The sequence below is a fragment of the Spea bombifrons genome, chromosome 3, assembly GCF_027358695.1.
Source record: "Spea bombifrons isolate aSpeBom1 chromosome 3, aSpeBom1.2.pri, whole genome shotgun sequence".
Classification (NCBI taxonomy): domain Eukaryota; kingdom Metazoa; phylum Chordata; class Amphibia; order Anura; family Pelobatidae; genus Spea; species Spea bombifrons.
In genome coordinates, this window is record NC_071089.1 from 94,311 (window position 1) to 166,213 (window position 71,903).

At 43.4% G+C, this 71,903-nt stretch overlaps 7 protein-coding genes across 8 annotated transcripts in view; 1 reads left to right on the forward strand and 6 right to left on the reverse strand.

Annotated features, from left to right (window-relative positions):
• GNMT (glycine N-methyltransferase) overlaps positions 1–2,941 on the reverse strand; it is a 9,893-nt gene extending 6,952 nt beyond the window's left edge. The window contains exons 1-2 of the mRNA XM_053460210.1: positions 2,622–2,941; positions 274–401 (exon numbers count right to left, since the gene is read on the reverse strand). Of these exons, the coding sequence (XP_053316185.1) occupies positions 274–401; positions 2,622–2,827 (334 nt within the window). The 5' untranslated portion in view covers positions 2,828–2,941. The remainder of the gene's footprint in view (positions 1–273; positions 402–2,621) is intronic.
• Positions 2,942–9,100: 6,159 nt separating this feature from the next.
• On the reverse strand, positions 9,101–15,798 carry CNPY3 (canopy FGF signaling regulator 3). The gene is made up of 7 exons (XM_053460077.1): positions 15,762–15,798; positions 14,499–14,605; positions 11,243–11,372; positions 10,739–10,835; positions 10,507–10,629; positions 10,131–10,248; positions 9,101–9,870 (listed from the first exon to the last, which is right to left on the reverse strand). The coding sequence occupies exons 1-7, from the start codon at positions 15,770–15,772 to the stop codon at positions 9,683–9,685; spliced, it is 774 nt and encodes a 257-aa protein (XP_053316052.1). The 5' UTR covers positions 15,773–15,798; the 3' UTR covers positions 9,101–9,682.
• Positions 15,799–19,226: 3,428 nt separating this feature from the next.
• On the reverse strand, positions 19,227–22,661 carry LOC128483813 (uncharacterized). Its single transcript, XM_053460109.1, has 4 exons — positions 22,547–22,661; positions 20,271–20,741; positions 19,946–19,996; positions 19,227–19,485 (listed from the first exon to the last, which is right to left on the reverse strand). Exons 1-4 carry the CDS (start codon positions 22,596–22,598, stop codon positions 19,340–19,342), a joined length of 720 nt encoding a protein of 239 aa, XP_053316084.1. The 5' UTR covers positions 22,599–22,661; the 3' UTR covers positions 19,227–19,339.
• Positions 22,662–26,684: 4,023 nt separating this feature from the next.
• On the reverse strand, positions 26,685–29,699 carry RPL7L1 (ribosomal protein L7 like 1). Of its 2 annotated transcripts, none has more exons than XM_053458686.1 (7): positions 29,638–29,699; positions 28,614–28,719; positions 28,251–28,414; positions 27,957–28,094; positions 27,649–27,758; positions 27,148–27,357; positions 26,685–27,006 (listed from the first exon to the last, which is right to left on the reverse strand). In XM_053458686.1, the coding sequence occupies exons 1-6, from the start codon at positions 29,649–29,651 to the stop codon at positions 27,149–27,151; spliced, it is 741 nt and encodes a 246-aa protein (XP_053314661.1). In that variant the 5' UTR covers positions 29,652–29,699; the 3' UTR covers positions 26,685–27,006; position 27,148. The 2 variants fall into 2 exon arrangements, with proteins under 2 accessions (XP_053314661.1, XP_053314660.1); XM_053458685.1 differs by having other exon boundaries at positions 26,685–27,011.
• A 4,777-nt stretch (positions 29,700–34,476) lies between these two features.
• LOC128482944 (olfactory receptor 1361-like) lies at positions 34,477–35,439 on the forward strand. The gene has a single exon (XM_053458939.1). It carries the CDS (start codon positions 34,477–34,479, stop codon positions 35,437–35,439), a length of 963 nt encoding a protein of 320 aa, XP_053314914.1.
• Positions 35,440–38,100: 2,661 nt separating this feature from the next.
• LOC128484346 (olfactory receptor 151-like) lies at positions 38,101–39,224 on the reverse strand. The gene has a single exon (XM_053460687.1). It carries the CDS (start codon positions 39,206–39,208, stop codon positions 38,246–38,248), a length of 963 nt encoding a protein of 320 aa, XP_053316662.1. The 5' UTR covers positions 39,209–39,224; the 3' UTR covers positions 38,101–38,245.
• A 10,930-nt stretch (positions 39,225–50,154) lies between these two features.
• LOC128482946 (olfactory receptor 1G1-like) lies at positions 50,155–51,099 on the reverse strand. The gene has a single exon (XM_053458940.1). It carries the CDS (start codon positions 51,097–51,099, stop codon positions 50,155–50,157), a length of 945 nt encoding a protein of 314 aa, XP_053314915.1.
• Between the last annotated feature and the right edge of the window lie 20,804 nt (positions 51,100–71,903).

Genomic DNA, 71,903 nt, shown 5'->3' on the forward strand with positions numbered 1-71,903 from the left:
GTGTACATTGTGGGCCACGTGATACAACGGCTTCTCTGACAAGTAACTTACGTGTCCGGCTGCGGAGGAGCAGGTTAAATTCATGCAATCGCAGGATAGTAAGAGGATATAGATATAGATATATATGTATAAGTAGAAAGAGGAGGAGGAAAGGGAGCTCGGGTATTATAAAACGCATCAGGAGGACGAGGATAGAGAGTGGGGCGAGATAAACGTTATCAGGAAGGGGTATGATAACACTGTGTTCTGGCCCCTCCATAGCTGGTCTCTTACCCCACTTGTCGAATGCTGGCTCCTTCCTGCGGTTCCAGCGAGTCTTTAGGGCATATTTTAGCATCTTGTCGCTGGCATCGACACTAACCACGGAATATCCTTCCTCCACCAGCATCTCCGAGTCTACCCTGTGAGACAGCAGGGGCGAGAGAGCGTTGGGTGCTTATAATAAGAAATGGGGCTGGCAAAGAGAGCTGTGTAGACATAGACTCTATGCTGGGGGTAATGTATGGATTCTAAGCTCTAGGAACAAGGGCACCCACTGATCTCTTTGGACCTTCTATTATAAAGTCTATACATGTAGCTACAGCTGTCAGCACTGCATACATAACAGATTCCGGAGATAACCTGAGAGTGTAAGCTTATGGGCCAGGATCGCACCTGCTGATGTGTCTGTATGTATGAATATATATTTGTTTTTTAAATTGTACAGCGCCCCGTAATTTCTTGGTGCCCTTCCTCCCCCTCTAGCTACTGTCAGAGTGGTTTAGTCTGCTCTCTTCCTCCCCCTCTAGCTGCTGTCAGAGTGGTTTGGTCTGCTCTCTTCCTCCCCCTCTAGCTGCTGTCAGAGTGGTTTGGTCTGCTCTCTTCCTCTCCCTCTAGCTGCTGTCAGAGTGGTTTGGTCTGCTCTCTTCCTCTCCCTCTAGCTGCTGCCAGAGTGGTTTGGTCTGCTCTCCTCCCCTCCCTCTAGCTGCTGCCAGAGTGGTTTGGTCTGCTCTCTTCCCCTCCCTCTAGCTGCTGTCAGAGTGGTTTGGTCTGCTCTCTTCCTCTAACTCCTGTCAGAGTGGTTTGGTCTGCTGTCTTCCCATCCCTCTAACTGGTGTCAGAGTGGTTTGGTCTGCTCTCTTCTCCTCCCTCTAGCTGCTGTCAGAGTGGTTTGGTCTGCTCTCTCCCCCTCCCTCTAGCTGCTGTCAGAGTGGTTTGGTCTGCTCTCCTTCCCTCCCTCTAGCTGCAGTCAGAGTGGTTTGTTCCACTCTCTTCCTCCCCCTCTTCTCTCTGGCAGCTGCTCCTTCACAGGCACTGCTTGGTCAGAGACACAGTTTGCGAGCTGCAGACATAAGGTCATTTTATTTTAAACATGTATTGCAGCTAAGGTTAGTTAATACGCCAGCTCCCATGACTCTCAGACGGTCTGGTATGTTCAGCATCATGGGAAAGTTAGTACAACCGGCGTGTCAAAGGTTAGTTTTTATATCATTATGGGTCTGCTCGCTGCAGCTGCTGTGGAATGCACATCTCACGATTCTTAGCCCTCCATTTATTTGGCGAAATAACCTTGAATGCCTAATGTTGCCAAAACTGCTGGAAAACTACCAAGTGTCCTATTTTGGTTCTGAGCCTTTATGTCACTTTTTACTCCCCTCTTTTTTGTAATACCTCAGAATGCTGCACGAAACAACATTAACTTTCCTTGACTGCAACTTCCATGATGCTGAGCCAGCAGTGGTAGGAATGGTAGCTGGTAGATTGGGCTTTGAGGGCACAATAAATCTCCAGGACAAACACTAACTTTTGTTGGCTGCATCTGCAATAACATTCAGCAGCCGTATTGCTGGCTGATTGTCATGGGAATTGTAGTTTTAAACTTCGGTGGCTGACGCTAGCCACTAACTGCAGCTCCCCTGACGTACAGGCAGCCGTTACTGGGACTGCAGAGCGGGGGAGTCGTGGCTGAGCTATTGTGAACTAAAGTTTTCATGTTTCTGGTACATACTGGAGAGGGGAAATGGGGAAGGATATTCTGCCCCCCAGAGAGAGAGATCCACCCCCCAGAGAGAGAGAGAGAGAGATCAGCCCCGGAGAGAAAGATCCACTCCCCCGAGAGAAAGATTCATCACCCCAGAAAGATCCACACCCCCCCTCCGAGAGAAAGATTAATTTCATCCCCCAAGAGATAACCCCCCCCCGAGATCCCCTTTCCTTGGGGCCCCTGTGCTGTCAGTGAACAAAAGGACTTGGGGCAATTATTTCTGAGGACTTGGTTTGATTTGATTGAGGAGCTTCTGCCCCTTTACAGATCTCTGGTCAGATCTCGTTACAGCAAGAGACCAGAATCTAACAGAGTCAGCGGCTGACATGAAAGGGAGTTTTATGTTACTGAGAGGGTGGTAGATAAGTGGAACAGCCTCTCAGCAGAGGTGGTACAGGGTAATACAGCGAGGGGATTAAACATGCATGGGATAGACATACGGCTCCTGAATCTAAGACGAGACCAACGACTGATTAAGGTTTGAGTCTTTACTGCAGGAGAAACGGGCGACTAGACGGGGGCAGGCGGGGGCCGACCGTGTTTGGTACTCTGATTACCCCGCACTATAACGGCTTGTGGGACCCCATGTGCAGCTCACCCGGTGCCGCAGGCCACGTCCAGCACATTGCGGCAGTTGTGACTTTGTAGCAGCGACAGGATCCAGCTGCGATACTCGTCCGTCCGGCTCCGTTTGTCTCCGATGTAGTAATGCCAGACCCGGGCCGCCTTCCCATCCGCATACTGATCCGGAAGACCCTCGGCGGCCACCCCCAGGGAGCGGGTCCGGTACACGCTGTCCACCATCCTACACCCACAATGCGCACCGTGACAACTGCAGCAATACAACCACTAAACACACACAACCGACAAACGATCCGACGCAAGACTAACACACAGCAGATGCTCAAACCGCAGATATACAAGCACAGCCACGCAGCTTCACACAGCGACACCGCAATCCGTGTGCCAGCAACTTGTATGCACAGTCAGCACGCCTGCAACTTATACACACAACACACACCGGTGCTGGCCAATCAGGGCCGGGGATTCCTGAACACCCATCAAACACAGCAGTACCAGTCCCACACACTGCCCAATCACAACACTGCCGGTCCCACACACTGCCCAATCACAGCACTGCCAGTCTCACACACTGCCCAATCACAGCACTGCCAGTCTCACACACTGCCCAATCACAGCACTACCAGTCCCACACACTGCCCAATCACAGCACTGCCACACTGACTGGTCACAGCAGGTACAGTGACACACCTCCCAGGCCACCAATCACCTGTGGGAATGCTGTTGGGGGTGTGGGGTCCCTAATATCCTGCTCTGGAGAGATATTTGTCATGGAGAGAGCCCATGGGGTGGCTGAGTATGCGAGGGAGCAGGAGACGGGGCACACACACACTCACGGGCACACGCACTCGGCCTCATGCTCTGTGTGATGAAATCTCAGGAATGTTTGCTTATTAACCCTCAGGGTGCCAGGGCTCTGGGCAGGGCTGCACCTTGTGGATTCGGTGACCGGCCATTCAGGAACACACTATGAAGCCCATGAGATCACACACACAGGTGTGTGTGTGTGTGTGTGTGTGTGTGTGTGTATATATATATATATATTTGCGTTAGACATGCATTTTTAACTACATAATATGTACTTATCTCTTTAAAGTAAAGACTGTGATTCAAATATGATTTTTTAAAAACAGCTAAACTGCTCAGTTTCTTTAATATTAACCCCTGCTGCCAATATATATTAATATTAGCCCCTGCTGCCGATATATATTAATATTAGACCCTGCTGCCAATATATATTAATATTAGCCCCTGCTGCCGATATATATTAATATTAGACCCTGCTGCCAATATATATTAATATTAGACCCTGCTGTCAATACATTTTATGTTGATATAATTGGACCCTATGCAAGCATTTCCTTGGAACCCGCTCCACACACCAAAAAAATACATATAGATCAAATAAACAACACATAAAACAGCACTTGCATGTATAGATCAACTGAATAAGACATACAAACCTACATAACTACATACATAAATAATGTATGAAAAAATAGCATAGCAGGGATAGATCAACACATTAACACACATGCTGCTTTGCATGTATAGATCAATTGAAATTCACATGTGAACTCAGCACTGAAGGCATAAAATCAGACATACAAATACTGTATTTGGAGGTATACAATAATAATGTATGGAAACAGCATTGCAGGTATAGATCAGCAGAACACAGGAGCCCATCTTTGCAGGTATAGATCAACTGGAAATCACATGTAAACTCAGCACTGAGGGTATAGATCAAATAAACACATGGAAACAGCACTGCAGATATTAACTGAATAAATGTATGTATACATTAGCATATACATAGCATATCAGATATGGATAAAGAGAATAACACAAAAACCCAGCTTTGCAGGTATAGATCAATTGGAATTCACATAAAAACTCAGCATTAAAGGTATATTTAAAACCGCCTAAATTACAGGCATAGATCACAGGTTGCACACCCCAAAGCCAGCCCTGACATCCACACTGCCCACATAGAACCTGACCAGCACCCAGATAACACACACAAGACTTGCCATCTTTGTCCCCAAACAGCACAGCATGAGTCAACTTTGTCTTCAAAGAGCCTGTACTATGCCATCTTTGTTCCATAAACACCTTGCCTTGTGCCATCTTTGCCTTTCCACAAATCAATTATACATCTATGATATACACAAACACTTTTACAGTCACTCACTAATTCACACTTTTATTCACATAATTCAGTCACATAATCGTTTATTTAATGATGCATTCTCACAAATGTATTCTCTCCCTCATTCAGACAATTCATCCACACATTAATTCATACTCTCCCTCATTCAGACAATTCATCCACACATTAATTCATACTCACCCATTCAGACAATTCATCCACACATTCATTCATTGTCTCCCTCATTCACACAATTCATCCACACACTAATTTATTTTTTCTCTCACTCAATTTCACTCTTTATTTCATTATTCTTACTACCCTCTTCCTCACTATCTACCCCCTCTCCCCTCCCTTTTTTTTCTCATAATCTACCCCCTCTCCCTCCCTCCCTTGTTTCTCATAATCTACCCCCTTCTCCCTCCCTCCCTCCCTTCTTTTTCATAATCTACCCCCTCCCTCCCTTCTCATAATATACCCCCTCTCCCCCCATCCCTTCTCATAATCTACCCCCCTCTCCATCCCTCCCTTCTCATAATCTACCTCCCTCTCTTCTTACTGTGCACATGCTAACGGATGTACTCGGCACTCTACAGGTTACGAATAAAAAGTGCCGGAGCCAGACAATACGATTGGAGAAGCAGTACAAAAAGTCAGACAATATGGCATAAACCGTATTTTCTCGATTATAAGACGAGGTTTTTCAGTGCAAATACCCATCGTCTTATATTCGAGGTCGTCTTGTAAGTCAGACGTCAAATAGAGGTCTGACTACAATACTAAGATCCAGATCCCTCTCAGCGCTGCAGGAGACCCGGATCCTCCTCTCCAGAAGCCGGTGGACATCTGAAGCACTTGGAGAAGTCTAGGGAAGCACTGGTATGTCGGGGGAGGGTAAGACTGGCATATGGGGGTGGTATAAGGGCTTTCTGGAGGCAGAGTGGCATATAGGGGGTTAAAAGGCATGTCAGGGAAGCAGAGTGGCATATGGGGGGTTCAAAGGCATATCTGGGGCAGATGTACATAACTGGGGGCAGGTTGGCAAATTAGTATTTACTGGTAAAACTTTTTTCCTATAGGGTCGTTTTATATTCAAGCTTAGACTTTTTTCCTAAATTAATATTCAAATTTTGGGGGTTGTCTTATAATTGAGCAAATACGGTAGTTTTAGTAACATAAATAGATGTACTCCTCTGGGGCAGATTGCCCCATGTCATGTCACCTGAGCGGGTGCTTGAGTTGAGCATTTGTTACCTTCGGGTTTAAAAAGGGTTTAGGGGACTGAAGTCTCAGTGGGGGCAACTGCCTCCTATAAATGGGGCATTCGGGCAACTAAACCACATCCCGAAATACGCTGAAAATAGCAAAAAAAAAAAAAAAAGGTAGACTTATTATTGATCGATTTATATAGCGCCGTCATATTCCACGGCGCTGTACAATGGAATTATTCCAGCCTCTGTACAGAGGGGCAGACCTAACACAATACAAATGTTACATGACAGAAAAGGCATGGATTGGTGGATTTAGTTATAAAAGGGTTAAATTCAGCAGTGCAGGTGGAACGGCAGCTTTAAAAGCGTCTCCTGACAGGGCGCACTAGTCAGGACAGGGAGGCGACCGCTGGAGTTTAAGGGGTTAACCCCTCTCCTCTCTAACCCTAACCTTTTCCTTCCCCTTTTTCCCCTTCACCCCACGTCTCCCTTCAGAATTGGTATTTTTTATTCCTGTTTACTCTCTTGGCCCTCTTATCAGAGGAAACGCTGTCTGCACGTTGCGTTTCTGCAGGTTATTGCTGTTCTGCCACAGCACATGATTCCGCCGCAGAGCGTTGCAGCCCCTGGCGTGTAGAAAGCGTGTATCTCACGTGTTATTGTTGATGTTTTGTCTGCAGACCTTTGCTCTTGCTTGTTTGGGGGGGCGTGAGTGAGACCAGCCAATCAGGGGCCTTAAACAAATAAACAACGCCCACGTTCTTTAACCCTTTCTTTCAAAAACCTGACACTTTTTCAGCATTTGTCCTTTTCATTTTTTGAAATCATTATTATGAATAATAGACTTGCGCATTCAAATTGGTCCGAATTGCAAATTTTGGTAGATTAGACAATTTGTTCGAAGCCCTGAAAACAAAACCAGACACCTCCCCACACGCAAGACAAAACGAAGCAAAAAGCTCAAAATTTTCAACTCACACTCGCTCACTCTCGCATTCTCATTCACTCTCACACTCTGTAAATGTTTCCCTACCTTCTCTGCAGATCATATCCACTTCCACATCTTCTTCAATCTTCAGTCCTTAATCTTCTTTCCTCATCTCAGCAAATGTAACCTGGTAACTTCTGTCAAAATGGAGGCCAATCTGCTGATTGGAGGACCAGGGAGATGGCATCACATCAGCGCAGCCATATATCACCCTCAGTTCACCTGGTAACAGCGCTAGAAGACTGAAGAAAAGATAGAAGATGAAGAAGTTGCAGATGTGGAAGCGGAAGTGGTCGGCAGAGTGCCAGAGAGCGAGTGAAGGAGAATGAGAGTGTGTGAGTGAATGAGAATAAGCGTGTGAGAGAGCGAGTGAAGGAGAATGCGAGAGAGCGAGTGACAGAGAACGGGAGTGAATGTGGGCTCCGGGCAATGAATTTGATTCCCGAATTAAAAATGCCCCCAAATGAGCAGGGAACGAAGATCATTGTCCGAAAACTAAAGGGGGCCAAAAACGGACCGAAAAATATGAATGGTTTTTGGCCCATTTGCAAATAATGCATTAACGTAAACACGTTGTTTTCTAATATTTCACTATGAAAACGGCCCCAAACCAGTTCTGTGATCAAAATACCACAAAATATATGAACATAAATGTAGATATAATAAGCGTCTTGAACCTAAAATTCCCGACACGGGGGACAGAACGGGAATCCGCAGCCCATTTTTCCAAACTTGACATTTTCTAATTTTATTTGTGACGCCAATGGCTCATTTGGGACCTTTTAGCACTAAAGTATATCTAATTGTACTATATGTAAACACTAGGCACATTTGGACACGTACCATCTGGTCACCGACCGCTGGCAAACAGAGTCTCAACAGACTAACGGCAGAAAAACCCACCGAATGCATTCAGCTGCGGCTCCACGTTACAGAAATCCCCCCACGCGTGGAGGTTTTTAGGTATTTTTTAAATCCGCAGGGAGCACTTCATGACACTCATCTCACTGCACAGCATCCCACAGAACAGTGCCGGGGCCACAGAAAAAAGAAACATTTTCACAAGCTGGCTGTTCGCTCCTCGTGCACCTGCTTTTGTGGGCCACAACCATACTATGTGTGTTTTATACAGCCGGCCCCTGTATAATGCATAGATAAATCAGCGAGCCGGCCCCCTGTATAATGTATAGATAAATCAGTGACCAGCCCCCTGTATAATGTATAGATAAATCAGCAAGCCGGGGCCCCTGTATAATGTATAGATAAATCAATTACTTTTTCCAAGGGAATTTTTCCTCCTCGTTGAGCTTTGAGTCGAGGTCACATTCACTGCCTGAGAGACTCTGTAACCAAATTTGTACAGTTTTTATAAGAAGATAAACCCAAGGCTACAGATTCATTGTTTTAAATAATTTTATTTATTCTTTAGAAAATAAACACTTTTTAGGCAGAGCTGGGGAGGAGAAAGTAAAATGGGTTAGAATAGGGTGAGAATATCATAAAGGAAACTCATGTACCATGTAAAGGGGCATCTATCACGGAAACCAAGCGAAGCAAGGGAGAACAGGTAGGAGACGGCGAGGACTGGGTGACACCGGCAGGGAGCGGAGGAAGGAGAGCAGAGGAAGGAGACCGGGAGGGACACTGTCAGGGAGCAGAGGAAGGAGACCGGCCGGGAGCAGAGTAAGGAGACCGGGAGGGACACCGGCAGGGAGCAGAGGAAGGAGACCGGGAGGGACACCGGCAGGGAGCAGAGGAAGGAGACCGGGAGGGACACCGGCAGGGAGCAGAGGAAGGAGACCGGGAGGGACACCGGCAGGGAGCAGAGGAAGGAGACAGGCAGGGAACGGAGGAAGGAGACCGGAAGGGACACCGGCAGGGAGCGGAGGAAGGAGACCGGAAGGGACACCGGCAGGGAGCGGAGGAAGGAGACCGGAAGGGACACCGGCAGGGAGCGGAGGAAGTAGACCGGAAGGGAGCGGAGGAAGTAGACCGGAAGGGACACCGGCAGGGAGTGGACGAAGGAGTCCGGCAGGGAGTGGACGAAGGAGTCCGGCAGGGAGTGGACGAAGGAGTCCGGCAGGGAGTGGACGAAGGAGAACGGAAGGGACACCGGCAGGGGGTGGAGGAAGGAGACCGGAAGGGACACCAGCACAGAGCAGAGGAGGGTGGGCATAATGGCAATGACAACATAGACGAAAGAAGGTGATTAAGACCAGGAGACAGCATGGACAACAGTCTGCAACATCCTCACTCATGGGGCACTCAGTCACAGTATAAAAATAAGTAACAGTTAAAACGCCTATAAAGCAACACTTCATCCAAGGTGAGCAGACCTCGAACAACATGCCGAGCCCAGACGTCAACTCCAAGATCAGCACAGAAATGTATCAGGATTCCAGAAACATTTAGAGAATAAGGAGATCGGCTCCCAGGCACATCGTGGATTTCCAAAAAAAAGCTGGAAGTTCAGTCTTCCAATGGGAAATTGCGGATCTACGTGGAAAGAACAGGGGGGGGGAGCGCGTACGGCGATCAAAAACGCGTCAGAGGCAAGGAACAGAAACCCTTCTCAATAATCCAACGGCCTGTCAGAGATCATTGCTGGAGGGCGAAGACAGAAATGAAGAGGTAAGAAGGCGAAGAGGTAGGAACATCCACTCAATGTTCTGAGTCTGCAGCTGCTGGGAGAGGAGAAACCGTAAAAGTCAGAGAAGCGGCTGCTGCTAGAGCTCCTCGTTGGATCTTTTCTGGAGCGTGTGTCTCGCAGAGTTCTCTTTCTCAATCGCTTCGTTTGCGCTCAATGCTTCCTTTTTACTTTTCTTCTTTTTTTCTCCTTGTTTCTTTCCTTTTTTCTTTCCTGCTGAAAGCCCCGTGTCCCCCTTCTTACTCGCCCAGTCGTCTGACAGGCAGCCTGTAGACAGAGGGGATAAAAGTCATCTTTGCAGCCTTGTAGGCCATGCGTCCCACCCAACCAGAAGCGGGGAATGAATATTTCAATGACTGCAGCCCCACAATTAAGATAAAGGAACCGGGGCTCCTATAAAGGAGTGGTTACTGACCGCTGGATGTGTTTGCTTTAATCTTGGGGATATTTATTAAGAATGTTAGAAGTTTAAGGAAACCGACCAGATTTAACCCTTTTCCTTCTTATGCCTTTCTCAAGTTACTCACTTTTATCTTGACCTTTAAGTACGTTCCTTGCGCACAGGAAATCAGTTATGTCTTCTTCCTGGTGGTTCCGGTACCAATCCTCAATGACGTCCTCATACTCCTCCATCATGACATCACACTGTCAGACAAGAGAGAAACATGAAAAGGGAGAAAGAGGAAAAAAGAAGAAATGGGGGGACAGCGCTGACGGAAGAAGCAACAGTGGTAGGTAAACATCGAGTCGGAACGCCCTCCGGAGACACATGAAGGATCGCGTGAGAGAGACCATAGGCTAGAGCTATGATGTCATCCACACCTCCACACCCATGATCCTATCCCCCACTATGCTTATATTATTTATTTATCTCCAGAACCCGTTAACTTATACCCCATGTACCTGCTTCTTCATATCAGCAACCTCAGCAGACGTCTCATTCCACAGTTCATACGGAATATCCATAACAACTTTCACGCCTTTATGGACCAGGTGATGCAGAGTCTGGAACGTCTCGGACATACCCTGCATCAGAAAGCAAGATAATAATAAAAGTCACGACAGAACGGTGGCAGACAGAGAGTAAAGGCAGAGCGTAGCGAGACTGTCAGACCCCGGATCGTGTGGACGTTACCTTGGCAAAGCGATTGCTTCCGCTGCGCTCCTTGTGTAAATTATATTCTAGAAGTCTTTGACAGAGACCCTCGGTGACTTCAATCAGACGGATGTCCCTGGGGGGATCACACAAATCAATGGTTGATACAATAAATGCATCAGGGAATGGCCCTTTAAGGGTATTTACTGGGGAGCGCTAGGTTAGGTCAGACCAGGATAGAGAGAAGGAGGGTAGGGTAACCTCAGAGATGAGGATGACTACGCTACACAGGATAAGAGGAAGGCCAGGCTATAAAGAAACCAAGCGCAGAGAGGACAGGGTGAGCGGGCGATGAGAACAGGATGGCCAGAAGCTAAAGGTTCTGGGATAGACAGAGAACCGGACAGGATGGAAGATGTGGACCACCATCTCCAGCTTCTTCAGCTCCACCATCTCCAGCTGCTAGAGACCTTGAGATGGAATACGAAGCTCGAGGAGAAAGGGACAGGAGCCGCTACAAGCCCACAATACCGCATCACTCACGATTTGGTGTACTTAATCTTCTTTTTCTTTTTGTCCTCCTCCAGGAAACCATAACGCGTTTCGATCACCTCGCGAGTGCGAGACGTTTCGTCAAAGGAAGACTTGAGCTCCACGGCCACGTATTTACAGACTGCAAGACAAAATACACACGGCACAGAGAGTAATGGGCGAGCTGCATGCGCAACTTCCAACGGGAACATGCATTTGAAATACGATTCCCCGCGCCGGCAGATTATTGGCGCTCCATAAACCCCACGACAAACATCGCTTACAAACGTCCCAATAAAAAACGCCGATTTGTAAGAACATTTTTAGCTGCATGGATAGCGGCCCGGTGACCAGAAACAAAGTGGCAACTGACCAACTCTCACTTTCTGGCTGCCCCACGCGGCTGCATTTACTGACCGCCAACTTCCTGTGATGTCAGAGACTGCCACACGCAGTGACATTTACTGACCGCAAACATCCTGCGATGTCAGAGACTGGCACACGCAGTGACATTTACTGACCGCCAACTTCCTGTGATGTCAAGAGACTGCCACACGCAGTGACATTTACTGACCGCAAACATCCTGTGATGTCAGAGACTGGCACACACAGTGACATTTACTAACCGCTAACTTCCTGTGATGTCAGAGACGATCCACACGGCTGCGTTTACCGACCGATATCTTGCTGTGATGTCAGAGACCAGCACACACAGTGACATTTACTGACCGCTAACTTCCTGTGATGTCAGAGACCGGCACACGCAGTGACATTTACTGACCACTAACTTCCTGTGATGTCAGAGACCGGCACACGCAGTGACATTTACTGACCGCTAACTTCCTGTCCCTTTAAATGCCCGTTTGTGAATGTAGGACACTGAAGGCAACAATATATTTAGTCTACAAGATGAAGGTCAGTGGTGGAAATCCGTAGCCACAACCTTTCCCCCAGAGCCTGGGTTTATTTATTTGATGGGGGCAGGCGGCTCGTGTTGATTTAAACCTCCAGCATAAGTTACACATTTCACAAGGGACTTTGTCCCCTAAGAGAGGCAGCGGCGCCGATTGCCCACCTGGGAGGTCAATGCAACGAAAAGAAGAAAAAAAACAAAAAAGGAGGCATAAAATGACAGATTTAAGTAAAAATACCCCAGTCTAAGTTCTAAGCAAATATCAGCAGCACAGAAGCCTAACACCCACAGCGACTCCTATTCCAGCTCTGCGACCTCCATGAATAACGATCCAGCCGCGGCCCCCATGAAGCGACCCGGGAGACACGTAGAGCCAGAGCGTTTACGCAGGGACAAACAGATCCACGGGGCCCGATGGGAGCCACCCAAACGTATAAAAAGAGCTCCGGAATGTCCTGGCAAAACCATTACTGGACTTAGTTAACCAGTCACTACTGCAAGGAGATCGCTTTATCGGATTTCTTTAAATGGGTAACTAAAATAAAAGCCCCGGGAGAGATGGCAGATATCTAGATTTAGTCATAATTTCCCTGGGAGGGGCAGTAGATGCCACCTATCTGGATTCAGTAAGAAATGATACCCCTGGGAGGGGCAGTAGATGCCACCTATCTGGATTCAGTAAGAAATGATACCCCTGGGAGGGGCAGTAGATGCCATCTATCTGGATTCAGTAAGAAATGATACCCCTGGGAGGGGCAGTAGATGCCATCTATCTGGATTCAGTAAGAAATGATACCCCCAGAAGCCTCATAAATAAACTGCAGGGTTTGGATGGTAATCAGTTGAACGGACGAGGTGATGGCCGGGTGACAGGAGGCAGAAGGTTGGGGTTAATGGGGTATATTTAGAGGAGGGACTTGTTACTAGCGGGGCCCCTCGGGGGTCGGTATCGGGACCCGTATATTTAATATGTTTATTAGCGATATTACAGGAGCTGTTAATGACGACATCCGTCTCTGACGATGATATAAAGATCTGCGGCGGGGCGGCCATTCCTGGGGCAACAAGTCAAATGGTGAGTGATTTAACTAAATTAGAAGAATGGGGGAGAGAAAGCGGCGGCTGCAGTTTAATGTTAGAAGAATGGGGAGAGCGCGGCGGCTGCAGTTTAATGTTAGAAGAACATAGGAGAGCACGACGGCTGCAGTTTAATGTTAGAAGAACGGGGGAGAGCGTGGCAGCTGCAGTTTAATGTTAGAATAATAGGAGAGAGCACGGCGGCTGCAGTCTAATGTTAGAGGAATGGGGGAGAGCGTGGCGGCTGCATTTTAGTGTTAGAAGAATGGGGGAGAGCGCAGAGGCTGCAGTTTAATGTTAGAGGAATGGGGGAGAGTGCGGCGACGGCTGCAGTTTAGTGTTAGAAGAATGGGGGAGAGCGCAGACGCTGCAGTTTAATGTTAGCGGAATTGGGGAGAGTGCGGCGGCTGCAGATAAAGGTTGATAAATATAAAATAATGCACTTGGGACGTTAAAAAAATCACAATGCAGAATATAGCATTGGGACATTACTTTACTGAGAGGGTGGTAGATAACTGGAACAGCATCCCAGCAGAAGTGGTAGGTGGGTAATACAGTGAGGGTAATAAACATGCATGGGATAGACATACGGCTCCTGAATCTAAGACGAGACCAACGACTGATTAAGGTTTGAGTCTTTACAGCAGGAGGAACGGGTGACCAGACGGGGGCCGGTTGGGGCCCATCTGCCGGTGAGTTCTTTGTGTTTATGTTTCTCAAGCCTAATTTTCTGTTTTACTGTAGGATCCGGAAACTGCAAGATAATAGTGCCATGTACCCTCCCTCTCCCCATTTGAGCGCTATGTACCCTCCCTCTCCCTCTCTCCATGTGAGCGCCGTGTACCCTCCCTCTCTCCATGTGAGCGCCGTGTAACCTCCCTCTCTCCATGTGAGCGCCGTGTACCCTCCCTCTCCCCATGTGAGCGCCGTGTACCCTCCCTCTCCCCATGTGAGCGCCGTGTACCCTCCCTCTCCCCATGTGAGCGCCGTGTACCCTCCCTCTCCCCATGTGAGCGCCGTGTACCCTCCCTCTCCCCATGTGAGCGCCGTGTACCCTCCCTCTCCCCATGTGAGCGCCGTGTACCCTCCCTCTCCCCATGTGAGCGCTGTGTACCCTCCCTCTCCCACCTGTCCATGTGAGCTCTGTGTGAGCTGGGTTCTAACAGGGAATGATTATGGAAACGCGCAGCGAGGTGCTGGGTCTAGAGTTCTCTGGATACACCACTCATAAACATGCGCTGCATCGGGCCCCTCACATGCTCTCTGCACTGGCTGTACCTTCACATTTGGAGGGCAGATTCACCCATTCGCCATCCCCTGTCTCCGCTGCCACCACGCTGAGAGGGAGGAGGAGAACCACCGGGAACCACATCCTAGAGAGGGGGCTGCAAGTCAGACAAACAAAGGGTTAAATGGATCGTAAGATATATAATGGACTCTACCGATAGGACACATTGGACACTATAGAGAGAAGAAAAGATCACTACCCTTCTTACAGATAACAGTGTCATCGTACATCACATGACACCCAGTATACAGGTTTATATATAACATCTATAGGGAACAGACACCCAGTATACAAGTTTATATATAACATCTATAGGGAACAGATACCGCACTCAGTATACAGACACATCACACCCAGTATACAGGTTTATATATAATATCTATAGGGAACAGACACCCAGTGTACAGGTTTATATATAACATCTATAGGGAACAGACACCCGGTATACAGGTTTATATATAACATCTATAGGGAACAGACACACCGTACACAGGTTTATATCTAATATCTATAGGGAACAGATACCGCACTCAGTATACAGACACATCACACCCAGTATACAGGTTTATATATAACATCTATAGGGAACAGACACCCGGTATACAGGTTTATATATAACATCTATAGGGAACAGACACCCGGTATACAGGTTTAAAACATCTATAGGGAACAGACACCCGGTATACAGGTTTATATATAACATCTATTGGGAACAGACACCCGGTATACAGGTTTATATATAACATCTATTGGGAACAGACACCCGGTATACAGGTTTATAACATCTATAGGGAACAGACACCCAGTATAAAGGTTTATATATGATATCTATAGGGAACAGACACCCAGTATAAAGGTTTATATATAACATCTATAGGGAACAGACACCCGGTATACAGGTTTATATCTAATATCTATAGGGAACAGACACCCGGTATACAGGTTTATATATAACATCTATAGGGAACAGACACCCGGTATACAGGTTTATATATAACATCTATAGGGAACAGACACCCGGTATACAGGTTTATATATAATATATATAGGGAAAAGACAACCAGTATAAAGGTTTATATATGATATCTATAGGGAATAGACACACAGTATAAAGGTTTATATATAACATCTATAGGGAACAGACACCCGGTATACAGGTATATATATCGGGAACGGACACACCGTACAAAGGCTTATATATGATATCTATAGGGAACAGACTGTATACAGAGCGCTATAAATTACTCCCTCACCTCTCTCCCATATTCTGCTTGCGAGTCACTTCCTTTTTTGTCATGTGACCCGATAGCCAATCAGTGAGCTAAGTGTGTCATTCAATAAACCAATCAGAAGGCAAGAAGACGGACAGGCATTAGCCAATCACAGAGAGTCACATAACCATGGCAACAGACTGTGAAGTTCGTGATGGTGATACAGTGTGTGTAGTGTTTTCATAGTGTGTAATAATACAGTGTAATGGTAGTGTGTAATAATACAGTGTGTAATGATACAGTGTGTAGTATGCGATGATAGTGTGCAGTGTGCGATGATAGTGTGTAGTGTGTAATAATACAGTGTGTAGTGTGCGATGATAGTGTGTAGTATGCGATGATAGTGTGTAGTGTGTAATAATACAGGGTGTAGTGTGCGATGATAGTGTGTAGTGTGTAATAATACAGTGTGTAGTGTGCGATGATAGTGTGTAGTGTGTAATGATACAGTGTGTAGTGTGTAATAATACAGTGTGTAATGATACAGTGTGTAGTGTGTAATGATAGTGTGTAGTGTGTAATGATAGTGTGCAGTGTGTGATGATACAGTGTGCGGTGTGTGATGATACAGTGTGTGGTGTGTAATGATACAGTGTGTGGTATGTAATCACACAGTGTGTAATGATACAGTGTGTAGTGTGTGTAATGATAGTGTGCAGTGTGTAATCATATAGTGTGTAGTGTGTAATGATACAGTGTGCAGTGTGTGTAATGATACAGTGTGCAGTGTGTGTAATGATACAGTGTGCAGCGTATAATGATACAGTGTGCAGTGTATAATGATACAGTGTGCAGCGTATAATGATACAGTGTGTAATGATACAATGTGTAGTGTGTAATGATAGTGTGTAGTGTGTAATGATACAGTGTGCAGTGTGTAATGATACAGTGTGTAGTGTGTCATAATACAGTGTGTAGTGTGTAATGATACCGTGTGCAGTGTGTAATGATACAGTGTGCAGTGTGTGATGATACAGTGTGTAGTGTGTAATGATACAGTGTGTAGTGTGTAATGATACAGTGTGTAGTGTGTGTAATGATAGTGTGCAGTGTGTTTAATGATACAGTGTGTAGTGTGTAATGATACAGTGTGTAGTGTGTGATGATAGTGTGTAATAATACAGTGTGTAGTGTGTAATGATACATTGTGCAGTGTGTGATGATACAGTGTGTAGTGTGTAATGATACAGTGTGTAATGATACAATGTGTAGTGTGTAATGATAGTGTGTAGTGTGTAATGATACAGTGTGTAGTGTGTAATGATAATGTGTAGTGTGTAATGATACAGTGTGCAGTGTGTGATGATACAGTGCTTAGTGTGTAATGATACAGTGTGTCATAATACAGTGTGTAGTGTGTAATGATTCAGTGTGCAGTGTGTGATGATACAGTGTGCAGTGTGTGATGATACAGTGTGTAGTGTGTAATGATACAGTGTGTAGTGTGTAATGATAGTGTGCAGTGTGTGTAATGATACAGTGTGTAGTGTGCAATGATATAGTGTGTAGTGTGTGATGATAGTGTGTAATGATTCAGTGTGCAGTGTGTGATGATACAGTGTGCAGTGTGTGATGATACAGTGTGTAGTGTGTAATGATACAGTGTGTAGTGTGTAATGATAGTGTGCAGTGTGTGTAATGATACAGTGTGTAGTGTGCAATAATACAGTGTGTAGTGTGTGATGATAGTGTGTAATGATACAGTGTGCAGTGTGTGATGATACAGTGTGCAGTGTGTGATGATACAGTGTGCAGTGTGTGATGATACAGTGTGTAAAGATACAGTGCAGTGTGTGTAATGATACAGTGTGTAATGATACAGTGTGTAGTGTGTAATGATAGTGTGTAGTGTGTAAAAATACAGTGTGCAGTGTATAATGATACAGTGTGTAGTGTGTAATGATACAGTGTGCAGTGTGTGTAATGATACAGTGTGCAATGATACAGTGTGTAGTGTGTAATGATAGTGTGTAGTGTGTAATAATACAGTGTGCAGTGTATAATGATACAGTGTGTAAAGATACAGTGCAGTGTGTGTAATGATACAGTGTGTAATGATACAGTGTGTAGTGTGTAATGATAGTGTGTAGTGTGTAAAAATACAGTGTGCAGTGTATAATGATACAGTGTGTAGTGTGTAATGATACAGTGTGCAGTGTGTGTAATGATACAGTGTGCTATGATACAGTGTGTAGTGTGTAATGATAGTGTGTAGTGTGTAATAATACAGTGTGCAGTGTGTAATGATACAGTGTGCAGTGTGTGATGATACAGTTTGTAGTGTGTAATGATAGTGTGTAGTGTGTAATGATACAATGTGCAGTGTGTGATGATACAGTGTGTAATGATACAGTGTGTAGTGTGTAATGATACAGTGTGCAGTGTGTAATGCTAGTGATACAGTGTGTAGTGTGTGTCTGTAAGATGACGCGGTGTGTAGTGTGTAATGATAGTGTGTAGTGTGTAATGATAGTGTGTAGTGATACAGTGTGTAGTGTGTGTCTGTATGATGACGCGGTGTGTAGTGTGTGTCTGTATGATGACGCGGTGTGTAGTGTGTGTCTGTATGATGGCACGGTGTGTAGTGTGTGTCTGTGTGACACTGTGTGTGTCTGTGTGACACGGTGTGTAGTGTGTGTTTGTATGATGACACGGTGTGTAGTGTGTGTTTGTATGATGACACTGTGTAGTGTGTTGGTTTTTGTGTTTTTTATTGAATTCTGCCATCAAATTATTGACGTTTTGTCTGTCTCGTTGTTGGATTTGTGTTGTCACTGGGTGGGGTCACTGCCTGCTGGAATTCTGATACTCGACTCAACACTCATGCAGCCTCAGAGTGAAAAGCAGACAAATGGCTGAGGAGCAGAGATAAACCCTGAGTGCGTAACACAAGTCCCGAGTGTGTAACACAAGATCCCAGGTAATCGTGCAGGATCAGATTCCCAGTGGTCAGAGTGTGCATGCATAGGGTCGGTATACACAGGACACACGATCACTCAGCTAACACACGGTCACTCAGATAACACACGATCACACAGATAACACACGATCACTCAGCTCACAAACGGTCACTCAGCTAACACACGATCACTCAGATAACACACGATCACTTAGCTAACACACGGTCACTCAGATAACACACGATCACTCAGATAACACACGATCACTCAGATAACACACGATCACTCAGCTAACACACGATCACTCAGATAACACACGATCACTCAGCTAACACACGATCACTCAGCTAACACACGATCACTCAGCTAACACGATCACTCAGATAACACAGATCACTCAGCTAACACACGGTCACTCAGATAACACACGGTCACTCAGCTAACACACGATCACTCAGATAACACACGGTCACTCAGATAACACACGATCACTCAGCTAACACACGGTCACTCAGCTAACACACGATCACTCAGATAACACACGCAGTAACTTTTATCCACTCTTTATTATTATTTCTTACGTCCACGATGACCTCCGACCCCCCATAGGAAAGTTTATGCGATTAACCATCTCCTGACTGCTCTGGGTGGGGGGGGGGATTAAGATGCGTCTCCAGCTTGGTGCGAGACTTCCCTCCTTGTCTGCAGGATCAGAGCGCAGGTCACCAGCAGGTCAAAGGTCAGCACTTTCAGGGTCATAATCCTGAGGGACAGAAGCTGCAGAAATCCCGTTCTCACATGAAGGGCTAAGGAAGGAAAAAACACATTTCATACAGATGTCAAGGAGGGCGAGATTGCATTTTATACAGATGGTCAAGGAGGGTGAGATTGCATTTTATACAGATGGTTAAGGAGGGCGAGATAGTGTTTCATACAGATGGTCAAGGAGGGCGAGATCACATTTCACACAGATGGTCAAGGAGGGCAAGATCGCATTTCATACAGATGGTTAAGGAGGGCGAGATCGCGTCTCATACAGATGGTTAAGGAGGGCGAGATCGCTGGCGCAGGGATAGGACGTCACAGCAGATCCAAAGACACATTGGTGGCAAGGCACAGCGCAGAGCACATGTCTCGCTATGTTTGTGATATGCCCCAGGAGTTCGGGCCTATCGCCCCAATAAATACGGGGTAAGAGGGAGGTGGCCTGCTCTGGGCATCCGGATTAATGGTGGCATGAGAACCCGCTTGGTAAATAACATTTACCTGAGTCCTGGGTCGCCTCCTCCTCGGGACACGCATCATCTTCAGCGTCGCCTGCAAGTGAGAACAGCAAAGGGTTAACCTAGGGTGAGTTTGGCCCTTAGTGGCATTTGATTCTGGGGTATCTGCGGACAATTGGGTGCATCGGATCTGTTACTGATGGTGGTTTCTGATTGGTTCATCACAATTACCCTTTCTCTCCCCGGGGTCCCGTCTAATCCCACTGGATGCCGACTTCTAACTTTCCTCCTCGTGACCTGAGGGTCTGGCTCTCTCTATTCCCGTCCGATTCCACCGGTGGGATTAGCTTCCATTACAGCTCCATTACCTGGCAGGGAGAGCTTTGGACTCCTCCAGAGTCTGGAGCTCCCCAATTCAGCTACGAAGCAAGTCACAGACCCCCACGTGCTGAGCTCGTCGCTGGGAAGGGTGAGCGTGGAGAAGACACTGAGACCCTCTCCAGTTGGAGGGAAGGAAACTCGGTTGCTGAAAGCCTTGCGGGGGTGACTGGATGAGGTGGAGAGAAGATCAGTCAGACCCTTGCTGTGTGATGGAGAGGAAAGAAGGTGTTGTTGGTCTCTGGATCCGGTAGACATCTGGGAGATCTTCTGGTTGGATACTTGGAAAGTGCCCACGTTTGTCCCATTTCCATTTGAAAACCAGATGGACACATCTGCCCCTGACATGCCCTGGAGCAGACAAAGGAGTTTGGCCTGTCGACGCTCATCATCCTGAACAGTCCAGACCTGGGGCACAATGGACAGGGTGGAGGATGCGGGTGTTGGGGAAGCCCAGTACCCTGCAGAGAGAGAGAGAGACACATGTACAAAACCGGCCCTGTGTTTGGGTTCATCTCTGCGCATGTTACGCTCGGGGTGAAGCCAATAAACAAATAATTGCTTACTGCAAGTGACTCAGGTCTGAGGTAAGTGAATTAGTTCTACACGCGGGCCCTGGTGAGTGCGCACAGCGTGGCATGCATCACTCAACGTGGCCAAAGCGTCGTCGTGCTTCACCTTCCCTCGGAATACAGAATTTCTGTCCAATCACAATAAAAAGCAATCACGTTATTAAAAAAGGGATTTTCTCTTGGCCCAGAGTAGATCCAGCCCTCGTCACCCTCGGCTTCTCTCGCCCCCCGCAGCTCGCAGGAAGTTCCATTTACAATCAGCCAAAAGAAAGGAGACCTAAAAAGGGAAGTGCGGATGACAAAAAGATTTAACGTCCCCTTTTCTCTCCCTGCCTAGTGCAGGACAAGCGGGTGGGAAATGTGCCTCGGATTCGGGGTGGGAAACGTGCCTCGGATCAGGTGTGGGAAACGTGCCTCGGATCAGGTGTGGGAAACATGCCTCGGATCCGGGGTGGGAAATGTGAAATGAGGACCAGGTAGGAGCTTTACTAACAGTCTCCAGAAAGGTCCGCCGTCCGGGATGCGTCCACGATGGCCCACGACGGCCCAAGTAGACGAAATGCTAGGATAACTATGGTTGAAGACAGACACCAATCAGTTCTCTCTTAAGTCAGTAAGAAACACGCAGAAAATCTGCCCCTCAGAATCTGCAGCTAACATAATGCCCTAACCACGTCCAAACAGTGATGGCGAAGTTACCCCGAAATCTGCCATCCTGTACACGCACATGCGCACTCACGCACGCTTACCAATCCGGCTGCTCCCACGCTGTCCAGCGGCCTCGTTTCATCGCGGGGTCACAGACCCCAATAAGCTCTTGTTTCCCCGTGCCAGTTCAAACTAGTTTAGAAAGGGCCCTTCCGACCTGGATCAAACTGGCATGAGGAGACAGCAACAAGGGGTAGCAGGAGTCACCCTGGGCCCCGGCGGCCCCTGTACTTACGCCGCTGGACCGGAGGCTGGGAGTGACTCCTTATATTCTCCACACGCAAGTTTATTACGTGTTTAAAGACTTTTTACGCCTCGCTGTTGGGGGTAATAAATTCTTTGATTTCTCGTCAGTTTTTCTGTATAAACTCTCCATCGGGGAGGACTGCGATCCACAAAGCCGTTATATACGAGAGCCCCAGTAACCGCGCGTTATATGTATTATATACGCTCTATACATTATATATCTGCTGCCTGCTGTATTACCGGAGACATCTATCGTTAGGTTTATTCCTCATTTATTTATTACATTGGGCCGGCCCGCTGATTTAACTATACATCACACAGGGGGCCGGCTCGCTGATTTAACTATACATCACACAGGGGGCCGGCTCGCTGATTTAACTATACATTACACAGGGGGCCGGCTCACTGATTTAACTATACATCACACAGGGGGCCGGCTCGCTGATTTAACTATACATCACACATGGGGCCGGCTCGCTCATTTATCTATACATGACACAGGGGGCCGGCTCCCTCATTTATCTATACATTATACAGGGCTGGTTTCTACAGCAGAAGCTCACTGGAGTCCTTCATAACGTATAGAGAAGTCAGGAATCTGAAATAAGTTTTCGGCGCACGCTGCAGTTAGTGAATAGCCGCCACGTCTCACTTCACGCCGCTCTCATTGTTTCTGGAAACACGGTGGCAGAAGAGAGAATCCGATCAGCAGCCGCATCCTGCGGGCTTTTCCTACTCACCCTCCCGGGGCAGAATCAGTACGACGGCCACGACCAGAGACAAGGGCAACATAATGTGAAGGCGAGCATCAGGCTTCCCTCTGACTCCCGTCCGTCCATCTGTCAGATTCTCGTCTTTCCCCACGACAAAACCCCCGTGATGTCGTTATAACCCCCCCACACACACACGCATGCACCTGCAGGGGCAAGCATGGGAAGTCAGTTACTGGGAATCCATACTGGTGGAGCTGGGGGAGGGGGTCCCGCACAGGAACACGCAGGAAAGCAGGTGTGCAGAGAAAGGGGGTCATTGTGCGGGAGGGTGGGCTTCCTGCTCACAAATACCCCTATTAACCCTAAGTGGGGTAGTGCCGGCAGGCCATTAGTAGGTGACAACTGGAACAGTTATGGACAGATAGAAGGGACAGGGCAGATGGATGGGGCAGGAATGGTCAGGGTAGACTCTGGGGCTCCTGCGTGTCGTACGTAGCCTCTAACACATCCAGCCGTCCCCTGTGCGTGCCGTACATAGCCTCTAACACATCCAGCCGTCCCCTGTGCCGTACATAGCCTCTAACATATCCACCCGTCCCCTGTGCGTGCCGTACATAGCCTCTAACACATCCAGCCGTCCCCTGTGCGTGCCGTACATAGCCTCTAACACATCCAGCCGTCCCCTGTGCCGTACATAGCCTCTAACATATCCACCCGTCCCCTGTGCGTGCCGTACATAGCCTCTAACACATCCAGCCGTCCCCTGTGCCGTACATAGCCTCTAACATATCCACCCGTCCCCTGTGCGTGCCGTACATAGCCTCTAACACATCCACCCGTCCCCTGTGCGTGCCGTACATAGCCTCTAACACATCCAGCCGTCCCCTGTGCGTGCCGTACATAGCCTCTAACACATCCACCCGTCCCCTGTGCGTGCCGTACATAGCCTCTAACACATCCACCCGTCCCCTGTGCCGTACATAGCCTCTAACACATCCAGCCGTCCCCTGTGCCGTACATAGCCTCTAACACATCCACCTGCCCCGTGCGTGCCGTACATAGCCTCTAACACATCCAGCCGTCCCCTGTGCGTGCCGTACATAGCCTCTAACACATCCACCCGTCCCCTGTGCCGTACATAGCCTCTAACACATCCAGCCGTCCCCTGTGCCGTACGTAGCCTCTAACACATCCAGCCGTCCCCTGTGCGTGCCGTACATAGCCTCTAACACATCCACCTGCCCCCCTGTGCCGTACATAGCCTCTAACACATCCAGCCGTCCCCTGTGCCGTACATAGCCTCTAACATATCCACCCGTCCCCTGTGCGTGCCGTACATAGCCTCTAACACATCCACCCGTCCCCTGTGCCGTACATAGCCTCTAACACATCCACCTGTCCCCTGTGCGTGCCGTACATAGCCTCTAACACATCCAGCCGTCCTCTGTGCGTGCCGTACATAGCCTCTAACATATCCACCCGTCCCCTGTGCGTGCCGTACATAGCCTCTAAACACATCCACCGGTCCTGTGCCGTACATAGCCTCTAACATATCCACCCGTCCCCTGTGCGTGCTGTACATAGCCTCTAACACATCCACCTGCCCCTGTGCGTGCCGTACATAGCCTCTAACATATCCACCCGTCCCGTGCGTGCCGTACATAGCCTCTAAACACATCCACCCGTCCTGTGCCGTACATAGCCTCTAACATATCCACCCGTCCCCTGTTCGTGCTGTACATAGCCTCTAACACATCCACCTGCCCCGTGCGTGCCGTGCATAGCCTCTAACACATCCACCTGCCCCGTGCGTGCAGTGCATAGCCTCTAACACATCCACCTGCCCCTGTGCGTGCCGTACATAGCCTCTAACATATCCACCCGTCCCCTGTGTGTGCCGTACATAGCCTCTAACACATCCACCCGTCCCCTGTGCTTTACATGGCCTCTAACACATCCACCTGCCCCTGTGCGTGCCGTACATAGCCTCTAACACATCCAGCCGTCCCCTGTGCGTGCCGTACATAGCCTCTAACACATCCACCTGCCCCCTGTGCGTGCCGTACATAGCCTCTAACATATCCACCCGTCCCCTGTGCGTGCCGTACATAGCCTCTAACACATCCACCCGTCCACCGGTGCCGTACATAGCCTCTAACATATCCACTCGTCCCCTGTGCGTGCTGTACATAGCCTCTAACACATCCACCTGCCCCCTGCGTGTGCTGTACATAGCCTCTAACACATCCACCCGTCCACCGGTGCCGTACATAGCCTCTAACATATCCACTCGTCCCCTGTGCGTGCTGTACATAGCCTCTAACACATCCACCTGCCCCTGTGCGTGCCGTACATAGCCTCTAACATATCCACCCGTCCCGTGCGTGCCGTACATAGCCTCTAACATATCCACCTGTCCCCTGTGCGTGCCGTACATAGCCTCTAACATATCCACCCGTCCCCTGTGCGTGCCGTACATAGCCTCTAACACATCCACCCGTCCCGTACATAGCCTCTAACATATCCACTCGTCCCCTGTGCGTGCTGTACATAGCCTCTAACACATCCACCTGCCCCCTGCGTGTGCTGTACATAGCCTCTAACACATCCACCTGCCCCTGTGCGTGCCGTACATAGCCTCTAACATATCCACCTGTCCCGTGCTTTACACGGCCTCTAACATATCCACCTGCCCCGTGCGTGCCGTACATAGCCTCTAACACATCCAGCCGTCCCCTGTGCGTGCCGTACATAGCCTCTAACACATCAACCCGTCCCCTGCGCGTGCCGTACATAGCCTCTAACACATCCACCCGTCCCCTGTGCGTGCCGTACATAGTCTCTAACACATCAACCCGTCCCCTGTGCGTGCCGTACATAGTCTCTAACACATCAACCCGTCCCCTGCGCGTGCCGTACATAGCCTCTAACACATCCACCCGTCCCCTGTGCGTGCCGTACATAGTCTCTAACACATCAACCCGTCCCCTGCGCGTGCCGTACATAGCCTCTAACACATCCACCCGTCCCCTGTGCGTGCCGTACATAGTCTCTAACACATCAACCCGTCCCCTGCGCGTGCCGTACATAGCCTCTAACACATCCACCCGTCCCGTGCCTTACATAGCCTCTAACATATCCACCAGTCCCCTGTGCGTGCCGTACATAGCCTCTAACACATCCACCTGCCCCGTGCGTGCCGTACATAGCCTCTAACACATCCACCTGCCCCGTGCGTGCCGTACATAGCCTCTAACACATCCACCTGCCCCCTGTGCATGCCGTACATAGCCTCTAACATATCCACCCGTCCCGTGCGTGCCATACTTAGCCTCTAACACATCCAGCCGTCCCCTGTGCGTGCCGTACATAGCCTCTAACACATCCACCTGTCCCTGTGCGTGCCGTACATAGCCTCTAACACATCCACCTGTCCCTGTGCGTGCCGTACATAGCCTCTAACACATCCACCTGTCCCTGTGCGTGCCGTACATAGCCTCTAACATCCACCTGCCCCCTGCGCGTTCCATACATAGCCTCTAACACATCCACCTGCCCCTGTGCGTGCCGTACATAGCCTCTAACATCCACCTGCCCCCCTGTGAATGTCGTACATAGCCTCTAACATCCACCTGCCCCCAGGGCGTGCCGTACATAGCCTCTAACACATCAACCCGTCCCCTGCGCGTGCCGTGCATAGCCTCTAACATATCCACCAGGCCCCTGTGCCGTACATAGCCTCTAACACCGTGACGGCGAACGTTTTTGGCAAGAACAGGTGGGTCCAAGGTGTTTGGTTGCTTCTTAGACAGAGGCCCCTTCCTCATCCTCTCCTTCATATCTTTTTCTCATCTCTCCCCTTTTTCTACCTTTCCGTGACCTGTGGTGGGAGAGGAGCTCTGTTCCTACAGATCTCTGTCTCAGTGCCGGGGGCTGCGGCTTTATTTTTGTTAGATGTTCAGCGATCAGACAACCCCCTGAAAGGAAGGTCTCAGTGGAACTGCCACAAGCTCCACACAAACCCCATCAACATATTTCAGCTGGCAAAGGGTTAACAATCCAATCTCTCCGGGTTTTATTTCCGACACAGAACAAGCTCGTGGACCACGGCTCCCCATCCCAGAAACTCCCGTATTCCAACCCGTCCAGAAACGTACAAAACAGCTTTTACTCCAAATTCTTTTATCCAAAAATATTAACAACATGTGGGGAGAGGGATTTATTCCGAGGGAAAGCTGGCCACCTATAGGCTTATCGGTCCATGAATATCCCGCCCCAAGACACGAACGTGAAGCGTGGAGTAAGGGTGCGTACGGCCATAGTCTGATCCTGTCATCCGAAAGCATGCGGTAACCACAAAAGGGGCCACGTTAATCCGGAGAGGGCCCCACACAGACACCGACTGTGACCCAGCGAGACTCGCAAGCATCAACGCGGCCATCCGGAAAGAGGAGAAGTCAGGGGGTTTGCTGCTGGTCCAGAGCGGCCTGAACTGTGAATAGAGAGGGGAGAGAGGCGTAAATACCCCGGATCGGGAGTCACTTTATCTGGGACGAATCCATCATATAAAGCACATATATTTCCTTTATATATTCCCTCCTATCGTAAGCAGCCGTCAGAGAACTCACCTTAATTGAGCTGTCGGATGAGCTGGTTTATGTCGGCCCCTCGGTTCCCGGGGTCGCCCACCTCGTTGCGGTATCCTTTCTTGTTGACGGCGGCGTGTCTGGCCACAGACAGCTTGAACGGGCAGAGGAAGCCGTTAACGGCTGAGAAATGTCTTCCTGCCGTGTACATCTCATGGATCAGATCCTCCAAGCAGATGACCCCAAACTGCCCTGTAGGGACAAACAAGATGAAGAAATCGTGGGGCAGGAAACCCACCAGCGGGAACTGACGCGAAAAACTGGACCTGCGCGTCTAACCCGTTCCCCGTCTCCCCGTTTAATCGCTTCACAGAAAGGGTTTCTGCCCCAAACCCAGCAGGCGGCTCACAGAAGTTACCCCCCCCCCACACACACAATCGACAGGAAGGGCTGATCCAAAGACACGCCAGAAACCATTAAAAGCCACTTCTGACATCACACGTCTGGCGTTGGTGAAATGAAGAGTATCGGCCTGAACTTTACCCAATCGCTCCTCGATCAGTGCGTTGTCAGTAAGCGCCACCTTCTTCCCGTCCACCATTCCCTGGCCTCGCTTCAGGATCAGCTCCCTCACAGACTTCAGGTTGGGAAATCTACGTGAATAACGAGTGTGTCAAAACATCACCGCACATTCATACACATTCACCCGCCGCTGGGGTGCCGCACATTCATACACATTCACCTGCCGCCAACCGACGGAAGCGCCGCACATTTACCCGCGGCCAACTGACGGGAGCGCCGCAGATTCCTGTACATTCATCCGCGACCATACTCCATGCCTCGATACTCACCCCCACGCCACGTACGGCTCCACCACCTGCAGCATCTTCAACGCCGACTGGTTTAACTTTACAAACACTCCAGAGAATATCTTGTCCAGGCGCAGCGTCCCGAGGATGCGCAGCACTTGGTGGTTGACGCCTTCAATACTAAAAACAGCAAACAGAAAATGAGAGAGCGTCTGACGGACAAATCCGCGGGGGCCGCGGCTTCTAATACAACACTGACACGGACCGAGGACAGCGGCAGCGCAAGAGCCCCGCGTCCCACCAGCTGAAAGGCCAGGGAAGCGAACGCTTACGTACTCCGCGATGCGCACAACAAACGCCAGCTTCTGATTGGCCACGTTGGGTACTTTCTTCTGGTAAATCTCCATCCTGCGCAGGCGCGAGTCATCTCGTAACTTCCTCCGCGAGTTTCGGACAAAGGTCTCCAGTCGTTTGAACTTGATCTGCTTCCCGGCGTGTACCTGGAGGTGACAGCAGCAGAGACAGTGAGTGTGGAACGCAAAGCCTCAGGAGTCTCCGGGGAACGAGAAACGCACCGGAGCGACCAATGCAAAGTCATGCGCCAGCCGTGTACCGACACCTGGCACACGTGGCACCCAGCATGCCCACACTGGAGAGAATTACATGGGGTAGAATAAACCCTCTGGGGGCCGCATTTACCTTCCGCTTCTCCAGCAGCGCTCTCTTGGCTTCAGCCGCTTTCAGACCCTGATACCTCTTCCTTTTCTTCAGTAAATTCTCGGGGACCCGGGGCAGCTTCCGAGATCTGCCAGGAGGAAAGGAACAAACGTGATATTCACACCCCAGCGAGCGCCCCGGGACCTCACAATGTACCCCAACTGAACCCCCATCCCAATGCACACCCCTCCCAGATGAGGAAGAGACCGCTGAGGTTTCAGAAACGTACGAAAATGTACATATTTATCAGCGACTCAAATGTTTGGGCCAATAACACCGAATCCGTTCTTCTTATTAAAAGCTCTGCCTGGAACCATTTCTGTAAACGTTTTAATTTATGAAGCCGTTTCCTGCTGTTTCTATACACATTATCGGGGCTTTTAGGGCAGTAGAACCCTGCGATACCCTCATACCCAGCAAACATACTGACCTCCTAGAAAAGAGGGGTAAAAGCGAGGAAGGGGGCAGAAGAGGAGGCGACAGGGGGCATCGGGGGTTTTAGGACCAGAGAGGGTTCCCATCCGCTATCCCCCCCGGCCGGCATTCCTATCCGCTATCCCCCCCAGCCGGCATTCCCATCCGCTATCCCCCCCGGCCGGCATTCCTATCCGCTATCCCCCCCGGCCGGCATTCCCATCCGCTATCCCCCCGGCCGGCATTCCCATCCGCTATCCCCCCCGGCCGGCATTCCTATCCGCTATCCCCCCCGGCCGGCATTCCCATCCGCTATCCCCCCGGCCGGCATTCCCATCCGCTATCCCCCCCGGCCGGCATTCCCATCCGCTATCCCCCCCGGCCGGCATTCCCATCCGCTATCCCCCCGGCCGGCATTCCCATCCGCTATCCCCCCAGGCCGGCATTCCCATCCGCTATCCCCCCAGGCCGGCATTCCCATCCGCTATCCCCCCCGGCCGGCATTGCCCCGTTTCTCCGCTCCTTGATCTATCAATTTTCGGGTCCCCCATGCAGGATGGCGGCAGATTAACCAAACCCCACAAGCACTCACTCCGTCCCCTCCATGTTGCTCCAGATACAGGCCAAACAGGAAGAGCTTTTAGGTCACTTCCGTCATGTGCGTTCCATGCGGCAGCTGCGTGCCAGGCGCCATATTAGAGTTGGCGGACATATCACTTTTTGCCAATCAAGCTCCCAACATGCACCGGGGACTCCGGATTCGCCTCCTGATGCGGAGCTGGCGTTAGATGTGTTAAGTTGCGGGGCGGAAGGGGTTAAAAATGGCACCCATCCTCCAGGGGCAGGGTAACACCCAGCACAATATGCTATTCTGCACCCCTATAGTGAACCGCCCCAGGGGCAAGATACTATCCTGCACCCCTATAGTGAACCGCCCCAGGGGCAAAATACTATCTTGCACCCCTATAGTGACCTGCCCCAGGGGCACAATACTATCCTGCACCCCTATAGTGACCTGCCCCAGGGGCACAATACTATCCTGAACCCCTATAGTGACCTGCCCCAGGGGCAAAATACTACCCTGCACCCCTATAGTGGCTCACCCCAGGGGCAATATACTGTCCTGCACCCAGTATGGTGACCTGCGCCAGGGGCAATATACCCTCTTGCACCCAGTATGATGACCTGCCCCAGGGGCAATACACCGTCGTGCACCCCTATAGTGACTCACCCCAGGGGCAATATACCCTCCTGCACCTGGTATGATGACCTGTGCCAGGGGCAATATACCCTCTTGCACCCAGTATGATGACCTGCCCCTGGGGCAATATACCGTCCTGCACCCCTATAGTGACTCACCCCAGGGGCAATATACCCTCCTGCACCTGGTATGATGACCTGCCCCAGGGGCAATATACTATCCTGCACCCCTATAGTGACCCGCCTCAGGGGCAATATACTATCCTGCACCCCTATAGTGACCCGCCCCAGGGGCAAAATACTATCCTGCACCCCTACAGTGACCCGCCCCAGGGGCAATATACCGTCCTGCACCCCAGAGCAGGTGAATACCCAACACCCTGGGGCACAAATTTCCTATAAGCCCCTGGTTAAGGAAGCCAACTTGATGATCGAGGCTGTTGCTGGTATTTGCTCGGTGTACCCCGGGGTTGGGGGGTCCTTGACACGCTACTATTGCCCCCCCACCCCCTTGTACGTGATTATAGACATGTTTGGCTGATTGGCCCCTACATTTTGTTATTGCATGTAATTAACATTAGTGGCCAGGTAAGAATACGGTAATAACCGTATTTGCTCGATTATAAGACGACCCTGATTATAAGACGACCCCCCAAAATCTGAATATAAATTGATGAAAAAAAGAAAAAGCCTGAATATAAGACGACCCTATAGGAAAAAACGTTTTACCTGTAAATGTTAATTCATGTAAACAATTTTTTTTAATAAAAGCTTGATTGAGAAAAATATTTTTTTGTGTTTATTTCCTTGTATTTTCCAACCTGCCCCCCACTAACGCACATCTGCCCACAAGCTTGCCACTCCAATATGGCACTGTGGCCCATGATATGCCTTTTAACCCTCTATATGCCACTGTGCCCCATGATATGCCGTTTAACCCTCTAAATGCCACTGTTCCCCATGGTATGCCTTTTGACCCCCTATGTGCCACTCTGCCTCCAGAAATGCCTTATACCCCCATATGCCACTGGCATTTAGGGGGTTAAAAGGCATATTATGGGGCAGAGCGGCATATAGGGATGTATAAGGCATTTCAGGAGGCAGAGTGGCATTAAGGGGGTTAAAAGGCATTTCATAGAGCACTCTGCCTCCAGAAATGCCCTATGCCCCCATTTAACACTCCCCCCCCACACACACACATTTACCGGTGCTTCCGACTCCCTGCTGTATTGCCGGGCCAGCGGGCTGACGCGATTCACGTAGGCAACATCCGCTGCAGCCGGAAGGAGGTGGAGTTGGCAGCGGGGGTTGTCTGCGTCCATCGCACAGACCTCCCCTGGCTGTCAGAGATCAGAGTTCCCCGTGCGCGAATCGGAAGCACCGGTAAGGTAAAACCTCGTCTTATAATCGAGCAAATACGGTATATTTTACATTGTACTGGAAACGCTGAATGTGATGGGAATATGAACCAGTTTGTTACTGGATCCCAGTCGATCCCGGCTGCCTGGTATTTGGCGCAGAATGAAAGAGAATTGGATTAAAAGCCCCCATCGTGTGCGCACTAATGTATGCAAAAGCTGCGTGGTCACTTTGACTTTTCGTGGCCTTGGTTTTGCAAACGCATGCGATCGCAGTATCTCGCGCAGGAGAAGGCTCTGACCGAATGCATCCCCCATCACCTCCAATCAGATTCAAGGAGATTACTGTGATCCCAAATAGATGGGGCTACATGGCCAAACGACTCATTTCAAGTCAAGGGGGATCGAGGCTCCTATCAAAGCCTGACGGGGGTCTTTCTCAATTACTTGTAAACACCCCCACAGTCACCACAAAAAAGAGACCACTGAGACTGCAGCCAGAGAGGCAGCAATGAAGCGGATCCGTCGGAGGTGATTGCGCTCTAATCATCCGGATTGTCCGTGCGTTCGGAAAGAGACAAAGCATCGAGCCGTTATGAAGCCGACATGCCTACGGGGGCTGGTAACGGACGTTTATAGGTGACGCTCGCCGCCGCCGGGGTTTATGGGTGAGATTTGTGCTACTTTATCGGCAGTCATGCAATTTCATCTAGAAAGAGCGCTGCTCGGTGACCGTGTTCTGGCCTTTGATGGGGAAAGAGAAGGAAAGACCGGGGGCCTGAGGGTGCATTTATTATTCATTCGCTTTCTTGTTTCCGGGTTTCACACGGCCTCGGTTTATGACACTTTCCTTGTTTTTTCTCTGCTGCTTGGCGTCAGGGGCGGGCTGGGCCGGGGGGCAGGGGGGCAATTGCCCCCCAGGCCGCCCTGAAATCTAATCTAAACGGCCGCTGGGTGCTGATGCCCCCGGCCGGCGCTACTTTAATACTTTTTTTTTAAAATTTAATATGGCAAGCCGGATAGGCTATTAAATGAAAAAAAAAAGTATTAAAGCAGCGCCGGCCGGCGGCATCAGCACCCAGCGGCCGTATGCGATGGCTGCCAAGTGATGGGAGCAGCGTGAGGGGTGAAAGATGAGTGCGAGGGGGCGGAGCCACTTCACTTGACTTGCCCCCCAGGCCTTAGACTGCCAGCCCTCCCCTGCTTGGCGTCTTGTTTCTTCCATCCGTCTCCTAGAGTCGGGCCGAGAGAAACACAACCAATGTCCCTCATCTTATATTCAGGGTCGCCTTATAATCCGACCTTAAATAGAGGATCTGACTATAAGGCTAAGATCCAGATCCTCGCAGCGCTGTAGGGACCCTGATCCTCTTCTCTCTCCCCGGAAGCAGAGTGGCAGCGCATCATGCATTCGTCCACCAGCTGCCCCCACTAGACACCAGGGAGTCTGAAGCACGGAGGACAAATCTGTGGGGGGTGGAATTTAGGGGTGTATAAAGCATATCTGGGGGCAGAGTGGCACGCCTGGGGGCAGATGTGCATAACTGGGGTCAAATGAGCATAACGGGGGCAGGTTGACAAGTAAAAGGAAATAAAAAAAAAAAAAATGCATTTTTCTCAATCATAGATTTTATTAAATATGAAAAAATCGTTTACATGTGAATTAATATTTTTTTGGTATAGGGCTGTCTTATATTCAGGCTTTTTCTTTTTTTCCTAAATTCATTTTCAAATTTTGCGGGGTCGTCTTATAATCGATAATCGAGTATTATCTTATAATCGAGTATGTTTAAGTGATCCTCTGGCTTACATCATATGATTTAAAATCACCCTGACTTCGCTGAGCTCCGCGATTCCGCGTTCAGCGTCCTCTGGTGTCTCTGCAGATTTAGACATTCGGGGAGTTCGGCAAATCTCTCCGGAGAAAGTCACGGAATAAATAGAGCTGGGAAGCGGCTGTTATGCCGTCACGCACGTTAGGACTCCGGCTCATACGGTAGGTCCGTGGATGAGTGCGTTCCCCCTCCTGATGCTCGCGCCGTGTATTATATACGTCTATTCGGTGAGCGACCCGGCATATTTATACATTTTATTTTAGCAAATACTGAGACCTGGCATCAATGCTGGATATTTTGTTTATTATTATTTCTATTCAGCACCTTAGAATTGAAAGAAAAGCAGATTTTGTCCATTAAAATAACATGAAATGGATCAGAAATCCAGCGCAGACGGGGTTAATGCTGTAAATGACTATTGTAGCCAGAAACGGCTGATTTTTAATGGAATTTATCGCTCCTATCACTCCCATCACTCCTGTGTTCCAATGGAGCATTGTTTAGGTTTAAAAGGCTAATTGATGATTAGAAAATGATGTAACAGCCAGAAATTTCCTTGGTTTCCATGGAAAGAGCTGAGTGACCCCAAACCTTTGAAGGGTGGTGTATTATTTTTTTTAGAATGAAAATTATTTTTTTACAGGTAAATAAATTCTACACAGCTCGTATAAATGGGAAATACCAAAAACATTCCTTAACCTCTCCTGTTCCTATATCATTTTTGGTTATGATCAGAAACGCACGTGGGTTTTATATACGTTATATATATCGTTTTTAAATGAAGTGATATATATATTATCATGGCCATTTCTTAATGACTGATATATTTATTGTGATCTAATCCGTATTGTATGATGACTCACAGATTGATGTGACATCATAACTGAGCACGCAACGTGGATATGAGCGGACATTGGATGGGCCTGACCGCTCTTTCCTTCCGTCAGCGTCTAGGTTTCTGCCGGACAGCCCCGTTTCTAACACTCTAACTTCAAGCTCACCGCTTCCAAAATGTATTCTCTTTTTCAGGAGGACAGAATGGAAACCTGCAACTCAACAGCAGAAACAGGCTTCCTTATACTGGGGTTCTCGGATTTTTCCTTCGACGGTGTTCTTTTAACCTGCTTCATGGTTATTTACGTCGTTACTTTGCTGGGAAATCTCCTCATTATTTCCGTCATTGTTCTAAACCCTCCTCTGCAGCAGCCCATGAATTTCTTCCTGTGTAATTTGTCTCTGGTGGACATGAGCCTTTCTACTGCGGTCTTACCAAAGCTGCTGGTGAACCGCGTCATGCAGACCCAACGCATTTCCTTCCGCGGCTGCCTGAGCCAAATGTATTTCTTCACGTGTTTTGGTAACATGGAGAACTTGGTCTTGGTGGTCATGTCGTACGATCGTTACGTGGCCATCTGCAAACCCCTCCAGTACGTGTTCGTGATGGACAGAAGGACGTGCGTTTTGCTTGTTGCCGTGTCCTTCCTATTTGTGAACGCACATTCGTGGCTCCACACGGCGCTCACCGCGCGTCTCTGCTACTGCGGGGCCCACGAGATCCGTCACTTCTTCTGCGAGATGACCGCTCTCCTCCACCTTTCGTGTTCAGACACTTCCCTAAACGAGCTGCTGATATTTACCGAGGGCTCTCTGTCCATCAAGGTTCCCTTCTTGTTAATAGTCATCTCCTATTTCCACATCCTCGCCTCCGTTCTGAAAATCCCGTCAGCCCAAGGCAGATTGAAAACCTTCTCCACTTGCTGCTCCCACCTCATGTCGGTGTCCTTGTTTTACGGCTCTCTCTTCTTTATCTACTTTCGACCGTCTTCTTTATACTCCGTGGGAAATGACCGTTTTGTCAGCATTATGTACACGACCATAACCCCCATGTTAAACCCCTTTATCTATTGCTTCAGGAACCAGGAGGTAAAGAAAATACTGAGAAAACACATCAGAATGACATATTCTGGTAAAAGAAGGAAATGTAGATTTTCCTGTAACTAAATTTTCCTTTTAAATTATCTAACTTTTATCCTGCAATAAAAATCCATATGGTGCACATTCCTGGATACGGAGCGTTTTAGGTTTCCTTTGTGGTGGGCTCCCTTGGCGCATGGTGCGGTCCCGGGACAAGACTGAGGGTGTTGGTACCAAAGGTGTTTTAAGGAAATTTTATGCACAAATGTAGTTCTCCCGCTCCTAATACTCTCCTCTCACAGGAGGGGATGATGCTGGATTTTGTCCCTGTTGGGGGTAGGAATGGAGACCAAAGTGAGCGGAAGAACATTGTGAAAGGGTTAAACGCAATATTGAACGTGTTGCTGAAGCCCCTTGTACTGCCGGTAACGTGTCCTGGATCCCGGCTAATGGCAGGGATAGACTCTGAGGGGAGACCACGCTTGGAGCTGGGGCAGGTGTCCCGGGGCAGTGGTCCAGGGAGTGTTACTTGCCAGTGGTCTCCCCGTGCTAAGAGGGGTGTAGGGCGACGTTCCTCGCTTTTACTGTGTTCTAGATGTGTTATGCTGTGTTCTAGATGGCTTCTGCTGTGTTCTAGATGGGTTATGCTGTGTTCTAGATGGGTTATGCTGTGTTCTAGATGGGTTATGCTGTGTTCTAGATGGGTTATGCTGTGTTCTCTGTGTGCTTCACTGTGTTCCATGTGTGCTTTTACTGTGTTCTAGATGGGTTATGTTGTGTTCTAGATGTGTTATGCTGTGTTCTAGATGTGTTATGCTGTGTTCTCTGTGTGCTTCACTGTGTTCCATGTGTGCTTTTACTGTGTTCTAGATGGGTTATGCTGTGTTCTAGATGTGTTATGCTGTGTTCTCTGTGTGCTTCACTGTGTTCCATGTGTGCTTTTACTGTGTTCTAGATGCCTTTTGCTGCCCTAGATGCCTTTTGCGGTGTTCTATTTATATTCCTTTGTGTGGAATTATTTCCATCATTGTTCCAAATGAGCCATTTCTGCACCGCAGCACCATTCTATAAGTGTCTCTAGGATGTAACTCTACCCCAGGACTACCAGCACTTTTAAAGTACACACTATTTTATTCTTTGTAGACTTTGTTGGGTTGATTTCAACAGAAGTTTACAAAATAAATGTGATTTTACTGCATCCTGGGATTTCCAAACATTTGGTGGGCTGCAGCTTCTACCTGCTTCAAAGAAGGGTCTGCCTCCCCTATATTAGGCACGGGCCACAACTCAGAGCCGGGTCATTTTATGGCTCGGAGCAGGGGAGGAAGAAACCACAGAGAGACGTTTAGGTGAATGCCACCTTCAGGGCACCGTCGTGTGAGTACGCACTCTGTAGGATATATATATATATATATATATATATATATACTTTCTATTTCTATATAAAGACATACTGCACTATTATTTTTGTATTTCTGTTTTTTTCGTTACATGTTACCACCCAGCGACTACTTATAAAGAATATATATATATGTTTTAACTCTACCCATCTCTACCCAATTTATCTTAGGTCTCCTAAGTGAACTTCCTTCTCTTTGTTTCCAGTTGCCCCCAGGCTGAAATACCCCTTAAAGCATTGCCACTTTTTGCAAATGCCCTTGCGCTATGCTGATTGGTGTCACCCAGAGGAGTAAAAGCTGTATATGGGGGCAAGAACAGCCATTCTTTTGGGGTACGTGTATGATGTAACAAGGCATGTGACTTTTAAAGGGATGATATCGTTAAGGGAGATGTTATGTCAGTGAACACAATAGTTACAGAATATGATAACAATAGCGCTACAGAATATCATTGTGCTATGTGAAACAATAAATCCTAATATTAAACTGTAGCTTCTGAAGTAGCGAGTTTTCATTTATTTCTGACTGATCTAACCGACGACATCTCTATAGGGACATTCTGTACAACATGGATCCTATGGATCACCTATATGATCCCTGCCAGAATTAGCGACTACGTCTTTCCAAAGCTCTAACTGTAAACAGGCAATGCAGCAAAGGGGCATTAGTGGCAGAAGAGACAGGTGGTTCTGGTCAGACCTCACCTGGGGTATCGGGGACTGGGGACCCCATATATATTGTGACAGTGTCAGAGGATTGGTTGTGGAGGGGATAGACCTCAGATATTACATAGTTTGTACCCCCTACCAAGTCTCCCCTCATCAAACTGCACAAGGTCAGGCAGTGGTGATGAACGGCACCGGAGTGCAGGCTTTCGTTCCTTGTAAATGCACATTTTTGACTGCCTAATAAAATATTGGAAAAGATTTGAAGCTTTTGTTATCTGTGGAGAAGCAGAAGTGGTTGGGAGAGAAGGTGGGGAAACATTTAGAGAGAGTGAGAGAGTGAACGAGAGTGTGAGAGAGCGAGTGAGAATGAATGTGGGCACCGGGCAACAAATTTCATCCCTAAATTAAAAATGTCCCAGAATTTTCGCCCGAAGCGAATGGGCAGGGAACGAAAGTCATTGCCCGAAAACAAATTGTCCAAAAATGAACCGAACAATTTGTTTGAATGTTTTTTTGGCCCATTTGGAGATGTCTAGTGTTTGTTTAGTAGATCAGGGCTCAGATAACAGAGTGAGGATTCAATGGACAAATGGCTGATATGTGGCTGCCTGAAAACTTTATATTATGGGGCAAAAACTACAAACTGGTTTAATAAAGAAAAAAGAGTGATATTTTTGAAAACATACTTTTAATCTGATTCGAGGAATAAAAATGAACCTGTAAGTAACATAATATATGAAGTCCCTCCTTCACTTATCCAACTTCTCACATGCTCTGCTAACAAGACAACAATCTCTGGAATAATGTTATAAAATATACAAAATATTAAACATTCTTTTGTCTGAATAACCTCTTTAGGGCACAAAGCATTTCCTTGTTCCGAAGGCTGTAGATAAAAGGGTTTAGCATGGGCGCTATGACCGCGTATGTGACCGTAACAACAAGGTCCATCTGGTTCTGCTGGCTTATCCTCGGCCGGATGACGTAGCTGAATATCCCCGACCCATAAAAAAGTGCAACCACAACCAAGTGAGAAGCGCATGTGGAGAAGGTTTTAGTCCGCCCTTGTGCAGACTTTATTCTAATTATAGCGTAAATGATGGGGATGTAGGAAACCACAACCGTCATGGCGGGGAAAGGTCCGACAAACACTCCAGCCGTAAACTGGAAGAGGTCCAGGTCGGATGTGTCTGAGCAGGCAAGTTCAAATAGTGGAGGAGCATCGCAGAAGAAGCTGTTGAGCACGTTGGGTCCACAAAAGACTACATTTAGCATTAAGGTGGTTTTTGCAAAAGAATAAGCCAGGCCGATAATCCAGCAGGAAGCCACCAGCAAGTCCAACGCGCACCTGGTCATCACGAGGGGATACCTTAACGGCTGGCAAATAGCCAGATAGCGGTCATAAGCCATTATGGCCAGGATAAAACACTCGGCCACCATAAACACTTGATAAAAGTGGATTTGGCTGATGCAGCCGGTGAAGGAAATTGACTGTTTGTTTTTTACCAGATTGTCCAGCATTTTGGGGACAGTGACGGATATTAACAAAAAGTCTAAAAAGGACAAGTTTTCTAGAAAGAAATACATGGGCTTATGAAGTCTCGGGTCTGTACGGATCAGAGTAATAATGAGCAGATTACCACCGAGGGTCACAATATAGAGCCCGGTGAAAAGACAGAACAGCGGTAGGTGGAGATCTGGATTCTGGGAGAGACCCAACAGGATGAATTCACTCACCAGGGATGTGTTTGCCTGGCCGCTCATATGGAGGGAATGGAGAAGGTGCATCATGAATATTAATGCCAGATAATAAAGCTAAACAGCCAGGGCATGGTCTGCAGTCATGGCAGGAGAGGACCGGCCAACTTCAGCACCTGGAGTAAGTCGGTCAAGTTACCCTGTAACAGAGCAGCCCAAAACAAACATGGCAGATGGTTCACTCGTTGTGCACTGTCCAGGTCTGTCCAACATGTTCACAAAATGGGACTGCATGAAACAACAACAAAAAAAAAATGATAAATTGAGCACACAATGGATCCAGACATTGGGGAAACCCCACCTAGAGTCCCCAGTACTCTAGAAACCCTTTCAGGCTGTATCTGGAATTGCAGGTAAAACAAATAAAGTTTTCAAATCTTCAAACCAGAGCAGCTCTGAGGACAATTGCCCCCCGTCCCTCCTTGCCCTTGATCCACAGGGTTTCACAGAACCCGTTAAAAAATCAAACAGCACCACTGTATGAGTAAGGTGGTGTAGGGCACCAAAAATAAGGAAGATACCCCCAAGAGAAATTCTTTACTGCGGACACCCATGGTAATACCATACCCATCAGCAATTCAATAATAAACCAATACAATATACATACAATAACATAGAGCATTGATATAACGTATGTGAACTTTTAGAATTACCTGGATTTCTGCAGATTTCGGTCATTAAATATGGTGAGATCTTTAACAATAGACAGCAGGCTTCGCAAAAACGATACTCTTCCTTGTCTTTATTGGGCACACCATGTACATATTTACAGGGTAGGTAAAGTATTGAAGCCCTAGGTTAACAACCTCTCCAAAAACGAATTTGGGTCAAGAGTTGGTTAACCTGGAGTCCAATCATAAAGACAAGAATGGTGGTGTTGGTAATTAAAAACACTCATTAAGATTACAAGAATCATTGCCTAATGTGAACCATGACGTAAACAAAAGATATCTCAATTAAGAATTGGTGACTTGCATAAAGCTATAAATGGTTACAAAAGTCTCTCTAAAAGCAGGGGAAGGCGCCCGGGCTGGTCCAAAATTCTTTGCACACTTGAGGAGACGGGAACATCATGTTACATTGCGAGGCTGCTCGCACAGTTAGAAAGAAGGCTTGGGACACGTAAATGATAAGGAGTGAGTGAGAGGGTTCTGAAGGGATGAAATATGTATTTATGTATATTAGTGTGTGTGTGAATGAGTGTGTGTGTGTGAATGAGTGTGTGTGTGAATCAGTGTGTGTGTCAGTATGTGCTGACACCTCTAATAAGCTTACCATACATAAAGCTGTGAACAAGAATGGTGTTTGCAGTAGGATACCACTGAGGAAGCCACCGCTGTCCAACAAAACCATTACTACACTTACTGAAGCCTGCAGAAGAGCACCCGGATGTTCCACGCTGCTACCGGCGTAATATTCTGTGGACAGAAGAACCAAACTTGAGTTTTTTGGAAGGAACACAACACTATGTGTGAGGAAAAAAGGCAGAGCTCACAAACATCAAAACCACAGCAATAGTATGGTGGGGGGCATCGTGGTTTGGATTTTGACATCTTAACACCATAAAACCATCAGAGATGATGCAATGGGACAACGACCCAAATCGCAGTAAAGTAAACCCACAACACAACGGTTTCAACAGAAGCAAGTGCGCTTCCAACCTTTTGTGGCATGACCTCAAGACAGTGATTCTGCAGCTCGCCGGTTCTCCCATTGAGGACAGTAGCCATCTGACGGCATCAGGTAGCTTCCAGGCGGCTGTCTTTATCCGGGGCAGGCGGGTGTCCCCTACTCGACAGTTTCTTTATCATTTGTTTGATGGAGGGTACAAGTTTGCCTGAGTAGAGCATTTCTTAAAGGCTCCGAGACCCAATTCACTGACACACATGTCTATTTGTTGCTTAGTTATTGTTCACTTCTGTGCTGCAGCTGTCCTGTTCCTGCCCTTTTTCTCCTAGCTCCTTTTATCAGTTTCTGACCTCAGTTTGAGACCACACTCCAGTCTGCCTAGTTCCTGTGACCGCTCAGCTACAGTGACCTTCCGGCTACTGACCTCGGCTTCTTTAAATCATGCTCCAGCTAGCCTAGTCCGTCCGGCTACGGCCCCCAGTTGATACTGACCTCCTTGAATTACCACCTGTTTCTCCATTGCCTGTTTGTCTTACTGTGTGCGGCATCATCTTCCACTCTCTGTGGGTATCACACGGCCCATCTGCAAACCCCACGGACCAGGCAGGTCCTAACAGATTCGCAGCAGACATCCCGAGAATATGTCAGACCTGAAACGGTTCTGTAAAGAGGAATCGTCCAGAATTCCTCCTCATAACTCTGCAGATCTGATCCGCAAACCACGTTTGGTTGAGGTTATTGCTACCAAACGAGGGTCAACCAGATATTAAAATTAAGGGTTAACATCATTTTTCCACCCCGCACTGTGAATGTTTACACAGCGTGTTCAATAAAGGGGCCCCCCTGGACGGTTAGGAAGGGGGAACATGACTGCTGGCCCTTTGACCGGGGTCAGTAGTTCATGGTCCGGGCACAGGTGTGGGTTGCAACATTGTTGCTATAATGTTCTTTGGTGTATAAGGGTGGGCTTACCGGAGCAGGGTTTCAGTCATTCCTGACACTCTGTACGAGCTTCCCTCCCGCCCTCCCCTTCTATCTATGTTTTTTCTGTATGTTTTTTCCTGTGCCGGTGTTGGTTTCTTTTATTTCCCTTACAAAAAATTACTGCAGTTTTTCTGCAGTTTTTTGGACATGAAAAAACTGCAATACTGTACTTTTACTGCAGTATTACTGCACGTTTACTGCAGTTTTACTGCATTTGTACTTCACTGTACTGCATTATTACTGCACATTTACTGCGCTTTTTTTTTTACTGCAATTATACTGCATTGTACTTCAATGTACTGCAGCTTTATTGCAATTGTACTTCCGTACAAAAATAACTGCAGTACAACTGCAGTACAGTGAAGTACAAATGCAGTAAAACTGCAGTAAATGTGCAGTAATACTGCAGTAAAAGTGCAGTATTGCAGTTTTTTCATGTCCAAAAAACTGCAGTATTACTTCAGAAAAACTGCAGTAATTTTTTCGTAAGGGTTTCTTTTAGTCACAGCGGGAAGTCTCGGCCAGCACCTTTTATGTGGAATATCCAGTGGATGGAGAAGGCTTGGGGAGACGAGTTCTGTGGAGGCTGACGGTACCCAGAACGAGAGCTCTTGGTAAAGTGTTGGGTTATCTGCCTGTCGGTAACACGACAGCTGGCAGGATGGTTATGTTATGTATGGTTATGATGTGCTGGTTCATGACGTTAATAAAGCTGTGGCCAACGCCCTTGCCCACAATGTTGTGTTGTGTATTTTTTGGGTGGGATGGGGTTTTGTGCCATATTAGGCCCTGTGGTCTTGGTTTAAGCAGTCAAGATATGAAAACGTAGAATGGTTTGTACGTTATTAGATCTCATCATTTAGTGACCGATGTGTGCAGAAATCGGGGTAATTCCCGAAGGGTCACATAGTTTTTCCTGTGACTACGAATAACGTTGCGGTGGGAATTCCGGTCTCAGCACCACCAGCTGCTGATCAGTTACGAGAAACACAGAAAACAGAGAAACACAGATGTTGCCGACAAATAACGGCTTTTCTGCCCTTCTAATCTACCCTTCTGCCGCTCGTGTGCTCCCCTCCCATTCTATTTAAAAGCCTTCATCCCCTCTCTTCTCTCTCCCAAGCCGGACATCTTGAGATCCCTTCCTGATAATTCTCTCACCGGAATGTCTCGATCCTTCCGGAGATGGAGTAAGACGTCATATAATGAAACAGAGACAAGACACGCAAGGCTTCGAGGACTCTGATTATGGGCTCTGGGGTGAACCCGGGGAATCTTAGTGAATAGACCCAAACGTGTAAGCATTGTATACTCCAGCCGCAGTGCTGGGACCCATGATAACGAAATCTGTATCTGCTTTCCTGCATCTAATAAAAGCAATGATGCGATGCCTGCGATGTCAGCTTGGGTTACGCGATCACTCGTTTTATTAGGAGTTGATTAGCCCCCGAGGACTGTCTTCCATATGCCTCCGATCCCCGGATGTTACTCTGGAGATAAAGACTTCATGAGCCTTTCGTTAGTGCCGCGTTTCCCCAAGAACCAGAGACCCTAAAGACTGCGGAGCTCGGACACAGATCTGGGGTTCCTGCGTTTTGGGAGGGGGTTTATGTGGGGTGTTACTCTCCATCGGGTCAGGACTTACAGGACAGAGACCTCTATGGCCAGTATTTGCCCCTGGATCTGATATCCAGCAGGTTTCAGCCAGAAGTCAGGGAACCGCCGTGTTTACCATCCTCCCTACAGACTACAATAGCGACCCGCTGCTGGGCTGATGAGGTGGGCCGAGTGCAAATACTAAGCCGCGTGCGAAGGAGGACTTGATGCTGTTACTAAATTACCCCCCCCCCATAATGTTTAAATACCCCATTAAACTGAGTTCATGATTTTACCCTCAGGCATCTAGTCTCAGTCGATGTTCATTGGGGGAAGGTGGTAGCGGCCGATAAAAAGCATGAGATTCAGCAGTCGGAGTAGCGAGGAAGCCGAGTTTAACGGATATACCCACTGGGAGTACCGAGATCCATTACAATGTAGCCGATTTACTGAGAGGGTGGTTGATAAGTGGATCATCCTCCTAACAGAAGTGGTAGAGGCTAATCCAGTGAGGGAATTTAAACCTAAAGACAAGACCAAGAACCATATAAGAACCAAAGAAAATGAGCAGATCAGGTGGGACTGAGGGCTCTTATCTGATTAATTACAGGTTTCTTTATTAGGATTTCAGTTTTGGTCCAATTTAACGAGATGATCAACTGAGCAGCTTCCTGTATTAAGCGATAAGAATCTAAAATATTAGGTAATTAATGAAGCCCTTTTAATGTATACTTTTCATTTGAACATTTTTAATGAAATCATTGAATTGTCTGATTCTTTGCCCAGAACCCCGTGGGAGGATCCTGACGGCAATAGATTACTCCAGAGAATTCTTAGCGGGACTCATCTCTTTCTTAATTAATTGCCCCGCTTTGGGTTTAATTAACAAAGGTTGTACAGTTTGTATAAACACATTTTTTTAATCCGCAGAGAGATGTTGTTTTGCTAAATTAGAAAATGTTGACAATAAAGAAGAATTACTCCATCGCTGTGTAATCGGTGCTGGGGTTTAATATGGGATTCATCAAAATGACACAAAAACGCATTCAGGATCAGGGGTTCAACCCAAAGCCATCAGCAATTCAATAATAATAAATCAATACGATAATAAATAAATAATACGACAGAAATAACATATAGCATTGATATAGAGTTGCATGGAAAAGCATTACCTGCAGATACTTGTCTGTCTCTCTCCAATTCTCTCTCTACTGTCTTCCTCACAGCTCACTAAATGCCCTCTCGCCCCCATCCCATCATACCTAATCCCACCACTCTCCTCTAGCCTTACTCCTGCCCTCACTCACATCTTCAACTCCTCACTCTCTACTGGTATATTCCCATTCAAACATGCTCAGGTCACTCCCATCCTCAAGAAACCCTACCTTGATCCAAATTCCCCTGCTAACTACCACCCCGTATCACTACTTCCATCTACTACGGTCTAACCCACTTTCTGTCCTCAAACTCCCTGCTCGACCCCCTGCAATCCGTGTTCTGCCCACAGCACTCGACTGAAACGGCTCTCACCAAAGTCACGAACGACCTTCTATCCGCTAGAAACAATGGCCTCTCACCACCTCAAGATAATTATGTCTAAGACTGAGCCCCTTCTAATCCCTCCCTCTTACCCTATTCCCCTCTCTGACCTTTCTATCACTGTCGACGGTGCCACTATCTCTCCTTCACCACAAGTCCGCTGCCTCAGAGTGACCCTAGACTCCAACCTATCTTTTATCCCTCACATCAAATCACTCTCTAAATCCTGCCACAACCAACTGCGCAACATTTCCAAAGTCCGTCCATCCCTGACTGCCAGCACCGCAAAACAACTAATCCACTCCTTCGTAATCTCCCGTCTAGACTACTGCAACAACCTACTTACCGGCCTCCCTCTCTCCCGACTATCCCCCCTCCAGTCTGTCCTCAATGCCTCTGCCAGACTAATCTCACCCGTCGCTCTGCATCTGCCGCACCTCTCTGTCAGTCCCTCCACTGGCTCCCCATCCATAACAGAATTAAATTCAAAATACTAACTCTATCCTATCGCTCCCCTCCATCTATCCTCCCTCATCAGCAAATATACTCCATCTCGCCCTCTAAGATCCAACAATGACCTGCTCCTTGCATCTTCACTCATCACCTCCTCCCATGCACGCCTAAAGGACTTCTCTCGCGCAGAACCAACCCTCTGGAACTCTCTTCCCCGCGCTGTCTGACTCTCAGCAACTCTCTACCCTCCTTCAAACGCTCCCTAAAAACTTTTCTCTTCAGGGAAGCTGACCACTGACATAAACATCAAAACTTCTCTCTCACCCCCTTACAACCGTTATCTCGCCCTACATTAACATCATAACATCATTCACTACCACGCAGTCCTCACCTCCTGTTTCTCACCCCTTATCCACCAAGATTGTAGGTTTCTGTGGGAACAGGGCCCTTCATTCCTCTTGTATCTGTACGTCAATTGCTGTATTGTACTTGTCGTTGTCTGTAACATTTTCATCTTTGTACAGATGAATAAATAAAGTACAATAATAATAACAATAATTTTCAACTAAGTTACAACAATAGACAGACACCGTCGGCTTTACAAAAACGTCTTTATTGAACGCAGTGCAATGTGAATGCAAACAAATATAATCACGGGAGTTTTGCTGTACCCATCTCAATGTATGACTCAAGGTATGCTTTACCACAATCAGTACCTGACACACTATATAGTGATAGGAGTTTTGCTGTACCACCGTCAATATCTGACTCAGTATATAGTTATGGTCATGTTGTACCACAATCAATGTCTCGCTCACTATACAATGATAGGAGTCATGCTGTACCACCATCTGTGTCTGGATCACTGTGTAATGATAGCAGGCATACTGCAACACCATTTGTGTCTGGCTCACTATATAATGATGGGAGTTGTGATGCACCAGTCTCAGGCTCAGTATATATCGATGGAGGTTATAATGTACCACCATCACGCTCAGTACGTAAAGATACCATCCTCAGGGTTTGGCTTACTATTTATTGATGAGAATATATAAAACAGTAAATAACAATAATAATAAAGCCCTCTGCAGACCAACATCTGAAACCAAGGACTAAAAGAGGCACCAATCAAAAAGGTACTTAACCACATTTGGACTTTGTCAGATTTGCACGCAAGTTTACCAATTCATATTTTTTATTCTTATGCATGTTTTTCCTGTAAATGTACCAAATATGCCAAAAAAAATGTAGCCAAAATTTAGCCAAATGTTGTTTACCTTCGGAAAAAACATTCCTTTATCTTGATCCCCTCTGGCGTCCTACAGCCATAACCTTCCCACCTTTTCTAACCTAAAACTGTCTTCTCTTATTCATCTCTCTCTTTCCCCTCTTGGAGCTTTCCTGAAACATCACAAGACCTCTGGTGACCACCATATGAAATGAACCAATCTACCCTTCCCTCTGTTCATTTTATTTCTACATCCTCGTTTGCGCCCTGAAACCACTTAGCCCTAATTACAGCTACAAGAGAGTTACTAATCCCTTTTTGTTTCAGTTTCCCTGTATTACTCCCTTAGATTGTAACCCCTCCAGCCCTGCCAATAACTTGCATTACGTACCATAATGCTAGATGGTAAGCTCACGGGCAGGGTTCTCCTGATGTGTCTGTATGTATTAATGTATATTTGTTATGTAGGTGTTTCCTGCCCTATTTAAATTGTTGGTGCTTAATAAATAAACGGTAATAATAATAATAATGCTGTATCATCATCAGTGTCTGGCTTGCTATATAACGATGGGAGTTATGCTGTACCACTTTCATTGTCTGCCTCAATATATAATGATAAGAGTTATGCAGTATGGAGGAATGGGGGAAGACTTCACCGCAACGTCGCCATTTTGGTGGAAGTGCCGTCCTGTTATGTCCTCGGAGATGGAGACAAAGAAAGAAGAAAGCAGATTAAGGATTGAAGATAGAATAGAGAAGAGGAGGGAGAAGATGAAGAAGAAGTGGTCAGCAGAGAAGGTAGGGAAACCTTTAGAGAGCATGAGAGAGAGAGAATGATGGAGAATGGAAGTGTAAAAGAAAGAGAGAGTGAGAGAGTCTAAGTGAATGTAGATCCACAGAGTTTGGAGGACAATTCTGAGCGTTTTACTTCATTTCCATCTGTTTCGTGGACAGTCTGTACAATTTGTACGAATCCGAATGAGTCTAGCCCTCAATAATGATTATATTAACGAAGAAAATTAAGAAAGAAGGTAAGGAAGTTAAGGAAAGAATGAGAGAGAGGACAAAGGAGCTAGGTAGACAGCGAGTATATATATATTGTGAGATAGGTCTGGGATCGCCCCTCGCTGAGGTCAAGGGACAAGCGCCCGTTTTCATTCACCAGGCAAACAGCAGTAAGTTCGTGCAATCTGACACGGGGTCAGGTTTATTAGAAAGGTTGCAAAGACAAAAGAAATATAACACAGCAACAAAAGAAATACCTTGCCTGTCCGGCACTTAATATACAAGGGATGCCCCTCACTACCAGCTGGAGAGCTTCCCTCTGGCAACTTAACAATAATACGTCCAGCAACCTTTACTCACTTTACTCACTTTACTCACTTTACTCACTTTACTCACTTTTTACTCACTTTACTCACTTTCTACTCACTTTACTCACTTTACTCACGTTACTCACTTTACTCCAATGTCTCTCCCACAGACAGGCTTTCTGTGTCCTCAGCCAAAGAGCTACCTGCCCTCCTGGCTTCCCTTTTATATCTGCCCTCTCATTCACCTAAATTAATCACCTAGCAGGTGGGAGACTCAGGTGTTACTTCACATAGGAAAGGAATCTAGGAGAAACATACCTCCCTTCCACCACCAATCCTACATGAATGTCACACTCCATATGAATTGAAAGATACAATTCTGCAGAGAGTCAATATCATGCGGCTTAATAGGAATCAGTAAAGTTCGGAACAGGAATAGAAGGCGCGATAGTGTGTTCATCTTGACCGCATGTATACGGCCTAACCAGGATATGGAATAGCGAGACCATTGTTGTAATTCCCAACGTAGTATGGCCAATAGCGGCGGATAGTTCGAGATGTACAGCGTTTTTGGATCGTTGTTAATACTGACGCCCAGATATTTGAGGCATGTGTCCCGCCATGTGAATGGGAAGCTTGTAGCAATGGATTGTTTCGGCGGAGCACCCAGGTTAATATCTAAGGCCTCACACTTGGAGTTATTGACCTTGTAGCCAGACAACTGTAAAAATTCTTGAAGAGTCACATAGAGGTTCGGAAGGGAGAGCAGGGGTCTGGTAATGGTAAGCAATAGATCATCCGCGAAGAGACTCAGCTTATATTGTTGGTTGTGGACGTTGATGCCAGTTATGTCCGGGTGTGCGCTGATTACCGCAGCCAGAGGTTCGAGGCAGATAGTGAACAGCAGAGGGGAAAGCGGGGAACCTTGTCTCGTGTCGTTGCATATTGCGAACTGTTGTGATTCACCGCCACTTATATTTACCTTTTTTAACACTACAATATTGTCCAAAAGTCTACATTCATCATCACCAACAGGTTTTATTTGATCGTTTATTAAAAAATGTTGAAATCAGCTGATGATTATTATTCATGAATATATTTTTTTAACACTCTCGAAAAAAAATCGTTTAACACTGATACAAATTTACTAAGAAGTCAAGTTAAGGACTAATCCAACTGACCAGGCTATTCCTCATTCACATGCTGTTCGCCTCTAGCACTCACAAAACAGCTCATACATTTACTAACCTGTGAGTTATTTGCAAGGCCATCCGAATGCCCGTAACTTTCAATTATAAACGATGTCAAGTTATAAACGATGACTATGAGTTCAAGTTGAGCAAGCATGTGTGTCTGTAACTCACAAAGTTAACCCTCCACATTACAGTTAAAAGATAAATAAATATATGTGTTTTTAAAAAGAAACGGGGGCCTTCAGTATCCCCTAATAACCAAAGGAGGGGCAGACAGTGGTGGGGGGCTAGGTAATTTTGTTGTTCTTGTACAGTAGTACTAGTTATTTAACTCATACGAGACAAGCGTGGAGGGAGACGAGGGTTGGGGCACAGTGTGGAGTGTTTGGGAATCATGGTGTTGTTTCCAAGGGTTCCTGATACTGTAAAGTTTTCATGTTACTGATGAGGATATGCAAGATCAATGTAAACCTGCATACCCTCGCCTGCAACTCACAACATAAGCACATATTTAAAAGATTAATTTAAGTACCCCCTATTAAACAAGTGGCCGTCAAAGATTTTCAACCCCTTTTTCCACATCCAATGTCAGAATTTTATGAAAGACCGGAGGTGAACATGGTTCCTATTTCTTTGCTGGGTGTATGGTCCCTCCAGTAACAGTTTCTAGAGGATTGAAATTTCCTCAGTCTGGGTATTGTGTGGTATCCTCAAATTTCCTCAAACCTCTAGAAAGGTGCGTACGTTAGTAGTGAGAAGACATAACGGGAGGTATCCATGTATTTAGATTCATTCCAGTGACGGGACATTGGAGATCAATTACTGGTGAAGGAAGCCTCTTTCTGTCCATCTCATGACGGCTGAAGTTGTTGAGATGCATGTGATGTAATATCACACAGGCATGAGCTGTATGCTCTGTGTTCCTCGAACTCACTGAATAAAGAGAACCTTTAACCATAGGTGCAGTCATAGCTAAGCCAGCTCTCCATCACAGACCTTTCCTCGTACCGATGCAACTGGAAACATTTTATTTCCGAAGGGTTATTTTTCTTTGCGTAGCGATGTGCCGTACTGTGAAATGTATTTTACCAGAGTATTTTTTACTTCTTGGTTGCGCAGGCTGTATATAAAAGGATTTAACATGGGGGTTATCACTGCATAAACAATACTCACAAGGCGATCATAGGTGGGGGAGTAGATTGATGGAGGACGGAAATAAATGAAGATAATTGTTCCGCAAAACAGAGAAATCATGGTGAGGTGGGACGAGCACGAGGAGAAGGCTTTACTTCTGCCGGTGGAAGTCTTCAGTTTGAATATAGCTCGAGCAATGAGGACGTAGGACACCAGGATGAGGAGAAAAGGGACCATGATGGTGACCGGACCTTCAATGTAGATCAATAGCTCATTTACGAAAGCGCTAGAACAGGAGAGTTTGATCAGAGAGGTCATGTCGCAGAAGAAGTGTTCGATCAGACGGTCATCACGGAAAGTCAAGTGAGACATTGTGTATGTGTGTAACAGTGAATGAAGGGCAGCAAGCAGCCAGCAGCCCCCCACCAGCCCACTCTGCATGGTTTTACTCATCAGTATGGAGTATCTTAAGGGGTTGCAAATAGCCAGACATCGGTCGAAAGCCATGACCGCTAGAAGAAAGTTCTCCGTGATTCCCAAGGACACAAAAAAGTAGAGTTGAAGAAAGCAGCCCAGAAAAGAAATGACCGTCCTCCCACAGAGGACGCCGTTTAATAGCTTTGGAAGCGTAACCGAGGAAAAACAAATGTCCACGAAGGAAAGGTTTCCCAGAAAATAGTACATGGGAGTGTGGAGCTGGGGGGACACTTTAATTGCACTCAGCAGAAGGATGTTACCCGTCCAAGTGAGGACATAAATGACCAGGAAGACGCAGAAGAGAGCAGCGCGATGATAACCAAGGTCGGAGAAGCCGAGAAGAGTAAAGTCCGTCGTCAGGTTGGTTCTTTCCATCGGAGAGGAGCAGGACAGGCTTTACGGACGCGTCCTGTTACACATGAAGTACAGCCCCGCATACAATCCTACTGAGACCCGAGGCGGCCCGGTGAAACCCTAAAAACATTCCGGGACGCTGGGGTTTCTGCATCAAACTATCCGGCATCTCACTTTCTCCAACAGGGGCAATAAAAGAAACTCCATTATTATTTCATGATTGATAGCGCCGGCATTTTCCGCAGCGCTGTACAACGGACAATAATTGGAGAGTTTATGAGCTGATGAACCCCGGACTCGCTACGATTGTTTGTATGGAGTATTGGCTGTTTCAGGCTGAGTTAGGATTTGAAGACAGAAATGTAAAGTTCTTAGAGATGCGCTTGTTTTTCTGCATTTGTCGTGGAATTCGTATCATCTCCCATGGACTCTGCTTACAGACGACGGATCTAAAATCTGCCACCTAAAATCTGATTTAACTATACATTATACAGGGCATCTCACTGATTTAACTATACATTATAAAGGGGGCCGGTCACTGATTTATCTATACATTATACAGGGCATCTCAATGATTTATCTATACATTATACAGGACATCTCACTGATTTAACTATACATTATAAAGGGGGCCGGCGTCTCACTGATTTAACTGTACATTATAAAGGGGGCCGGTCACTGATTTATCTATACATTATACAGGGGCCAGCTCACTGATTTATCTATACATTATACAGGGGACCGGTCGCTGATTTATCTACACGTTATACAGGGGGGAGTCTCACTGATTTAACTATACACTATACAGGGCATCTCACTGATTTATCTATACATTATACAGGACATCTCACTGATTTAACTATACATTATACAGGGCTGGCTCGCTGATTTATCTATACATTATACAGGGCATCTCACAGATTTAACTATACATTATACAGGGGCCAGTCACTGATTTAACTATACATTATACAGGGGCCAGTCACTGATTTAACTACACATTATACAGGGGCCAGTCACTGATTTATCTATACATTATACAGGGGGCCGGCTCGCTGATTTATCTATACATTATACAGAGGGCCGGTCACTGATTTAACTATACATTATACAGGGGGCCGGCTCGCTGATTTATCTATACATTATACAGGGGCCAGTCACTGATTTAACTATACATTATACAGGGGCCGGTCACTGATTTATCTATACATTATACAGGGGCCGGTCACTGATTTAACTATACATTATACAGGGGCCGGTCACTGATTTATCTATACATTATACAGGGGCCGGTCACTGATTTATCTATACATTATACAGGGGGGCGGTCACTGATTTATCTATACATTATACAGGGGGGCCGGTCACTGATTTAACTATACATTATACAGGGGGCCGGCTTGCTGATTTATCTATACATTATACAGGGGGCCAGTCACTGATTTATCTATACATTATACAGGAGGCCAGCTTGCTGATTTATCTATACATTATACAGGGGCCGGTCACTGATTTATCTATACATTAAACAGGGGCCGGCTCACTGATTTATATATACATTATACAGGTGCCGGCTCACTGATTTATCTATACATTATACAGGGGCCAGCTCACTGATTTAAATATACATTATACAGGGGGCCTGTCACTGATTTATCTATACATCATACAGGGGCCAGTCACTGATTTAACAATACATTATACAGGGGCCGGCTCACTGATTTATCTATACATTATCCTGGGGCTGGCTCACTGATTTATCTATACATTATACAGGGGCTGGCTCACTGATTTATCTATACATTATACAGGGGGCCGGTCACTGATTTATCTATACATTATACAGGGGGCCGGTCACTGATTTATCTATACATTATACAGGGGGCGGCTCACTGATTTATCTATACATTATACAGGGGCCGGTCACTGATTTATCTATACATTATACAGGGGGCGGCTCACTGATTTATCTATACATTATACATAATGTATATAATTCCTCGTTATGTCACTGCTCCGAGTCTTACTCTGGTCTCAGGATTCACGCGTTTCCCTCTCTGCCGTTCTTTGTCTCTTTATGGATATCGAGGTGAATTAAGAAATTACCTTTGTCTCCCAGGAGTAGCCGTGAGATTATTATTCCTCAGTATGTCAGGATTTCTAATAACGCGGCGGTGAGAGGGTTAATGGGGTAGTTTGGATGGGTTAGTTGGGTAAATTCTGGATGAAGATGAAGCCGCTGCATCTGGAAATGAGCCCCTGACACAGAAGACCCCGCTCAGGATCCGGCACTTACTTCCAGAGGGCCAGCTTTTCCAGAACAAGGTGTTTGGGATGTAGAAGGGAGCGCTCTGTGCTGCATGCTGCGTGATGTCCGTTTAAATCCAAAAGTCTTATATCAGGTGCTATTGGTGTATTTGCCCCCCCCTCCCAGGGTGAGATCCTCGGGGTCCTGAGGGTGAATTATACAGAGGTATTCCTCCAGGAGTCCCCATCCCTCCCTGTTACAGAATAGAAAAGGTGAGTTCACGTGGCTGGGGGTTCCTAATGCCCCCTCCTTTATACCGTGCAGACTGAAGAGAGTTTATGTGTTTGATGATGATATAGTTATAAGATTTTCTCTCACGATTTATTGCTCCATATTGATGCTTTTATTGCCCCTCAAACTGATCAAAGCTCCAGAACTTTCTCTGAGGGCTTCAGACTTTATTTGCTGCCAACACAGATGGTCTGCTGCTCATCCAAAGACCAGATGAGTGATGTTGAAAGATGATGAGATACCCTCAAGACAGAAGAGGGTATAGTTCTGAAATATGGCCTCCTCTCCCCATCCCGGGTTCAGAGATACGGGCGACAGTGTATGACGGGCTCCATGTCTTATAGGTACACGGCACCTTTGAAGGCTGTGCCCCTTCTGCACAGTCCTCCATGTTGTTAACAGACCGGTTGGGGAGATCAGACATCTCTTGTAGCTGTCCCATTGAGCAGTGGTGCCCCCTGAATTTTGTGGAAGAGGGACTGCCGGCACCCCTGGACTTGCTGCCCTAGGCCCATAATGTGGTGGTGACTATAGGTTAAATATGATAAAATTAACCCCAAGTCATGCTTTACATATTAAAAAACACTTTTAAGGGACCCCAACCAGTGCCTCATCCCTACCCTGTAACATGGAAGAGGTGTTACTGTATAATAGAAGCGGCATTATTCATACCAAAAACCGCATTTAGGGGTGATAAGGTTCATCCAAGCACCCTTTGTGCACCACGGGAATGGACAGTTAATTTAAAAATGGCAGGTGGTCATACAGGAGTATATGTTCTCCCATGCCACATTCAGGTCTATGGACACCATTCATGATGCAATGCATCTTCCAAACACTGGGGCCCCGGTGCGTGGGGGTGTATAAACATTCTACCACGTGTAGTCATTGAAAATAAAAATGGGTATACAGGCATTTTAATGGGATGGTCAGTTGATTGTTATTGTCTGTTGAAATAGTTGCTGGAAGTATTCCATTACTTTCCCTGTAGAGTGTTTGTCAGATAGGGGGAGGGGCCAAGCTGCTCAGATATTAGGTACTGAAATGTTATATAGTATTAGGTACTGAAATGTTATATAGTATTAGTTACTGAAATGGTATATAGTATTAGGTACTGAAATGTTATATAGTATCATTACTGAAATGTTATATAGCATTAGGTACTGAAATGTTATATAGCATTAGGTACTGAAATGTTATATAGTATTAGGTACTGAGATGTTATATAGTATTAGTTACTGAAATGTTATATAGTATTAGGTACTGAGATGTTATATAGTATTAGTTACTGAAATGTTATATAGTATTAGTTACTGAAATGTTATATAGTATTAGTTACTGAAATGTTATATAGTATCAGGTACTGAAATGTTATATAGTATAAGGTACTGAAATGTTATATAGTATTAGGTACTGAAATGGTATATAGTATTAGGTACTGAAATGTTATATAGTATTAGTTACTGAAATGTTATATAGTATTAGTTACTGAAATGTTATATAGTATTAGTTACTGAAATGTTATATAGTATTAGTTACTGAAATGTTATATAGTATCAGGTACTGAAATGTTATATAGTATTAGTTACTGAAATGTTATATAGTATTAGGTACTGAAATGTTATATAGTATTAGTTACTGAAATGTTATATAGTATTAGTTACTGAAATGGTATATAGTATTAGGTACTGAAATGTTATATAGTATTAGTTACTGAAATGTTATATAGTATTAGTTACTGAAATGTTATATAGTATTAGTTACTGAAATGTTATATAGCATTAGGTACTGAAATGTTATATAGTATTAGTTACTGAAATGTTATATAGTATTAGGTACTGAAATGTTATATAGTATTAGTTACTGAAATGTTATATAGTATTAGGTACTGAAATGTTATATAGTATTAGGTACTGAAATGTTATATAGTATTAGGTACTGAAATGTTATATAGTATTAGTTACTGAAATGTTATATAGTATTAGGTACTGAAATGTTATATAGTATTAGGTACTGAAATGTTATAAAGTATTAGTTACTGAAATGTTATATAGTATTAGTTACTGAAATGTTGTATAGTATTAGTTACTGAAATGTTGTATAGTATAAGGTACTGAAATGGTATATAGTATTAGGTACTGAAATGTTATAGTATTAGTTACTGAAATGTTATATAGTATTAGTTACTGAAATGGCATATAGTATTAGTTACTAAAATGTTATATAGTATTAGTTACTAAAATGTTATATAGTATTAGTTACTGAAATGTTATATAGTATTAGTTACTAAAATGTTATAGTATTAGTTACTGAAATGTTATATAGTATTAGTTACTGAAATGTTGTATAGTATTAGTTACTGAAATGTTGTATAGTATAAGGTACTGAAATGGTATATAGTATTAGGTACTGAAATGTTATAGTATTAGTTACTGAAATGTTATATAGTATTAGTTACTGAAATGGCATATAGTATTAGTTACTAAAATGTTATATAGTATTAGTTACTAAAATGTTATATAGTATTAGTTACTGAAATGTTATATAGTATTAATTACTGAAATGTTATAGTATTAGTTACTGAAATGTTATATAGTATTAGTTACTAAAATGTTATATAGTATCAGTTACTGAAATGTTATATAGTATCAGGTACGGAAATGTTGTATAGTATTAGGTACTGAAATGTTATTTAGTATTAGTTACTGAAATGTTATAGTATTAGTTACTGAAATGTTATATAGTATTAGGTACTGAAATGTTATATAGTATTAGGTACTGAAATGTTATATAGTATTAGTTACTGAAATGGTATAGTATTAGTTAATGAAATGTTATATAGTATCAGGTACGGAAATGTATAGTATTAGGTACTGAAATGTTAAATAGTATTAGGTACTGAAATGGTATATAGTATTAGTTACTGAAATGGTATATAGTATAAGGTACTGAAATGTTATATAGTATTAGGTACTGAAATGTTATATAGTATTAGTTACTGAAATGGTATATAGTATTAGTTACTGAAATGTTATATAGTATTAGTTACTGAAATGGTATATAGTATTAGGTACTGAAATGTTATATAGTATTAGTTACTGAAATGTTATAGTATTAGGTACTGAAATGTTATAGTATTAGGTACTGAAATGTTATAGTATTAGGTACTGAAATGTTATATAGCATTAGTTACTGAAATGTTATATAGTATTAGGTACTGAAATGTTATATAGTATCAGGTACTGGAATATTATATAGTATTAGTTACTGAAATGTTATATAGTATTAGTTACTGAAATGTTATAGTATTAGTTACTGAAATGGTATATAGTATTAGGTACTGAAATGTTGTATAGTATTAGGTACTGAAATGTTGTATAGTATTAGGTACTGAAATGTTATATAGTATTAGTTACTGAAATGTTATATAGTATTAGGTACTGAAATGTTGTATAGTATTAGTTACTGAAATGTTATATGGTATTAGGTACTGAAATGTTATATAGTATTAGTTACTGAAATGGTATATAGTATTAGTTACTGAAATGTTATATAGTATTAGGTACGGAAATGTTATAGTATTAGTTACTGAAATGTTATATAGTATTAGTTACTGAAATGGTATATAGTAATAGGTACTGAAATGTTATATAGTATCAGGTACGGAAATGTTATATAGTATTAGTTACTGAAATGTTCTATAGTATTAGGTACTGAAATGTTATATAGTATTAGTTACTGAAATGTTATATAGTATTAGGTACTGAAATGGTATATAGTTTTAGTTACTGAAATGTTGTATAGTATTAGTTACTGAAATGTTATAGTATTAGGTACTGAAATGTTATAGTATTAGGTACTGAAATGTTATAGTATTAGGTACTGAAATGTTATAGTATTAGGTACTGAAATGTTATATAGTATCAGGTACGGAAATGTTATATAGTATTAGTTACTGAAATGTTGTATAGTATTAGGTACTGAAATGTTATATAGTATTAGTTACTGAAATGTTATATAGTATTAGGTACTGAAATGGTATATAGTTTTAGTTACTGAAATGTTGTATAGTATTAGTTACTGAAATGTTATAGTATTAGTTACTGAAATGTTATAGTATTAGGTACTGAAATGTTATAGTATTAGGTACTGAAATGTTATAGTATTAGGTACTGAAATGTTATAGTATTAGGTACTGAAATGTTATATAGTATCAGGTACGGAAATGTTGTATAGTATTAGTTACTGAAATGTTATAGTATTAGTTACTGAAATGTTGTATAGTATTAGGTACTGAAATGTTATATAGTATTAGTTACTGAAATGTTATATAGTATCAGGTACGGAAATGCTATATAGTATTAGGTACTGAAATGTTATATAGTATTAGTTACTGAAATGGTATATAGTATTAGTTACTGAAATGGTATATAGTATTAGGTACTGAAATGTTATATAGTATTAGTTACTGAAATGTTATAGTATTAGGTACTGAAATGTTATAGTATTAGGTACTGAAATGTTATATAGCATTAGTTACTGAAATGTTATATAGTATCAGGTACTGGAATATTATATAGTATTAGTTACTGAAATGTTATATAGTATTAGTTACTGAAATGTTATAGTATTAGTTACTGAAATGTTATATAGTATTAGGTACTGAAATGTTGTATAGTATTAGGTACTGAAATGTTATATAGTATTAGTTACTGAAATGTTATATAGTATTAGGTACTGAAATGTTGTATAGTATTAGGTACTGAAATGTTATATAGTATTAGTTACTGAAATGTTATATGGTATTAGGTACTGAAATGTTATAGTATTAGTTACTGAAATGTTAAATAGTATTAGTTACTGAAATGTTATATAGTATTCGGTACTGAAATGTTATATAGTATTAGTTACTGAAATGGTATATAGTATTAGTTACTGAAATGTTATATAGTATTAGTTACTGAAATGTTATATAGTATTAGTTACTGAAATGGTATATAGTATTAGGTACTGAAATGTTATATAGTATCAGGTACGGAAATGTTATATAGTATTAGTTACTGAAATGTTGTATAGTATTAGGTACTGAAATGTTATATAGTATTAGTTACTGAAATGTTATATAGTATTAGGTACTGAAATGTTATATAGTATTAGTTACTGAAATGTTATATAGTTTTAGTTACTGAAATGTTGTATAGTATTATTTACTGAAATGTTATAGTATTAGTTACTGAAATGGTATAGTATTAGTTACTGAAATGTTATATAGTATCAGGTACGGAAATGCTATATAGTATTAGGTACTGAAATGTTATATAGTATCAGGTACGGAAATGTTGTATAGTATTAGTTACTGAAATGTTATAGTATTAGTTACTGAAATGGTATAGTATTAGTTACTGAAATGTTATATAGTATAAGGTACGGAAATGCTATATAGTATTAGGTACTGAAATGTTATATAGTATCAGGTACGGAAATGTTGTATAGTATTAGTTACTGAAATGTTATATAGTATTAGTTACTGAAATGTTATATAGTATTAGTTACTGAAATGTTATATAGTATTAGGTACTGAAATGTTATATAGTATCATTACTGAAATGTTATATAGTATTAGTTACTGAAATGTTGTATAGTATTAGGTACTGAAATGGTATATAGTATTAGTTACTGAAATGTTATATAGTATTAGTTACTGAAATGTTATATAGTATTAGGTACTGAAATGTTATATAGTATTAGGTACTGAAATGTTGTATAGTATTAGTTACTGAAATGTTATATAGTATCAGGTACGGAAATGTTGTATAGTATTAGGTACTGAAATGTTATATAGTATTAGTTACTGAAATGGTACAGTATTAGTTACTGAAATGTTATATAGTATTAGGTACTGAAATGTTATATGGTATTAGGTACTGAAATGTTATATAGTATTAGTTACTGAAATGTTATATAGTATTAGTTACTGAAATGTTATATAGTATTCGGTACTGAAATGTTATATAGTATTAGGTACTGAAATGTTATATGGTATTAGGTACTGAAATGTTATATAGTATTAGGTACTGAAATGTTATATAGTATTCGGTACTGAAATGTTATATAGTATTAGTTACTGAAATGTTATATGGTATTAGGTACTGAAATGTTATATGGTATTAGGTACTGAAATGTTATATAGTATTAGTTACTGAAATGGTATATAGTATTAGTTACTGAAATGTTATATAGTATTAGTTACTGAAATGTTATATAGTATTAGTTACTGAAATGTTATATAGTATTAGTTACTGAAATGTTATATAGTATTAGTTACTGAAATGTTATATAGTATTCGGTACTGAAATGTTATATAGTATTAGTTACTGAAATGTTATATAGTATTAGTTACTGAAATGGTATATAGTATTAGTTACTGAAATGTTATATAGTATTAGTTACTGAAATGGTATATAGTATTAGGTACTGAAATGTTATATAGTATTAGTTACTGAAATGTTGTATAGTATTAGTTACTGAAATGTTATATAGTATTAGTTACTGAAATGTTGTATAGTATTAGTTACTGAAATGTTATATAGTATTAGTTACTGAAATGTTATATAGTATTAGTTACTGAAATGTTATATAGTATTAGTTACTGAAATGTTATATAGTATTAGTTACTGAAATGTTATATAGTATTAGTTACTGAAATGGTATATAGTATTAGTTACTGAAATGTTATATAGTATTAGTTACTGAAATGTTATATAGTATTAGTTACTGAAATGTTATATAGTATTAGTTACTGAAATGTTGTATAGTATTAGTTACTGAAATGTTATATAGTATTAGGTACTGAAATGTTATATAGTATTAGTTACTGAAATGTTATATAGTATTAGTTACTGAAATGTTATATGGTATTAGTTACTGAAATGTTGTATAGTATTAGTTACTGAAATGTTATATAGTATCAGGTACGGAAATGTTGTATAGTATTAGGTACTGAAATGTTATATAGTATTAGTTACTGAAATGGTATATAGTATTAGTTACTGAAATGTTATATAGTATTAGGTACTGAAATGTTGTATAGTATTAGGTACTGAAATGTTATATAGTATAAGGTACTGAAATGTTATATAGTATTAGTTACTGAAATGTGATATAGTATTAGGTACTGAAATGGTATATAGTATTAGTTACTGAAATGTTATATAGTATTAGGTACTGAAATGTTATATAGTATCATTACTGAAATGTTATATAGTATTAGTTACTGAAATGTTATATAGTATTAGTTACTGAAATGGTATAGTATTAGTTACTGAAATGTTATATAGTATTCGGTACTGAAATGTTATATAGTATTAGTTACTGAAATGTTATATAGTATTAGTTACTGAAATGTTATATAGTATTAGTTACTGAAATGTTATATAGTATTCGGCACTGAAATGTTATATAGTATTAGGTACTGAAATGGTATATAGTATTAGGTACTGAAATGTTATATAGTATTAGTTACTGAAATGTTATATAGTATTAGTTACTGAAATGTTATATAGTATTAGTTACTGAAATGTTATATAGTATTAGTTACTGAAATGTTGTATAGTATTAGTTACTGAAATGTTATATAGTATTAGTTACTGAAATGTTGTATAGTATTAGTTACTGAAATGTTATATAGTATTCGGTACTGAAATGTTATATAGTATTAGTTACTGAAATGTTATATAGTATTAGTTACTGAAATGTTATATAGTATTCGGTACTGAAATGTTATATAGTATTAGGTACTGAAATGTTATATAGTATTAGTTACTGAAATGTTATATAGTATTAGTTACTGAAATGTTATATAGTATTAGTTACTGAAATGTTGTATAGTATTAGTTACTGAAATGTTATATAGTATTAGGTACTGAAATGTTATATAGTATTAGTTACTGAAATGTTATATAGTATTAGTTACTGAAATGTTATATAGTATTAGTTACTGAAATGTTGTATAGTATTAGTTACTGAAATGTTATATAGTATCAGGTACGGAAATGTTGTATAGTATTAGGTACTGAAATGTTATATAGTATTAGTTACTGTAATGGTATATAGTATTAGTTACTGAAATGTTATATAGTATTAGGTACTGAAATGTTGTATAGTATTAGGTACTGAAATGTTATATAGTATTAGTTACTGAAATGTGATATAGTATTAGGTACTGAAATGGTATATAGTATTAGTTACTGAAATGTGATATAGTATTAGGTACTGAAATGGTATATAGTATTAGGTACTGAAATGTTATATAGTATCATTACTGAAATGTTATATAGTATTAGTTACTGAAATGTTATATAGTATTAGTTACTGAAATGTTATATAGTATTCGGTACTGAAATGTTATATAGTATTAGTTACTGAAATGTTATATAGTATTAGTTACTGAAATGTTATATAGTATTAGTTACTGAAATGTTATATAGTATTCGGTACTGAAATGTTATATAGTATTAGTTACTGAAATGTTATATAGTATTAGGTACTGAAATGTTATATAGTTTTAGTTACTGAAATGTTATATGGTATTAGGTACTGAAATGTTATAGTATTAGTTACTGAAATGTTATATAGTATTAGGTAATGAAATGGTATATAGTATTAGTTACTGAAATGTTATATGGTATTAGTTACTGAAATGTTATATAGTATTAGGTACTGAAATGTTATATGGCAGGGGCGTCCAACATGCGGCCCGCGGGCCAAATGCGGCCCGCGAGACCTCGAGGTGCGGCCCGCGTAAGATCGGCAGCCAGGGCAACCGATCTTATGAGAGCCGCACCTCAAGCCCTGCTACTTACTTGTGGGAGGGTCTTCTGGACTGCACACGGAGGAAGCGGAGTTCACGTGACATCCTACTTCCTCTGTGCTTTAGCAGAGAAGGCAGAGGGAGGCCGCGCCCCCTGCTGAAGTTTGTAAGCGGCATCGAGGAGTTGCAGTGCAGGTAAGGGGGTGGGGAGGGTGTTTGAATGAGTGTGTGTGATTGAGGGAATGAATCTGTGAATGAATGATTATATGAATAAATGAGTGTGTGTGTGTGTGTGTGATAGCATGGATGTGTAAGTGCTGGAACCTAGGCATGATGGGACTGTGATTGCTGTTAGCAATCACACTCCTATCATGCCAAGTCAGCCAGTACATGCTGAAACCTGGCCAGCTGCCCCCCTTGTGTATTAATGCTGCCAGCAGTATGGGGTCTGCACTTACAGCCACCCTGTACCAGCATGTACTGGCTGACTTGGCATGATAGGAGTGTGATTGCTAACAGCAATCACAGTCCCATAATGCCTAGGTTCCAGTATTTACTGGATGGATGTGTAAGTGCTGGGACCTAGGCATGATGGGACTGTGATTGCTGTTAGCAATCACACTCCTATCATGCCAAGTCAACCAGTACATGCTGAAACCTGGCTAGCTGCCCCCCTTGTGTATTGATGCTGCCAGCAGTATGGGGTCTGCACATCACTTACAGCCACCCTGTACCAGCGTGTATTGGCTGACTTGGCATGATAGGAGTGTAATTGCCTACAGCAATCACAGTCCCATCATGCCTAGGTTCCAGCATTTACTGGATGGATGTGTAAGTGCTGGAACCTAGGCATGATGGGACTGTGACTACTGTTAGCATTTACACTCCTATCATGCCAAGTCAGCCAGTACATGCTGAAACCTAGCTAGCTGCCCCCCTTGTGTAGTGATGCTGCCAGCAGTATGGGGTCTGCACATCACTTACAGCCACCCTGTAGCAGCATGTACTGGCTGACTTGGCATGATAGGAGTGTGATTGCTAACAGCAATCACAGCGAGCACAGTCCCATCATGCCTAGGTACCAGCATTTACTGGTTGCCTGGGTTGCCAGCATTTACTGGTTGCCAAGTCATATTGCTAATTTTGTCCAGTTGTGTGTTACCTACTTTTATTAAAAATGTGAGTTTTTATTATTATTTTTAAAGGTGGGGGTCATTTTCGGTTTTGGCTAAGGGAACCCTGAATGTTTTGGTCCAGAATTTTCATTTTAGTTCATCCCTAGAATAAATCTAGGGAATCCTGAATTTGTAGTCGCAAAACTTTCTAGGCCCAGAAATCAGTGAGAGGAAGAGTAAAGGTTTTGTGTCATTTTACTTTATTTTAATCTGCATATTTTATTAAAGGCCATATTTTTTGTCACAGTGAAAAATGAGTGCGGCCCGCGCACGTATACAATTCTGATGAAGTGGCCCACTGCAGAAAAAACTTGGACACCCCTGTTATATGGTATTAGGTACTGAAATGTTATCTAGTATTAGTTACTGAAATGTTATATAGTATTCGGTACTGAAATGTTATATAGTATTAGTTACTGAAATGGTATATAGTATTAGTTACTGAAATGTTATATAGTATTAGTTACTGAAATGGTATATAGTATTAGGTACTGAAATGTTATATAGTATTAGTTACTGAAATGGTATATAGTATTAGTTACTGAAATGTTATATAGTATTAGTTACTGAAATGGTATATAGTATTAGGTACTGAAATGTTATATAGTATTAGGGACTGAAATGTTATATAGTATTAGTTACTGAAATGTTATATAGTATTCGGTACTGAAATGTTATAGTATTAGTTACTGAAATGGTATATAGTATTAGTTACTGAAATGTTATATAGTATTAGTTACTGAAATGGTATAGTATTAGTTACTGAAATGTTATATAGTATTAGGTACTGAAATGTTATATAGTATTAGTTACTGAAATGTTATATAGTATTAGTTACTGAAATGTTATATAGTATTAGTTACTGAAATGTTATATAGTATTAGGTACTGAAATGTTATATAGTATTCGGTACTGAAATGTTATATAGTATTAGTTACTGAAATGGTATATAGTATTAGTTACTGAAATGTTATATAGTATTAGTTACTGAAATGTTGTATAGTATTAGTTACTGAAATGTTATATAGTATTAGGTACTGAAATGTTATATGGTATTAGGTACTGAAATGTTATAGTATTAGTTACTGAAATGTTATATAGTATTCGGTACTGAAATGTTATATAGTATTAGTTACTGAAATGGTATATAGTATTAGTTACTGAAATGTTATATAGTATTAGTTACTGAAATGGTATATAGTATTAGGTACTGAAATGTTATATAGTATTAGGGACTGAAATGTTATATAGTATTAGTTACTGAAATGTTATATAGTATTAGTTACTGAAATGTTATATAGTATTAGTTACTGAAATGGTATATAGTATTAGGTACTGAAATGTTATATAGTATTAGGGATTGAAATGTTATATAGTATTAGGTACTGAAATGTTATATAGTATTAGTTACTGAAATGTTATATAGTATTAGGTACTGAAATGTTATATGGTATTAGGTACTGAAATGTTATATAGTATTAGTTACTGAAATGTTATATAGTATTCGGTACTGAAATGTTATATAGTATTAGTTACTGAACTGTTATATAGTATTAGTTACTGAAATGTTATATAGTATTAGTTACTGAAATGGTATATAGTATTAGTTACTGAAATGTTATATAGTATTAGTTACTGAAATGTTATATAGTATTAGTTACTGAAATGGTATATAGTATTAGGTACTGAAATGTTATATAGTATTAGGTACTGAAATGTTATATAGTATCAGGTACGGAAATGTTATATAGTATTAGTTACTGAAATGTTATATAGTATTAGGTACTGAAATGTTATATGGTATTAGGTACTGAAATGTTATATAGTATTAGTTACTGAAATGTTATATAGTATTAGTTACTGAAATGTTATATAGTATTAGTTACTGAAATGTTATATAGTATTAGTTACTGAAATGTTATATAGTATTAGTTACTGAAATGTTATATAGTATTAGTTACTGAAATGGTATATAGTATTAGGTACTGAAATGTTGTATAGTATTAGTTACTGAAATGTTATATAGTATTAGTTACTGAAATGGTATATAGTATTAGTTACTGAAATGTTATATAGTATTAGTTACTGAAATGGTATAGTATTAGTTACTGAAATGTTATATAGTATTAGTTACTGAAATGTTATATAGTATTAGGTACTGAAATGTTGTATAGTATTAGTTACTGAAATGTTATATAGTATTAGGTACTGAAATGTTATATAGTATTAGGGACTGAAATGTTATATAGTATTAGGTACTGAAATGTTATATAGTATTAGTTACTGAAATGTTATATAGTATTAGTTACTGAAATGTTATATGGTATTAGGTACTGAAATGTTATAGTATTAGTTACTGAAATGTTATATAGTATTAGGTAATGAAATGTTATATAGTATTAGTTACTGAAATGTTATATAGTATTAGGTACTGAAATGTTGTATAGTATTAGTTACTGAAATGTTATATAGTATTAGGTACTGAAATGTTATATAGTATTAGGTACTGAAATGTTATATAGTATTAGGTACTGAAATGTTATATAGTATTAGGTACTGAAATGTTATATAGTATTAGTTACTGAAATGTTATATAGTATTAGTTACTGAAATGTTATATAGTATTAGGTACTGAAATGTTATATAGTATTAGGTACTGAAATGTTATATAGTATTAGGTACTGAAATGTTATATAGTATTCGGTACTGAAATGTTATATAGTATTAGTTACTGAAATGTTATATAGTATTAGGGACTGAAATGTTATATAGTATTCGGTACTGAAATGTTATATAGTATTAGTTACTGAAATGTTATATAGTATTAGGTACTGAAATGTTATATAGTATTAGGTACTGAAATGTTATATAGTATTAAGTACTGAAATGTTATATAGTATTAGGGACTGAAATGTTGTATAGTATTAGGTACTGAAATGTTATATAGTATTAGTTACTGAAATGTTATATAGTATTAGGTACTGAAATGTTATATAGTATTAGTTACTGAAATGTTATATAGTATTAGGTACTGAAATGTTATATAGTATTAGTTACTGAAATGTTATATAGTATTAGTTACTGAAATGTTATATAGTATTAGTTACTGAGTCACAGGGATACTGGGTAGCTAGCCCAGATCTGATACCGGAGCTTCTCCTCCGGTGAGAGAGCGTGAAAGCTTGGTCCTCTGGACTTAAGGCTGGGGATGGCGTCAGCGAGCCAGAGGTGTTATAGCGTCCCCTAGCATGGATCTGCTGGGGCACTCTGCACTGTGATGAGTGTGTGGGGGGCACACTTTTTTTTCCACTTGATATTCACCTTGGAACCCCTCATGACGCACTTTTTTTATACCCACTCTTAAATTGCCCCGGCCATTGGCTGGTGGTGGAGGGTGAATTTTACATCTTACCAGGCATTGGCTGCTGTCTTAGACGCTAGTCCTGCCTGACGGTGGAAGGAGAAGGAAGCATCGTCTCCCGTCACGTAAATATCTAAATAATGAATGAAGCAGGATGATGATGATAAACTGCCTATAACTCTTAAAAGTCAGCAGAAATACATTTAAATAAATCATCTCCTGTGTGCGACTGTATACAAGTAAGTGAGTGCTAATGCGAGTCAGCTTTAGTGAATTTGCAAGTTCTACTTTTGACCGAATTGTGTGTGTTTCCTGCTGCTGCAAACGTTTATTTTTTGCCAACTCGCTAGTATTCGCACTTTAGTGAATAGACCCATTAGCTGTGGTTTTACTAAATAAGATCTGCTACAGGAAGCGTAAATATGTAACCATTCCCTATAAAAGAAAAATGAGCCGGTAATTCCTTGTGCATGAATTTCCAGGAGCCGTTAGCAGCAGTGACAGCGTTGTAGGACCCCTTACGCCCCGAGCCCCCTGCATTACCGTTACTGATAAAGGTTATTTGCCACCTATGGCCTTACGTTCATGAATAACCTTCCCGTATCTTACACCTGTCTCTTTTTATCTAGGTGCCTCTAGCTTTGTGTGAATATATATCTCAGGCCCCTGACACTCGCCTTCCATAGCCCACCACGTGGCCTCCCCGTAGTGTTCCAGGCTAAGGCGTTATCAGGTATTTCATGAGGAATCATTTTCCTCCTGGTGGGTCTTAAAGTGCAGTGATAGCAGCCGTTTTTAATTCATTTCACTTGTATTCTAGATGTTTTGGGGAATATTTTCCAGAAAAAAACATACTCTCTGTTCGATATCTGGATAGTGCCTCCACCAATCAGAAAGCATGTTATAACGTATTACCTGAAAGGTCAGGTGAGAGCTTCAAGCCTCAAGGTGTAAAGTACAGCGTCCATGATAAGGATGAATTGTCCCATAGTCGGGGATATGAGGCTTAACTAGAGATGAAGTTGCTTTTGTTCTGAGGGGGAACTGAGTCTCTTCGGGTTCCTGACTTATCTCAAGGTCTCATTCGCATTACTTTCTCCTCCGAGGATAATTATAATTCACAAGGAGAACGTGCCACTTGGGGCCGGAGGATCTCGCTGGAAGGCTGAGGACAGATACACAAATACTATTTCATATAAAGCTGCCTTGGTCTGAATTTAAACATCATTCGGAGCGTGCGCAGAGAGCACCGCCGACCTCCACTGCCTTCTAGATCCAGAACATTCTCTTGTGGAAATGCTCCCCTTCTGCTCCGCGTATCTCTGGAAGTAAGCGGGATATTGTCAGGGCGGGTTTAATGTCCATGTTCAGCAGGATCACACATATCCAAATAACAAGTCCGCCAAATATTAACGCAGCCACCATCTTTAATACTCGGGAAAACGACCAGGAAGAGACAACAACGAGAAAGAAAACGTAGTAGGTGGGCGACCAGAATAATGTAAAGGAACAAATGGTTTATTGAAAAGTGAGGAAGTGTCCCGTGTGATGAAGGAACGTTCTCTTTTAAACAAAAAGTCTTTTAATTCAGCGAAATAAATACGTTGATGTTATCAGGATGCATCAGACCTTTTTCTTTGGTTATATAGATATATATATATATATATTTATAAGGTCTGATGCATCCTGATAACATCAACGTATTTATTTATTTCGTTGTGCCCATTTTTCTTTGGTTACATATTTCTGGCCATTTTTGGAGCACCCGGGCGAATAAAAGCCGGTGTATACTAATAGTATTTCTGAGTGTGCAGCCGCTCCCTTTGGTTTGTGTGTATATATATATATATATATATATATATATATACTGTATGTATATATCCTTTTCATATTATGACATTTTCCATATACAAAAATAGCCCTAAACACAGCCACCCACATCCCAGGTGCTTTATATGATCTAAAGAAAGGAAAAACCCACATTAAATAAATTTGCTGAAGTGTGAAATGGGGTAAAACCTCTACTTTTTGGCCGTCAGGATTCTTTGCACCAACTACCGGCAGGTGTGGTTCTATAGCGTCGCTATTTCAGATAAATAATATAAAATCACACATGTGCTGTGACGCTATGAGAATATTACCCTTAAATAAAACTCATACACGGGTCCGGCGTAAACCTGTTTAATGTAAAGACTGAAAAAGTCATTTTAACATAAATGCACATAAAAATATTAAACCAACATGGCGTCATACTGTTTATTTACAGAAACAGGTAAATTGCGCAGGTCCACAAACGCCAAGGAATCAGATCCACGGAGAGAAAGAAGGAACCTGGTAGGGTAACGTAGCCAAAAACTGCTACTATATAGTTAAAATATCGACTGGAAACATAAGATGATGCCGTCACTTACAATAAGGAGTTAATTGCGGTCAGGGCCGGCCCTATAATGGGGCAGACTGGGGCAATTGCCCCAGGCGGCACTTTAGAAGGGGCGGCACTTTGCCGCCCCAAGCGCTTTTTTTTGTTTGTTTTTTTTTTGAAGCGGAGGAGAGAGAGAGGGGCACCGAGTGGTTTTCGCTTACCCGCTCGGCGCCCCTCTCTCTCTCTCCTCTGCGGCGAGTCTCCCTGTTCGGTCTCGGTGCCGGCTTGTAATGCAGAGCGCCGGAAGTGACGTCAATTTCCGGCGCTCAGCATTACAAGCCGGCACCGTGGCAGAGCAGGGAGACTCGCCGCAGGACTGTTTAAAGGTAAGTACCGGGGGGGGTCGTAGATTATGGCGTCGGCGAAGTTTAAAATGCGGCGTTAAGTCTTCGGCCGGCCCTGATTGCGGTCTCTCCGGGACTCCACTTCAGACACCCAGAAGCCGCTGTGGTTATTATTTCTCACATCGCCGTGGAAATGAATTTAAACATTAAATACAAAGAGTTAAATTTACCACAAATATAATAAATTCATTTCTTTTAAAATCTCTCACCTTCATTCCCTTCAGGATTAAAAAGCATTTTACATCAAAATCAGCACTTAACCCTTCTCTCCCCAGTCTTCCCAACCTGTAAATCCATTTCTCTTTAACCCTATCATGGCGATATTACCATATCAGGTCACTTCTGTCTCTTGTGGGCAACAATCAGTCCATAAGCCCCCCGTGGGTTTGATGCCTTCTCCTGGTGTTTGTGAATGAACACAATTCATCCATTTCTGTAAATCCAGTATGTCAGTTTAATGGGTTTTTTTTTAGTTTTTTTAATGTTTTTTTTTTAATGCGCTCTGCTTAAAGTGATTGTTTTTGGTGCGGATGGTTGACTGGATTCCATACGGGGGGTTTATTTTGTATGTTTAATTGTTACTTGATTTTATGAATCGAGTATTTCCCAAATCACATAAATCCATATCTGTGTTAACTCTCTGCTGCCCAATTCGCCAAAAAATTTGCAAGGAAGAAACATCGTCTTCCGAATGTCTCGCTTTTTCATTCTGAGCTGCCTCTGAAATCCTCTTTATTTACACAGAAATCATAGGCGAGGCGCCACATCGAATGCTATGGTTAATTTCCACATAAACCACATTTACCCCAAATTACTCAGCATTTCTTGGTTGACAAACGTAGGAAGCAGGATCTCTCTTTCATCAAGCCATCTAATAATATCAGCGTGTAATGTATGATCATGAACACCCTCCTAATGCCCCCACCCAGCAGCCCCGGGGTACCGAAAATATTGCTTATTGCCCTCTGGCTATCACTTGTGGGGCCGGGGGGGTGATTTGTTCTCTTAATCAACCCCAAATTTTCAAAGGAAACAATCTCTTCTCACGTCACAATATTTATTACTTTGTAGTAAGAAGCGGATTTTGTTTTCACCGTTCCCTGCTCGCTCCGCTGGGACAGTCTGCTCTCCATTTGTTGCAGTTTTTTTGCCGGTCTCTATTGGGAGATTGTGGGCACTTAATGAGTTGCGGGTGAGAACCTGTCTGTGTTTGGGGTGTAGTAGAGGCAGGTATGGTGTTATGGTGTAGTCCCTCTGTAGGGATTGGTCGACGGTCATCATTGTGGATTCCCTTATTTCATCTTTCCGGTCTAGGACATTTCTAGACATTTCTTCTTCCTTATTAATGTATCATCTGGTGCTTTGTTGAGGCAGCCCGTGTCTTACACTCGGCTTGTAGTGAGAGCAGAGCTTGTTTAATGGCGCAGGGTTTGTTGGAGTGTCCTAGTTGGTCATTGCTGCGTAGCTTTAGAACTGTGTTCTGCTGTTATTCAGGTGAATCCAATCTTTCAATGCCCTTTTCTGGACGTCGTAGAGAAGGGGCAGTTGGTCGAGTTCTGTCTGACTGGAACTCTTAGACTCTTTATCTCTCCTCATTTTTCTCTCTTCCTTTTCTCTTTATCTCTTACTTTCCCCCTTTCTCTTTACTGCTCCTTTTTCTCTTTACTTCACGTTTTTTCTTTTTGTCCCCACTTTATCTCTCCCTACCCTTTTCCCTTTCTCTTTATCTCTCTTATTTTTATCTCTCCTGTTCCTGTTCCATTCCTCTTTTATATCATCTCTCCATTTTCTCTTTATCTCTCCCCCTTTTCTCCCCATCTATCCTGTCTATTCATCTCCCCATTTCTATTTATCTACCCTCCTTTTCTTTATCTCACCCCTTCACTTTATCTCTCCTCCTCTTTCTCAATAGCTCTCCTTTCTATCTTTCCCGTTTCTCTTTATCACTGCCCTTTCTTTTTTATATCTCTTTGTTCTCTCTATATCCCCTCCTTTTCTCTTTATTTATCCTCTTTTACCTCATCTTTTTCCCTACATTTGCCTCCCTGTTTATCACCCCTCTTCTTTATCTCTCCTACGCTTTCCCTTTATTGCTCCCTTTTCTCTCTACCTCTCTCCTTTATTGTTTCTCTCTCCTTTTCTTTGATCCTCATTATCTATCCTCTTTTTCTTTAT

Coding starts and splice junctions, on each gene's coding strand:
- CNPY3 (XM_053460077.1), bottom strand. Junction 11,373..14,498: donor TCTGCCCTCCAAATGTGAAG/GTACAGCCAGTG, acceptor TTTGTCTTGCAG/TCTGTAAATACGTGGCCGTG. Junction 10,836..11,242: donor AAGATTAAGTACACCAAATC/GTGAGTGATGCG, acceptor TGATCCCCCCAG/GGACATCCGTCTGATTGAAG.
- LOC128483813 (XM_053460109.1), bottom strand. CDS start 22,598: ATGTTGCCCTTGTCTCTGGTCGTGGCCGTCGTACTGATTCTGCCCCGG. Junction 19,997..20,270: donor TCCAAAGCTCTCCCTGCCAG/GTAATGGAGCTG, acceptor TCTCACTTGCAG/GCGACGCTGAAGATGATGCG. Junction 19,486..19,945: donor GGAGGCGACCCAGGACTCAG/GTAAATGTTATT, acceptor TTCCTTCCTTAG/CCCTTCATGTGAGAACGGGA.
- RPL7L1 (XM_053458686.1), bottom strand. Junction 28,415..28,613: donor CGCTGCTGGAGAAGCGGAAG/GTAAATGCGGCC, acceptor TGTCACCTCCAG/GTACACGCCGGGAAGCAGAT. Junction 27,358..27,648: donor ACTGATCGAGGAGCGATTGG/GTAAAGTTCAGG, acceptor TTGTCCCTACAG/GGCAGTTTGGGGTCATCTGC.
- LOC128482944 (XM_053458939.1), top strand. CDS start 34,477: ATGGAAACCTGCAACTCAACAGCAGAAACAGGCTTCCTTATACTGGGG.
- LOC128484346 (XM_053460687.1), bottom strand. CDS start 39,208: ATGCACCTTCTCCATTCCCTCCATATGAGCGGCCAGGCAAACACATCC.
- LOC128482946 (XM_053458940.1), bottom strand. CDS start 51,099: ATGGAAAGAACCAACCTGACGACGGACTTTACTCTTCTCGGCTTCTCC.